Source organism: Camelus ferus, chromosome 10, assembly GCF_009834535.1.
Source record: "Camelus ferus isolate YT-003-E chromosome 10, BCGSAC_Cfer_1.0, whole genome shotgun sequence".
Taxonomy (NCBI): Eukaryota; Metazoa; Chordata; class Mammalia; order Artiodactyla; family Camelidae; genus Camelus; species Camelus ferus.
In genome coordinates this window covers 32284909-32356997 of record NC_045705.1, presented here as the reverse complement: position 1 = coordinate 32356997, position 72089 = coordinate 32284909, and the positions used below count along the sequence as shown (strand labels likewise).

The 72089-nt window shown below is 35.4% G+C and overlaps 8 protein-coding genes across 8 annotated transcripts; 2 read left to right on the top strand and 6 right to left on the bottom strand.

Annotated features, from left to right (window-relative positions):
• Window positions 1-1321: 1321 nt before the first annotated feature.
• On the bottom strand, window positions 1322-2298 carry LOC102507129 (olfactory receptor 8H1). Its single transcript, XM_014565870.2, has one exon. The coding sequence runs from the start codon at window positions 2267-2269 to the stop codon at window positions 1322-1324; it is 948 nt and encodes a 315-aa protein (XP_014421356.2). The 5' UTR covers window positions 2270-2298.
• Window positions 2299-9640: 7342 nt separating this feature from the next.
• LOC102517485 (olfactory receptor 8I2) lies at window positions 9641-10573 on the bottom strand. Its single transcript, XM_014563438.2, has one exon. It carries the CDS (start codon window positions 10571-10573, stop codon window positions 9641-9643), a length of 933 nt encoding a protein of 310 aa, XP_014418924.2.
• A 6723-nt stretch (window positions 10574-17296) lies between these two features.
• On the bottom strand, window positions 17297-18193 carry LOC116666663 (olfactory receptor 1052-like). Its single transcript, XM_032490490.1, has one exon. It carries the CDS (start codon window positions 18191-18193, stop codon window positions 17297-17299), a length of 897 nt encoding a protein of 298 aa, XP_032346381.1.
• A 5320-nt stretch (window positions 18194-23513) lies between these two features.
• LOC102517732 (olfactory receptor 1052) lies at window positions 23514-24582 on the bottom strand. The gene has a single exon (XM_006189658.2). It carries the CDS (start codon window positions 24513-24515, stop codon window positions 23514-23516), a length of 1002 nt encoding a protein of 333 aa, XP_006189720.2. The 5' UTR covers window positions 24516-24582.
• A 9199-nt stretch (window positions 24583-33781) lies between these two features.
• LOC102515708 (olfactory receptor 1052-like) lies at window positions 33782-34724 on the bottom strand. Its single transcript, XM_014563447.2, is given in 2 exon segments — window positions 33782-34165; window positions 34167-34724. Coding segments are annotated over 2 exon segments (942 nt in total).
• Window positions 34725-44770: 10046 nt separating this feature from the next.
• Window positions 44771-45784, bottom strand: LOC102517969 (olfactory receptor 5AS1). The gene has a single exon (XM_006189659.2). The coding sequence runs from the start codon at window positions 45707-45709 to the stop codon at window positions 44771-44773; it is 939 nt and encodes a 312-aa protein (XP_006189721.1). The 5' UTR covers window positions 45710-45784.
• An 11306-nt stretch (window positions 45785-57090) lies between these two features.
• LOC102518215 (olfactory receptor 5F1) lies at window positions 57091-58148 on the top strand. Its single transcript, XM_006189660.2, has one exon. The coding sequence runs from the start codon at window positions 57204-57206 to the stop codon at window positions 58146-58148; it is 945 nt and encodes a 314-aa protein (XP_006189722.1). The 5' UTR covers window positions 57091-57203.
• Window positions 58149-69232: 11084 nt separating this feature from the next.
• Window positions 69233-70270, top strand: LOC102515967 (olfactory receptor 10AG1). The gene has a single exon (XM_006189654.2). It carries the CDS (start codon window positions 69247-69249, stop codon window positions 70201-70203), a length of 957 nt encoding a protein of 318 aa, XP_006189716.1. The 5' UTR covers window positions 69233-69246; the 3' UTR covers window positions 70204-70270.
• Window positions 70271-72089: the final 1819 nt, after the last annotated feature.

Sequence of the window (72089 nt, the reverse complement as noted above, 5' to 3'; positions counted from 1 at the left end):
AAATTTAAAACAAATGAGTCAAACATTTAATTCAATATTTACTTTAATGATTATAACAAACCTATAGAAATTAGGAGAAAGGCAATAATTTTTTAAAAAATACACAGAATTTCAACAAAGAAGCAGTTTACTGAAGCTTGCTGACGCATCACACAAAAGTTAGCTTTTTGAAGTTTTCAGGTAGCCACCATTACATGCAGATTTAATGTGATAAATTTACAAACATGTCATGTCCAAAGCATTGCAAAATGACAGTCTGAATTTGTCTCATGTGCAAACAACACATTCAGCTTAGGTCTCAATGACAAAGGAATAATCAATGGTTAAACCTGTAAGTGTACACAGAATGCTTCAAAAAACTACATAGGAAATAACAGAAATATTGCTTAAGTATTTAATATATACATATACATACATAACTGCCCATCTGGAAGAACATGTACACAGCTGTTAATAACTGTTAGGGCAGTTCCATTCTTTTAAATTTTTCAGTATTTTTCAAATTTTCTCGAATGGTAACATATACCATTCTAAATCCAAAATTGTGAAGTGCTGTTTTTCCTTTGCCTTTTGTGTTTTTGTCCTTTAAATCAATCAAAAGTAATTTATAAAACAGAAGGGAATATTCTTTAAGAAAAAAGCCCATGTGCATTAAAAATACTCAGGAAAGTGAGTATTGTGATTATGATGGCCAGCATTTATTGGTACCGCCTTAAATGTTTTATATCCATTATCTGATATAATCTTTATATTAACTATATGGAAGTGGAATAGTTACTTATCTCATGTGGTCAAGGACACTTGAGACTGAAGAGTTTCAGTGATTTATTAAGGGTTATGCAGCTAAAAGGATAGCAGATCTAGAGCCTGAATTCTGGAGTGTTTGCTTCTAAAGCAAATCCTCATAATCACTCTGCTATGTTGCTTCTCCATAAAATATGAAATAATCAATAAAACTGTTATCGTTGTTCCCCCAATGGAGCTTTTTATCCATAATGAAATTCTCTGAAGTTGGAGTATGCATAGGAATTTGTACGATACAGTTTAAAGATGACAACTATATTTTGTTTCATTTTGCAAATCAGTTGCCCTTAAAAACACAAGTATTTAAACCATAGATTTAACATTTCATAGTTTCCAATTACCATATGAATTTCTAAAGGCATATGCCTGGAAATGCCCAGATCATAGTCAAGCAAAAGATAGTGCAACAGAAGAAAAAAAAATTAAAGGATTCTACTGTCTCTGGAAAGACAGCAAGGAAATACACTGTAGGCAAGAAAAAAAATATATAGATGAATTTAAAAGTTTAGCATCACTGTTATTTTAATTGCCTGGATCCATCTCTCTTCTGAGTGACTCTACAGAGAGCATTTTTTACTTCTTTGTTCCTGAGACTATAAATGAATGGATTCAGCATGGGGATCACAATGGTATAAAAAACAGAAGCCATTTGATCCTTTCCCAAGGAGTAAGATTTACTTGGCTTCAAATAAGTAAAAATCATAGTGCCATAAAAGATGGTGACTCCCAGGAGATGCGAGCCACAGGTAGAAAAGGCCTTTTGCTTTCCGGAAGTGGAAGTAGTTTTCAGGACAGTAGACAGGATGAACACATAGGACACAGATATTGTGATAAGAGACACCACTAGGGTGGTGCCAGTGACAATGAATATCATGACTTCGATGTCATGTGTGTCAGTGCAGGACAGGGCTAAGATTGGGTATGTGTCACAGAAGAAGTGCTGGATTATATTGGAGTTGCAGAAATGCAATCTGCTTATGCAAAGGACATTGACAAAGGAGTCCAGAAAGCCAATCAAATAGGACCCAAGGATGAGGAAGCAGCAGCGTCTCAGGGACATAACTACAGGGTAATGCAGAGGGTTGCAGATGGCTACATAGCGATCATAGGCCATTGAGGAGAGAAGGAAACATTCAGTGGCACCCAGGAAGACGAAGAAGTACAACTGGGTGAAGCAGTTCATCCGTGAAATAGACTTGGCGGAGGTCAGTAAGCTCTCTAAGGTTTTAGGGGTGATGACAGTTGAGTAACTGAGGTCAAGGAATGAGAGGTGACTGAGGAAAAAATACATGGGGGTGTGAAGCTGGAGATCCAGGCGGATTATCAGTATCATCCCTGCATTTCCCAGCATGGTGATCAGGTACATCAGGAGAAACAGCGTGAAGAGGGCCAGCCGGATCCCTGCAGAATCTGTCAGCCCCTGAAGGATGAAGCTGGACACTTGCGTGTTATTCCTTCCACCCATAGTGTTCAAATGCTATAAACTGTTGAGAAATCAAAGCTAATACTTAACAGGAAGTATGTCAAAAAGATTTGGGTTTATATGAATGCCATGACATTTATATTAGTTTAGTGTTTATAGAATGTGACAATAATACAGTGTACAGAGTATGGAGAGAAAGCCCTTAATTTGATCGAGAAATATAGGAATAGATATAAACTGAAATTTGGATAAAATATAATAAAAGTTAATATAGTGGTTAATTACAATAACCCTGATACTATTCTAAATGCTTCCTGTTATTAATGCATTTAATCTCCTTAAAATTATTATATCATAGGTAGTACATGTAGCCACATTTTTCAGGTGAGAAAAAGGCACAGAGAATATAGGTAACTTATTCAGAGTCAGTTATTCAATATTGACTCTGGAATTCTAACAAGATCAATTAACTACAGAGAGCATGCTCATAACACTATGTTCCTATTTACAATTAATTCCAGAAGACCTGATGGATAAATTCTAGGTACATAATAAACAAAGATAGAAAAATAGTTTTAATGCATCATGTATTGTCCTTTTGTTTACAATTTTATTTAATACAAGATGACAAATTTCAACCCTAGAGGACTCTAGTAAGGTGTATTAAAATTTTAGATCCCATATTAGTATTAATTTCTGAAACATATAATGTTTTCAAAGCTTGACCCTTCAAAACAATTTTTTTCTGAAAATATGCACATTGCTTGTAAACCCTGCCCCCTAATTACATCAATTCTATATCTCTGATTCCATGAATCCTGGCGTTACTGCAGGGTAAGGTCTATATGTTGTATGTACACATGCTCTTCTGGTTATGTCCCCATTTTATTTGATCCTAACTAAAACCTTCTAATTTTGAGAACAATACTCACTGTGAGCCAACGTTGGTGAAAAAGTATCGTCTTCCAATATTATCTGTCTAGAAACATGTCAACCTCAAATTTTTCTCACAAATAAAATGTGAAAACCATTTAAGTTGAAAATTTCTGTAATATAGTATTTGTTTCTTTGGAGATAAGTTCTTTTTAAATTTTAGTGCATTCATTTTGTTTTATTCTGGGGTGAAAAAGAAATCCACCTAGAAATTTTGTTCAGGTCCTGATCAAATGTAAAATTTGCCAGGAAGTTATGTCTCAAAAGAATATCAGCGATCCACTGTGCATGTGAGCAGAGCAGAGTATGGATGGCCTCTCACCCTGATGATGCCAGGGTACCTCATATACTGGAGACTGATGATAATGCAACATTTGCTCATCCCTGTGGACCAATTTTCAAGGAAGACTGCTTGGCAGGATTCCAAGGACAAAAGTTTGAGGATTACCTGCAGCTCTGCTGGGTTTTGATAAGCTAGTAGTCTTTTACCTTAGAAGCCACACAATGAAGAGCCTAATGGTTTGTGCTTCCTTTGTGATGCTCTAAATTTATGTCTGGGGTGATAGAGAAACTATTTCTAGAGAAATAATTATCCTATGACTGAAGCCATCAGGGACGGAAAGAGATTTTTCATTCAGAAATTTTATATTTTAGTGTGTGATGCTATTAAATGAGTAAATATACTCATTAAAACAAAATTAGAATATAACAAAATTCAAAGAATGGTAAGAAAACAACCAAAACTGCTGTAACATTTTGATAAATTTCTCCCAATTACTTTTTACATTTATAGAATGTTTATTTGTATACCTCTAGATCTGCATAACTATTATGAGCCTGTATATTCAGTACCCATCCTCATTTTATAACTAAAATTTCATAATATACTACTACCAGTGTTATATTAGTCTTTCATAAAACCCATCATTTCATGTATTATGCATTGATTGATAGTCCATGACTAATTTCCCTCTAGAAATGTTCATCAGATGTCAATGATTTTATTGAATATTATTTATCCAAGATGAGGAAACAAAAGAAGGCTCTAAAAAGGGTTAGACTGAGAATCAGATTAAAGTAGCCTTGTGAATCTTTCATTAATTCATGATAATAAAATCAAGTTTCATGTAGATTTAAAGATGATTCTTACAGGAAAGTCTGCTCATCCTCCTGAATTTCAGGAGATAATTAGTTGGTATGGATAAAGAAGGTAATTTTGCATATATTGTATCTTTGATGAACTTTGGAAGGGCAATTTTACTCATCAAAAGTTAGTGCTGCTCAAACATGTGTCAAATAATATTCATATTTTATGAGAAGGCAGGACAGATGTAAACAGAAAAAATGTTCTCTGCCCTTTGGCCTCCTCTCTCCTCACACTGTGCATTGTGTATATGCAAAGTGCTTCCGCCAAACCGCCCCCATCGGCAGAAACACCTCCTCAACCATAAAAAGCAATAATCTCCTAGTGTCAATAAGAAAACTCCTTAAAACATAACATTCCTTCTTGATCTTATTAGGGGCCATGGCGACCCATGCCCCACTACTCGCTTTGTATGCTGAGATCTGGGTTGTATAAACTGTCAATAATATGCTATTTAATGTACAGTCCTCTGTTTCAAAAATTTTGTCCTTTGACTTCGAATGGGTGGAACAGTTCTTGTAGCTTTCTGAGAGGCTGTTCCCAGGTTATAACCCTCAGTTTGGCTTAAATAAAATTTTTCATCTATTTCTTAGACTGACTGATTAATTTTTCATCAACACAGGCTTATTTGGAGATTAAGAGGCCAGCATAAACCTATTTGATACTAGGTAACTTTGGGAGTTAAGCCAAAAGAGAGACTAATGGTAATTTCCAATGTAAATGACACCTCAATAACCATGGTGATTGCAAAATTACCAGGAGCAAGTTTTTCTTGCTAAATATTTTCCCAATCTTGAACCCATTTTGTCCATGTTTAGTCTTGTTCATGATTTCAGGCTATTCTTATACCATTTATTGTGTCATCACAGAAATGAAAGTCTGATCAGAGATTTTAAATCTTTTTTGATTTAATGATGATATAGTTTAATTCCCTAGCTCATTACAGCTTTAAGTATGCATATACATATATATATATATATTTTTTTTTTCTTTCTCTCCTGGGTTATTCTAGTTATTTTCATTTGCTTTTTCCATTGACACATGAAAGAATGATTCTTCTTACTTTTTTGGATAAGTGCTATTAAATTATCTTTTTGCTTTCTAATTAACCAACGGTTACCTGTTTTATCACTTTTTCCCTTACTTTATTAGATTTGTGGGGGACAACAAATAATTTTCCTTCTACCCTTCTAGATTTTTAACTGAGACCCACTCTCAGTAATAAAAAACAAAATAAGAGGAGAAAAACAAACAGAAATTTAATAACATGTATACCCCCTGTAAACATGGGACACACCCTGGACAACTGAGGAACATCCTCTCCAAATGGCCCAGCCCACCACCTTAAGTACCATCTTCACTTAAAGACACAAGAAGATGTTGGCAGGGAGGATAGGAACCAGGAAAAGCATTGGAAACAAGAGTATGTTTGTTAATGTATATTCAATTTCCTGCCTTCTTCATTGATAAGAGTTTCTAGAGATTTAGGCATCTTTCTCTTCCTGGTACAGAGATATCCTTACAAATGGAGATACCTTTTTTAAATGTAAATGTCTATTACAAAAACATAATTTTTATTTAATTTTCAGAGCTTCTCCTGTGCCTATTGCTTCTTGGAAATAACCACCTCAAGATAACCTTTATGGCAAAGAGGCATAGTTTGGCGTAGGAAATTCTGCTCCCGTTCATACTGAATTCTGCTCTTTCTCTAGCACCTGTTAATATTTACTTGTTTTATTTTCTTTTTGATACCTGTTTAATAATACAGGAATTTAATATCTGCATTATTCATCTGAGCATTACTTTAATTTTAATTTATATGTAGAGATATTATTATCATTGTCATATAGTATATAGGTAATTTAAAGACAAATTTAAAATTTTCCTACTTGACTAAGAGCAATGCAAGATTTTTAAAAAAATTTGTTCTTAATTTTCAAGCTGAAAGATCTATATTTTTAACCTTTAAATATCAATTTTAAATTTTATTGCATTGCAGTCAGAAAATGTGACTCCTTTAAGTTAAATTTTGTAAATTTATTGAAATTGATGAATTAATTGAAACCATTAGTATAAATGATTCATTGAACCGGGGAAAAAAGTCAAATGGTGATATGAAGTCTGGCCTTATCCACTACAGTGTTATAGATTACAAATTCTCAGCTAGATTGAAACAAACAAACAAAAAAACAGTACAAAAATGAGTGATATGTTAGAGGGTAAAAAGTGCTATAAAAATAAATACAACATAAAACAGCTTAGAGGATGGGGGTTCTGGAATAGGGGCATGAGGAAACAATCAGAAATAATATAATCAAGATAGGTTGAAATAAAAAAGTTGGGGAGGGAAGAGTTGGTCATGCAGGTTCATGGCAGGAAAGTGGTTTGGACAGGGGGTCATCAATGCCAAGGCCTTGTGCAGAGAACAGTCCATAGAATTTGAGAGACAGAAAGGACTATCTAGTAAGAGTGTTATTCTATGATGAGAGGGGGGACAGGAGCAGTATTTGTACGTCAGTGGTGGTAAGTGCTGTGGAGAAAAACAAGTGGGGAGGATGCACGGAGACAGTTGGATTTTTTCTTCTAAAAATACATTTCTTCAAAGAAATCTTCAGTGATCAGGTCACACTGAAAGAACTGAAGTAGAAAATTGTACAAATATCTAGAGGAAGTGGTAAACAGGCAAATGTAATAAAAAATGTTTGATGGAAATACTTTATCCTAATGTTTTGCATCACTTTATTATGGTAAAATTTGTGTAAAAAATATAATATACTGGAGTTTGTATGTTGATTCACTGATAATCTGTCTTTTTAGAGGAATTTATTACACTTTATGAATACATTTTATTTTTATAGATATATATAATGTGTATATATATTACATATTATTTAATGATATATAATATATATTTATATTTTATAAATATAAAATTATTTATTTTTCTCTAATATATTTATATTTTATAATACCAATATTTCTATACTTTCTTTTTCTGAGATGTATTTTTTCTTTCTTATTTACCTTCTTTAGCTATTTTTAGATAGATTTTTTTACCATCCCCTTCCCCTATATTTTGAAAAGGCAAATATCCTATGCAGTCCTATGTTATTTTACACTACTTTCTCCAATTCTCAGATAATAATCTGGAATTCATTTCTGAATGGACCTCTAATTTTTGTGTAATGGCACAAGAGTAAGTCTGACTCTACCTGCTATCCACAAGCCAGTCTTGTTTTATTTTCATGGAGGAATTTGTTTCTTCAGGAATTTCTGCAAAACTTCTTAAAAATAAAACAAGTTAAGAAACAATTTTATTTCTTTCTTTATTTTCATAGAAAAAGGTGGTGAAAGGTGGTGAAATGGAACACAATCTTAAGGACACAAATGGTTAACAGGACCATGACAAAAGCACTACAGCTTTACTAGACTGAATGAACACTAGTCAGCTAGAACTCCTGACCTTAATGAATCTGTCACCATGCTCCATAAGCAAACAAAAGGAAAGAAAATATTTACTTACATATTTCATATGTGATACATTTGCTACACGTTTTCTTGTGGAGCACAAATCTGAATAAACAAACTTCTCTCAAAGAGCGAAGGACAATCTTGAATAAACTATCTTCTCTCAATCTTGTCGGAAAGAACCATTATAAGCATACACATTTTCTTTTAAAAGCAGCTCATCAAATTAACCTTCAGTTCCTTATGTTACCACAAAAAGTAAAGACCCTAGTTCTTGTCATACTCGAAATACAAGTTTACAGTCGGAAGACAGTGCGTTGTGTAGCAAAATATTTTAAAAGATTTATTCAGAAAAGGAAAAGTGCACCTCCAAGGACGGGAGGCAGGCTTCCCCAAAGGAGGAAAAAGCGTTGGCTTTTGTCCGCTCTTTCCCTTATACCCTCGCTCAGAGGTGGCCTTTTGATTAATCGAAGGCTTTTGTCTCTGGAGTGCTTGGTCATGTTTGGCCCCTTTGTGCACATCCTTACCCATGGTGTACACCCCATAGGAGGTGGTAAACAGCAGTGTTAATTAGAATACAATGAGCATTGGGTCATGTCTGGTTGAGTCCTTTCTGCTACTATGCAGTCAGGGCTGTCGGGTCCTAACCGGTTTCTTGCTGGCTCTCATTTAGAAAAAATAAACTCCCTTTATGCTGGAGGCGGGCATAATGCCATTCTCCAGACCATCCTCCCCCTCCCCCACCCATCTGCCTGGTGCCCCCACTTATCTAACTACCTGACACTTCCAACATACATTTTAAATGTGATTGCCCAACTCCCCTGGTTACTACTCAGTGATTCATGCACAGGAAAGCAGTCCTAAGGGTTACATCTTATCCATAAATCCATTCAATGGGATTTATGTTGAAGTCTCTTTTCAAGGAAAAATAAAACAAAACCCCGTTCCTCCTTTTAATACTATAGACTTAATGAAGCTTTTTCTGCCTGGTTTGAAGAAATGAGAATCTCCATCAATACCTCCAAAATGCTTCAGGAATTGTGTTACAGTTAGCGCTTCATTTATACACACACACAGACACACACACACACACATATTTAAGTTTATCAAGTCTTTGAACTTAGGGAGGTACATTATTGTTGCTAAGAAGTAAAACTCTGCTGTTTTTGATGAAGACCATACTCCAATTCATAGACCCATGATTTTCTATGTAATCAAGGATCACGATCAAGATAAATGATCAAAATTTTAACTGTTAGGACAGAAGGAATCCACATTACCTGGAGATGTCTCCGTATTACCCAGTGTCTCTTGTCATCACTAGTGTTTACACCTCACTGAAATGACTTCAACCGCTACCCCCCTCCAACCCTGGAATTACGTTTGCTTTTGTTAACTCTGTACCCTTTCCTTTGCTCTCAGGCCGTCAGCTATCATTTCTTGTTAACGATATTTAAGAGTTATCATCTCAATCTACTACTCATTTTCTACGCTCATTTTGATGATGGCTGAAAAAACAAGACATCAAACCATATGGACAGTCAGTATAATTGCTGTTTAACATGTTGTGGTGTGATGGCATGCTCACGCAAGAACATGCAGGGAGAGATTCAGTCACTGCTTTCTTTAGTTATTTGTGCATGTCTATGTCTGAATAATTTATGTATTGACATGAACTCCTAAGACAGTGATTCAGTATTCCATATAAACAAATAAAATGATAATTCACCTCCTTTATGTCAAGATTCTAAGTTATTATTCAGTTTGTGTTATGCCTTTGGACTTACTCTAGTCTTTTCCTAATTGTTGGAGCAATTGAATGCCTGAAACCATCCAACTTTTCTTTAATCGCAACAAGCAGAGATTTGTCATGGAAAAAGTTTTCTACGTATGACTCTCAGGAGAGCCTTTTTTACGTCTTTGTTCCTCAGACTATAGATGAGCGGATTCAGCATTGGGATGACCATGGTATAGAACACAGATGCCACCTGTCCCTGGGTCAAGGATGACGTGTTGTCGGGCTGCAGATATGTGAAAATCAGGGACCCATAAAAGACGGTCACACCCAGGAGGTGCGACGCACAGGTGGAAAAGGCTTTCTGTCTGCCTGCCGCAGACTGGATCTTGAGGATGGCTGAGATGATGGCCATGTAAGTGACAGTGATAATGAAGAGGGAACTGAGAAGGGTGAACCCAGCTAAAACAAAGATCACCATTTCTGTGCTGAAGGCATCTCCACACGACAGGGCCAAAAGAGCTGTGGTGTCACAGAAAAAATGGTTGATGCTGGCATCACAGAACGCCAAACTGCTTATCAAGCAGATGGATATCAGAGAATTCGTGAAGCCTACTGTATATGGCATGACTCCCAACCAGCTGCACACTTTCTGGGACATAACCACTGAATACAGTAAGGGGTTGCAGATTGCCACATAGCGGTCATAGGCCATTGATCCCAGAAGAAAACACTCGCTACACACCAAACCCACAAAAAAGTACATTTGAACAAAGCAGCCAAAGAAGGAGATGGTTTTCTGTTTCGACTGGAAATTCACCAGTGCCTTGGGGGTTACAGTAGAGGAATAAAATATGTCAATGAATGCTAAATTGTTAAGGAAAAAGTACATAGGTGTGTGAAGCTGAGAGTCAATTCTGATTAAAATAATTAGACCAAGGTTCCCCCAAACAGTGAATAGATAAATAAAGAGAAATATCAAGAAAAGACTGACTTGCAGTTCAGGGTGATTTGTAAATCCAGAGAGAATGAAGAAAGTCACCTCCGTGAAATTGTTCCCAGCCATTTTTATCAAGCCAGGCCTCTGACTTACCTGCTGAGTAACAATGACAGAAGTTAGAGAAGGATTCGACTCTAAGGACCTGATAGCCAGTGTTGACTTAGACTCATAATGAAAGAGTGACAGATGGGGAGCAAATATTTAATGACTTTAAGTTAATTGAAAATTTATACATGATTTTCTTTTTTTTTTGTAAGAGAACAGACATGCTGATTGAAAAAAAAAATTCCAAGTTCACAATCCTGTGGCTTTCTTTGCACTCAAAGATATTTATCAGGCGTGACTTTTGAAGGATTTTTCCTGAGATATACCATCTTCAACCCTACTGTATCTCTGGGCCCCAAATCATATACTTAGAAATTTACCTACTAGTTGTATGGTATTCTCAGAAAATATAAAGGTTGTTTAGGAAAGGAGGTGCTATTATTTGTGAATTCAATATCTTTTTGTGGCAGTCTTCCTAATGACACTTTTTAGGGTTATTTTAAGAGCTTAATAATATCTTAGATGGACACATCAAATAATTCCTTGGAATCGATAAAGCTTTGTTAAATTTTATAAAATATATATACAATTTTTATATGATATGTAAAATATATTTTATTAATACATAAAGCATATAAAACTTACACATAGATATAACAGGAAAGCAACTTCTTGCTTATTTTATGTGTTAATGCTAAACTTTGTTATACCTTTTTCTACCACATGTCCTTTCTTTCTGTTGGTTCGCTACCACCAAACGAGGAACTTACCCTGTCACATAGCCAGATTGTTTGGTATGTGTGGTTAGTGACCATGTTTGTTTCCATCGTGAAGCACATGGTTATCTATAACATTAGGTAATAACTAATTCATTGCCAAATAGTGATTTTCAATAATAAAAAGCCTACAAATGGTAAAAGGAATGTGATTTGTTATATTTAAAACAAAAAATTAAAACATAAGGTGATTTCACTAGAAATTAGAGAACTTATTTGCCTAATTCAATTGACATAAGTATGTGATAAATAAAAACTGAAACTAGCATGATATTAATGCAAGTTCGTTTCAGACATTTAGCACTCTGCTTGGTTAAGTATACTTAATCATTTAGGGTCTCCCACATTCACAATGCTCCTATTTGTTTATCCATTCATTCCTTTAAGTAGCTTTTAGTCAACGAAGGCAGTTTGTCTTGCCTGGCACCATTCTTAAAGCTCACTGGAAGATGCAGGCATGTAAAAAGAAAATGTTTCTCAGTGTAAGAAACACACACACACACACACACACACACACACACACACACACCCGCACGCACACAATAAAGAAGAGAATGATAAAATTAGACTTACCTGGTATTGAGTCATCAAAAGGAAAACCCTTTCTCTCTCAGCTCTCTTCCATCTATTTTCAGGTTTATGTTCAGACAATAAGAAGAGAAAACATTTTGCAACCTTTGCAAAATCCACCATTAGTTTTTGGCATATGGCTAGATCTCTCTCCTCTACAAATCTGAATCCCGTGAATTCTCTGTATAACGGCTTGTGTCTGTTGTGTTTGCTGTTGCTGCTGCTGTTAGCACAGGGCTCTGTTTCCTATATAATGCACCCCTGTTGGTATTAGGAAGTTGATGGAAAAATGTGGATAGTTTCGATGACAGTTATGGATAATGCATATATTACCTTCCATTGATAAGATAAAAATAAGAACAGAATTAACAAAATAATTGTTTATTTTTGTGTGTCTTCTTGAGAATTAAAATCTATTTTTTTTTAGGTCAAACTTAGATTTGTATTCAGGATTAATTTTGTTCTTAGTGTATTTCTAAAGCAGTCCCATTTAAAAAAAGGATTGTCTTCTGAAATCTAGTATACCAGCATCTCTTTTTAAACTTGCAAAGTTATATCATAAAGAAATTGGTCAATTAGCATTTTCGATCTCTTGAGGGTTGTATTTTAATTGTGCCCCAAGGTTTATTTGTAATTTGCCTAGAATGCATCTCCAGTGGAAAAGTTCGGAAGTAAATGTTCCTCAGCTTTGTGTTTTTCAGTTTAAATGGCCATAGACATATTGAGATATGTAATTAATGTAGTTTTAAAACTTATGTTTATTTTGATATTATATGTATGTGTGTGTGTATATATACATCTTTTTTAAAGCATTAGGAAATATATGTGAAATACATGGTATTAGAGAGTATCAATAACCATTGCCCCTGTCTGGGGTTTTGCTGGTCTCTCAGCAAAAGCAGGGAGCATTTCCAGCTACTGATTTAATAGTGTTAATATACATTGAAATTATGTTACCACCTATGTCAAACAGTCATGTATGTATTTATTTTTAATACAGACACTGTGATTTTTAACTGACTGTGCTTAATGGTACATACACACAAAATAGGGTGAGACTACGTATGCCATCTAGGAAAACAAGCAAAAAGAACCTTAAGTAAAATTAAAGGTCATTCTCTCTGTTTCATGTTCAGCTGATAGGTCAGTACTTTGAAAAACTTTAATTACATTATTATTCTATTTGTTGTTTGTTTATTTTTTCAAGCAATTTCCTAAGTGACACCCCTATAATGACTCTGAATTGGTAGGTCTGAAATTGACCCCAAAATGTGACTTTTTCAAAATGCCTGAGGTCCATGGACTGTTTCCAAACACTAGCTTAAAAGGATCTCACAGGCTTGCCAGATTAAGTGACTTTTCTACTGTTATCATTATGGTCTCTTATTTTACTTATTTTTAGAAGATATTTAATATGATGAAATCGTATGTTGAGACAAGATAGATTCTACATTGGGGAGGAAAACCACACATCTCTAATCCTACTTGTCACATTAGAGATTTAAAAAAAAAGAATAAAAACTGTTATAAATGGGCCATATCACTTACTGGTAATCAACATATTTAGATATTAGGACAAAAGAAATGATTACTACTCTTTTTCCCCTCTAGTATGTGTCTTGAGAAAAGAAACCTTTGAAAATACTGAATTGTATACCTGTAATCTCAAATTTCCAACCATTTCTTACTTATTCTTTCAATACACTTTAAGCACTATTAAATGACAGATACTATGGTTTGTGTGGGACTGCAAAGATGAGCATATTGTCTCTACTTTTAAGTTACTTAGAGTTGATTGCTTCTTTCAAGATTCAAGATGCAAAACTTGCCTCGGTTCTTTAATAGTCTGATATTTGGTGAGCTAATATGTTCATACCTACCAGTGTATGCCTGGAATTAAGACTAGAGTTGACTGCACTATAGGATTAATGGGCATGTAGTAAATGCTTACTTAATTCAATTCATATTTCTTATAAACCCATTTTAAGTTCTAGTTGTTAACCAGCTATATTTAACTTTTTAGTTAATTTTTTTCAACTTACATAATTTCAACACACTCTTTACCCAGTTTCATGAATGTTAACATCTTACATAACTAGAGCATAATAACTAACACAAAGAAATTCACATTGATACAGCAATGTTAACAAAACTACACATTTTATTCAATTTCACCAGTTTTCCCCCAGAGTCCCTTTTACTCTTCCAGGATCCAATTCAGAATATCACTCTGCAATTAGTGTCATGTCTCTTTAAATGTTTCAGTCTGTGACTTTCCCATTTTCTTTCCTGTTCTTTCATGACTGACACTTTTCAAGATTGTTGGTCAAGTGTTTTACAGACTGTCTCTCAGTTTAAGTTTGCCTGATGTTTTCTCATGATTAACCTGAAGTTATTCATTATGAGAAAAAAGTTCCAGTGAGGTGATATGCATGTCCTTTTCATATTATTAGAGGATACAGGATGTTAAATGGTATTTCTAGTGATGTTAAACTTGATCACTTGAAGTAGTGTCTGTTAGGGGGAAGGGGAGTGTACAGCTCAAGTGGTAGAGCACCTGCCTAGCGTGCATGAGGTCCTGGGTTCAATCTCCAGGGCCTCCTCTGAAAATAAATAAACAAGTCTAATTACCTCCCCCTGGCAAGAAAAATTATAAAATAGTGTCTGCCAGGCTTCTTTACTGTAAAGTTAGATTCTTTACTATGTAATTTATATAAACTAACATGTATATGGAATATTAACATTATTTATTTAATTTTCTTTCATATGTAATTTATATAAATTACATAAATATGGAAGACAAAATATTTTATTTATACTTGTTGGCATCCATCAACATATTGCCTCTAACAATTATTATGGTGGTGTTTTCATAGTAAATTTCCATTTCCCTTAGTCTTTCAACGTATTTTAATTGAAATGATTCTGTAAGGAAGAGTTGTTATTTCTTATTTATTTATTTATAGCAGTATATACTCTTTGATACTTATTTTGTTTTGGGGGGTTATTATCCAATACCCCCATCACTTCCATTGCTGCTCAATTCATTCCAGCTTTGCTAATGGAACCATCATTGAATCAACTCCCACGTGCTCTGCTCTTTGTTTGTTTTTTTCATTTATTTCCACTTCTTACATCCTGACAGTGCAGTGAGCTCCAGGTTTATCATTTATTTTCCTGGACCCCGCTCTAGAAACAACCGCTTCTCCAAGGATCCCTTTATCATTATACTATAAACTTTTAAATAAAAATAATGACATTGATGAAGGCATTGAGTTTTACATAAATATTTTGGAAAGTAATTGAGTAAAGTATCAAGATAAAAAAAAGTATGTGTTTCACCAAAGAATTTGATTATTAGACAACTGTCAAGATGAAAGCAATTAGAAAAATGATTAAGTTTTACACACAGACGTCATCATTTTGCTATAAATTACTTTGTAAGACATTAAACCCCAAAGTGTACAACCCACGAGGTGGATATTTGGCAGGCTCTGTGTACGTTAGAACTTTAGTCTGTGATTATGAGACATAATCAGCACTTGTCACGTCCTAAGGAATCTCTCATTAAGTAATAGTTTTGCTTTTGAAAACCTGGTTTAACATTAACAGTGATTACTTATTTTTTAAAAAATACGTGGCAGTTGTGGTGATATACCATCAAAATATTTGACAATGGGATTATTCTGGAAGAAAATATAGGCCACATAGAAACAATGAAATACAATTTGCTTTAAAACACTTTGATACATATTGACATAAGTTTAATTGTCAAGTAATAAGAAAAAAAAAAAGCCCAGAGACTTACAGAGTTTGAATAAGATTTATTGCTAGGCACTATGGGTTATTCCATTTGATAAATACCAGCATTCTTTCCACAAATTTGAAACTGTTGTTCCCTACGCATTGCAAAGGTGTCGCCAGCAAAGACTATGTTCGCCCTCTTAACAACTATAGTGATGACAGTGGTGCAGGACTGAGTTTCTGATGCTTGTCTGAGTAAGTAGGACAATAATATGAACATAAGCAATATGGGATTCCAAGTCATTTTGTTTAAAAAAAACTTTCAGCATTTTCAAGTAGCTGTACAACTTAATGGAAATTTCCTAAAGGCTGATTTTTTTTTTAGTGAATTCCAATATAGGCTGATATAAAGGAAAACCTTTGCATTGCTATGTTTGTATTTCTGTTAAACAACAGGCAGAAATGAAATTGTCATGAAAAGAAACTCTTCTGTCCCTGTGGCATTATTGTTAAAGATAAATATTCAAATTTTAAAGGTTCCAGGTAAATATGGCAAACAAAATGCATACAGAAAGTTGTGTTTCTTTATGTAAAATGGGAGAAGGCCTGTGAACATGTACACAAATATATGTGTGTTTGAACGCTACCTCTCAAATGTTGGATGTTGTCAGATCTTGGGTAAGCTTTTAACTCCCTTGATCACTTGTTTCCTCATCTGTAAAATGGGTCAGCTCCTCTAGAGTTGTAAAGAGGGAGGACTGATTTCACTCTCCGTAACTGATTCTTTTCGAAGTATGTGTATGTGCATGTGTGTGCATGTACGTATCTTTCTGTATGTATGTTTGTGTGATTGTCAACTACTGGTTCTTCTATATCCAATTAAAACTGAAAATCATATTCTGTAACTAACCAATCTGTAGAAGATGGTGTCAGTTTATTACTTAAGAAGTTAGTAGAGATTCAAAATAATAATTGAGGAATCGAAAGAACCTAAATTATGCAGTGGCACAAAATTATTTTAAACTGGAGCCAGCTTGGATTCAGTTGATGTGGAGAGAGGCTTTCTCTGAGCCTCCTTTATCTGACTAAAGGCAGAACTTCTGAGAATGAAGCTGCCATAAAATCCTCTGTCCCTGGGACTGCTTTGTCTGCCAGGAGGAAGACAGAATGACCACTTGCTCCTGCATAAACAATGATGTCACAGAATTTCCTGTCTCTCATTTGTTCCCTTAGAAACCCATTTGTTTTTCCCATGGAAGCCATGTCTCCCTCTCTCTTTCCTATATTATTAGGTATATAAACCTCATCTCTAACTATTGAACTAGCCACTTTTTTTTGTCTGTATTCATATTTATATGAATGCACTTTGTCTATTCTCCTGTCAATCTGCCTTTTGTCAGTTTATCTTTTTTAATTTGATAAATTTATTTATTTATTTTTAATGGAGGTACTGGGGATTGAACCCAGGACCTCATGCATGCTAAGCATGTGCTCTGCCACTGAGCTATACCCTCCTACTGTCAGTTTAATTCGCAGACCCTTAATTAGTAAACCTAAAAACATGTAGCATCAATCAATATTTCTTAAACTTTTTTTGCTTGAAAACTTATAGTCACTGAGCAAATAGTTTTTGCATAATAATTCTTTTCATTGCTTATTTGGCCTCTGTGTTTCTTACATTGTAAATCAGGAGATTTAATATTGGTGGCAAAAGGGTATAGAACACGGACAGGATTTTGGCTCTATCCTGTGGGTAGCTAGAGCTGGTCCCCAGATAAGTAAACATCACTGTTCCGTAGAAGAGAGTCACTACCATTAGGTGGGAGACCCATGTGGAGAAGGCTTTGTATCTGCCCCTCAGAGACTGTATCTTCAGTACAGTGAGAAGGATGCCCAGATAGGAACTAACCACCATCAGAAAGGTAGCCACTGATGTGGTCCCAGAGAGGACTGTAAATAAAGCCTCATTGTACTGGGTATCAGAACAGGAAAGTTGAAACAGCAGTGGGATATCACAAAAATAATGGTTGATGACATTGGGACCACAGAAAGACAGACTGAGCAAGCCACTCAAATGGGTGAGTGAGTTGATGCAACCTACTAGGTAGGACGCAGTCACCAGTTGGATGCAGAGTGTAGGGGTCATGAGACCTTTGTAGAGAAGGGGGCGGCAAATGGCAATGTACCAATCAAATGCCATTGCAGCCAGAAGGAAGTATTCTGTGGTCAGGAGCATGCTGACAAAGGAATACTGAAGGAGGCAACCACAATAGGAGATGGCTCTCTGTCCTGCTATGTAGTTCATCAGCATCTTAGGGATAAAGACCAAGGAATAGCAGAAATCCAAGAAAGCCAACTGGCTAAGGAAAAAGTACTTGGGAGAATGGAGCTGGGCACTAGCCAGGATGACTGCAGTCAGCCAAACGTTGCCCACTACAGTGATGAGATAAATCAAGAGAAACAGCACAAATAGGACCGTATTCAGTTCAGGGTCATCGGTCAGCCCCAGGAGGATGAATTCAGTTATCTCACTGACATTTCTGTTAGCCATTTATGTGGCTCCTCTCTGATGGGACTACAGGGAATGAGAGGAAACAGAAAATAAGCAAAGAGTGCAGCTTGAACATGACCTTGTTCTACCAGCATCTTTAGAAAACTGCATGATTTTAGTTAATAATAATAAATCACAGTCAATTCACTTCTTGCAAATATGAAAGTTAGCCTGATTCAAAACTTTATTCGGATCAAAGTCTCACCAGGGGCTGTAAACTGGCATTAGGTACCACATAGAAGCCCCTGGAGAAAGTAAAATCCCCATGAAAAGCTGTAATAGTGATCTTAGTTTAGCGGAGAAGGTTCAGAGTTGGACGTTGGATAACAGTGCATCTCAGATTCCAGAACACAAGACAAGGACCTCATGTTTTAAAAAGAAGATCCCTTAACAAAGAATAAAAAACTCAATGTTTAACAGATAAATTCTTGGGGAATCTGGCAATATTATTCTCTGTGACATCTTTTTAACTTAGGCAAAAATACACATGACATGTTAAACAATAGAAATAACAAACGGGCAGAATATACATATGTGTATATTAAATCATCTAATAAAACTGATCATTATCCATAAAAATGGAAGATGAGAATTTTCTATCAGAACAACATCATTTATTGGTTAAAACTCAGTTATTCCAGGAAGCCATTCTTTGCTATGCCAGAAGATATTTATCACTCCATACTCGGATTTCTTATAGCATTTATTACCAAATGGGTTAAATTAGACCACAGCAGATTTTTTGCATTAAGATTGAGTCAAACACATGTTTGAATCCCTACAGTCAAGAAATCTCAACTCGAGAGGGGGTGCATAGAGCTCAGTGGTAGAGTGAGTGCTTAGCAAGCATGAGGTCCTGGGGTCAATTCTCAAAACCTCTATCAAAATAAATAAATAAATAAACCAAATGACTGCCCCCCACCCGCACACAAAAAAAAGAAAAAAAAATTAGGTCTCAAGTTTAATTTCAAGGACAATGCAGATGATTTTGGCACATTAGTTCACATATGAATCTGGGTTTTTATCCAGGAAAAGTTAGATCATTAAATCAACTTTATTTTAGTTTTTATCATATAACCAAAACTATGTGAAAAACAACATTCTGTATCTAATGTATTTGAGAAACACTTGGCTAAATAATTTTTAAGGAAAGCTTTCTTTATTGCAGGACTTATAAGAATGCATAATATTTGACTATGCTTTGCAAGTTCCAATAAGATAAATACATACAGAACACATTTCATATTAATTTGACAATCAAATCTATTTTCACTAAATATTAATGAATACACTGTTCCACAATCCATGCTTTGGGAATAATATTTCCCTGATACTGAATGCAGAGTGAATGGGCTTGGATTTCTACCCTTTATTTTCAGTGTTATATAAAGAAAGTTATTTGATAACAATTCTGCAAATCATGCTACCAAATAACTTTGATTAATTCCATTTGCTAGGAGACCAGCCCGAGTCTAATTTTTCTCACACTGGATATACAAGATATAAAAAGAACGACTAGTCACTTTATACCACGTTGAGCTGTGATTGCACGTCTAACTCTTGGTTTCCCAGCCTAACTATCAGATTCATCTCTAAACCTTTCTCAAGCAGTAGTTGTGAGACTTAAATAAGAAAATATGTGGAAACAGGGTGGTTCACCATGGATGCTCTCAAATGTTTGCTGTCTATTCAAAGTAAAACGAATAAGGAAAACAGAGACTGGACTCTGCTGACATACTGGACAGATGCCTTTGACTAAAGTGATTATTTGGATTTTTGCTTTTTTTGTTTGGTTTTGTTTAGTTAGATTTGCCTTGATTTTGTTTTTAAACAAACCAATTTGTTACTTTGATGATAAATTTCTTATTTCACTCATTTTGTATTTCTCTTTAATTTTCACTTAATAATTGGTAAATTTCATCTGAACTTCCTTTCACTGTAAAGTCAGTTAATCTTTGAGTCTAAAATTTAGCTCTGCTAACAGGACCAAATAAATGGCTGCTCTTTTCCTCAGATTTAACAAAATTCAACAGTTTGCAATAGTCAATCTTAATGAATTTAAGTAAATTCCCTCTTGTAACCGACATAATTATGTGAAGTTATAAACACAGCTACCTGAGGAAATATGGAATAAACTCACTAATGACTTCAAGCAAGCCAATTGACCTGGTCATGGTCTAACTGGATTTCAGTCATCTCAGTAACTGGGATGGATTTGAGGCAGATGATAATCTTCACATTTTATTCACAATGTCTTTTGAGAGTTGCTCTTTTTGAATACAGGAAAAGGCATTTATAATTGTTAGAACACACATATGCGACCCTACCTGGTGCTGAGAGGAAGCCTGGCCACTCCTATTGGTTTCCTGACTTGTGCTTATATTTGGCTCAGGGCCTTTGGGGGATGCCATCCACAGGGGTCCCGTGAGCACCAGGTCTCATCAAACAGCTAAAGAGAGTCCTGGGAGAACAATGTCCCAGCATGATCTTGTCAAATTATAGCAATTCACGTATTTGGCCTTTCCTCAGTTTTAGAGAAAATTGTCACATGTGTCTTATCTCACTTAGATGCGGCTCCACAAGGAAAAAATGAATTATTAAAAATGAACTCCACTGGTGTCTGTAATTATGATTTACAGAACTTAATAGTATATATATAGGCTTTATATATGTATATACATACTGGTTTTAAAGAGCACTAAGTACCAGCTGTTGGTGGCCATGTTCTTCTATAAATACATTGTTATTGATATGAATTATGGAAAATACACACATTTAAATTTGAGAGAACTCAAAAGAAGGGGAAGCAATGACTAAACAGAAGTCAGGTCTGTGTGTGTTTTTATACACTGGATTGCCTTTTAATATTGGGGTAATTTAGTCAATTAAGACACTAAAATATCAGGTTCAACATTTTTGTAATGATAGTGGCTGAACATAATAATAAATTTTAGAAATACTGAATAGATTGATATTTGGGGGATAGACTGGGAAACAGAAAGGAGGTAACTGTGGAGTGAAATGGTAAGCTAAACGTAGAAGTGGAGGAAGGGACATTCTTGTACGAGTAAGTCCCTAAGATGAGTCACATGCACCAAACGAATACACACAGCTGCGTGAGAAAAGGCGGTGAAAATCTGCAGTGATTTTAAAATGAAGCAGTATTGCAGACTAACACACAGGGGATGTTAGACGAGTTTTATTAGCGAGAGTATTTCTTTTTCTTTGTCAACCATTTATTTGCTATTGACTAATTATATCTGCCATTTAAGGACATTTGGAACCTGCTTAACTCAATTTCATTTACTTTCTGAATATTTAATTTTAATGGTGTATTAAAGTGAAGGTTTATAACTTTTCATATTTATACATTTCATATTAATGGTATATTACTCATTTTCCAATCTACGTTCTGCACATCTGCACAATCTCCCTCCGTTTGCCTCAGAATTCTAGGATGGGAATGTTTTTTTCTCATTTAAGCATCAAGTTCCTGTTTTATAGTGTAGTCTGGTAGCTGTTTGTTAGAGTTAGTTGAAGGTCAGTACTAGAAAACAAAAATCTTTTTTTCCCATAAAATAACACCCACTACACATACACACACACACACACACACACACACACACTTCTCACACTTAGAAAACTGTGTTATTTGTCTGCATGCTGGGAGGCCACCCTGTTCTATAGGGTGTATATTGTAATAGAACTTATTAAAAATTGTAAACAGCTCAATTTATTTTTCTGAGTTTCAATTTTTTCCCCCTATAATATTTCTTGTGTTTCATATTCTCGGATATAAGACATTTAATGCTCCCGAAAAATTGTGATGAATTATGTAAAATTAAGTTTACTTATTATCATTATTATTTTATTTTTATTTTAATCTGAAAATTAAGACTTACATACAAATACATTTACATCAATGCCTCATGCATAAATGGATCCTTGTAGCACCCAATTTCAAATAATATAGTAAATGATTTTGGAAAATTGGTGGTGGTGGTGGTGTGATTGTTTTATTCCGAAAAGTAAACTTTCGTATGAATTTCTTTTCATGAATGTCTAATACAATAAGCTTTCAATTTCCTAACTTCACAGACAGCAGAACCATTCGTTTATGTGATTTTGGCTGTCACTGAGAAGAAAAAATAAAGATTAATCCAGGCGGACTGCCTTGTAAAAACATGGGTTAATAATACAGAGCATCCAGCTGTCTCTGCACTGCTTAGCCAAACTGCCACTATTTATTTCAGTATTTAGAACAGACTCCAAAAATTAAATATAATTTTACTTGTAAATGCAAGTATTCTTTAGAATACTGTTTTTATTTTCCAGACAGGATACTTTGCAGCAATTTGGGGAAAAGAGATCATTATGGGGCAATCAGTATTTAGGGTTCTAATTTTATCATTATGCTCCTGTACATATAATTTGAATCACTGGGAAAACAATTGACTTCACATGATTTCCCTGCTTAGAATACAGAGCAGTGCTTTTCTTCTACCTAGATGACCTTCAAGGAAGTTTTTTGTTTAATGTCTAAAGAGGATGTTGGAAGAGCCTTAAAGGAAAGGGAGAATTGAGTCTGATTATTGAAGATTCTCTGATTAACTTGGGGGCGTCCTTCCTAAATATGAAGAAAAATTCTTCAGGGTAAGTTTTCTCTGAGAATTAGTGGCTCTTCCAGGGGAAATGGTAATAAAGCTGTGGCAGTTTCACGTGTAGTAAAGGACACCAAGGCCAGGAAAGAGGAAATGGTTTAGGCTAACCTCTGTGAGTGGAAAGGTGTCAAAACCAAGTCCACCTTCTATTTTTGAGCATGTCTTTTATTTTGTAGAATATCTGACTATAAATAATCCAGGCTAATTCTAGGAGCATGTATCTACCAGTTTTACTCGATAATTCAAGAACTAGTACTTTCTGCTTTTAAAGTATTTTGCTTTTTTCTGTACTCAAGAGAGAAAACCAGTTAAGAGATATTTCACTATTTATGAATGTTATGTTTGTATCTCTGTGTGTGTGTTTGTGTGTCTATATATCTGTGTGTGTATATTCATTTCTACCCACATACAGGAATGAAAATGTTAACAAATGTCCAGAAATAACTAACCTAGATTTAAGATGGTTTACTAGGTTAGTTTACACAGTAACCAGCCAACTATGACATTATTCCAGGCTTTTTTCTTCCATTGTAAAACAGAAGGTTCCAATTAAATAAACTCTAAGAGTCCTTTGGAATCATAATTTTAGTAAATTCATATAAATTTCATTATCCAAGGCACTTGTCTGTCTACTATTTTAGAGCCCATATGGTATGAAATTAACAAGGGATATATTTCATTTCTTTAACTCTTTTCACAGCATCCTTCACTTCCTTGTTTCTCAGGCTATAAATCAATGGGTTTAACGTAGGAATCACCAGAGTATAAAACACAGACACCACCTTTTCTTGTTCTAAGGAGTATTGGGAGCTTGGTTGAATGTAACTGAAACTTATAGAGCCATAGAACAAGGTCACAGCCGTAAGATGCGAAGCACACGTGGAGAAGGCTTTGCATCTTCCTGCTGCTGAGCGGATCCTCAGGATGGCAGCGACGATGAAGACGTAGGAGATCATCACAGTCAGGAAAGTGATCATGGCAATAACTCCAGAGAAGATTAAAAGCAACAGCTCATTCATGGATGTGTCAGAACATGACAGCTTCAACAGTGGGGGAAGGTCACAGAAGTAGTGCCTGATGACATTGGGCCCACAGAAAGACAGCTTCAGCAAACCAAGCGTGTGTGTCAAAGAGTTGATTAAACCTCCTACACACGATCCAATGACTAGAGTGACACAGACCATTTTTGTCATAGCCACCGTATAAAGTAAAGGGTTCACGATGGCCATGTAGCGGTCATAAGCCATTGCTGCCAGCAGGAAGCCCTCCGTGGTCAGGAGTGACACGAATAGAAAATATTGCACAATGCATGCAGAGAATAAAATCGTCTCCCGTTCAACGAAGAAGTTCAGTAACATTTTGGGTGCAAAGACTGATGAATAGCAGGCATCAACAAATGATAGGCAACTAAGGAAATGATACATGGGTGTCTGGAGTTTGGGAGTTATCTGGATGAGAAAGAGCATGCCTAGGTTCCCCACCAAGGAGATGGTGTAGGTGAGCAGGAACAACAGGAAGAGGACCATTTTCATATCAGCACGATCTGTCAGCCCCAAAAGGATAAGTTCAGTCACCAGTGTGAAATTAACATTAGCCATGTGCTTACTTTTCTTGGGACCTGTTAACAATAAGGAGATTGGAATAAATTGAGAAGTAACCATGCGGTGTTATCAAGACTGTTTGGAATCCCTAACTTAGTGACTTGAGTTGTTGACTTCTCTGCTCTACTTGTTTTATCCATAAAATTAGAAAATTTTAACTAAAATTTTCTAGTCTCTTTAAGCACTGTTTATTTGCCTGCTCCATCAGGAAACTCCATGCATGAAGAAAGAAAACATTAGGGTCTCAGTTAGGGATGAATTCAGAAGGCATTTAAAACCTTAAGTGAATTTCATTCTAAAATGTGTAAAATCCAGTTTATAAAGCATAAATGACTGAAGTTGGAAATTTAATCCATGGTACCATTGAAGCTCTCTTTAAAACGTCTTCCTTGGGATCTCATAGTAGCCAGTGTCAACTATATCAATATATAAGAATAAATGGTATTGTGACATTTAAACTTGAGTTTTCCCACTTAACCACTTCATGTTAAGTTCACACTCCACATTTTTTTTTAAACAGGGATGTGAAGAAAGGCAAGTCCCCAATATGAAAAAATTCTGGAGTCTTTCTTCAAAAATAGCCAGAGGCAATAGCTCCTGAAAAGAGAGCTCATTAGGCATGGGGGGAGAGGGGGTTCTGAGCTGGAATATGAAAACGGTGAACAGTAACTTATAATTGGCCTTTGCTATCCAATAGAAATACCTTACTCAGGAGACTCAGGAAAAAGAGTCTTTATGCTTTTTCTGAGAAGAAAGTAAAGCAAGCTTGTAAAGTAAAACAAACCTACAAACCATACAGCTACTTCTTTGTAACACTTTGTTTTCCTTGATGCTGCAACACCTTTCTTAGAATATGCAATATCGTTTCCACTTAAGCCACACATATTTATTGATTGTGACCTAATTTTGCCTGTAAAATTGAACAATTTTTTAATATTTATTTTCAAAATAAATATTTTAAACAATTTAGGATACTAGTGACTTTACCTCTGCAGAATAAAGGATGATTTTTTGGTGGCTTAATCATCCTTTCTCTTGGGAGATGCTATTCCTTGTGTACATAGATTAAAACTTAGAACAAGAATAGCATTGCAAGATCACTGGATTAATATGAAATAAGGAAACATCTATGCTAGATCTAGAGTATCTAGAGTGACAGATGAAACATCCCCATGGGAATACAGAGTCATGATTTGGATTGCAATTTGTCCTTTAGGAAATATTCCAGATTGAATTTAAACACTGATTTTTCATTATTCCAATAGAAGTTGCATAACAATTTTGATGCTAATACAGAAAAAGAGAATGAAGTGTAAGACAAAAGGTGGGAATAACAGTCAAATTACAAATTTCTCCCTCCCCTATAACTTGAAGTCTTCATCACATTAAAATCTGAACCTTTTTTTCTTCATTTTTTGGGATATTTTTAACTGATTAGCAGAATGTACGTAGACTGGATATTTAAATAAGTGAATTTTACTTACCAGTGGAAGAAAAAAATAGTCAACACCTTAGTTCATTTATGAACCTTATCAATACTGATCCTCATAGCTTATTTTTCTCTATTTCCCCACCAGAACAAACAAACCCAAATCACACAAGAATAGTGAATTGACTGATATTTTCAGTGATACATATATTAGGTAAATAATAGTTACTGAGTAGCAAGATTGAAATTCAAACTTATTTAAATGTGAGAACCAAAGCCACAGACTCCAAGCTGTGAAAGCAAGAGAAAGATGATCAAAAAACAATCATGTTAGAAGATATGTTTTGTTAAAAAGTTCAGTTATATATCTCCCTTCGTTCAAATGGGAATACGGTCCCTGGAGTTAATCTTGTGATCCAAAGATATATTAAATATATTATTAAAATTTCCTCTCTGCCTCTTGAGGGATTTAGGAAACTCTCAAGAACTTAATGGTTCCCTTAAGACATTTGATTTCCTGATTGTTAAAATGAATAGAAGGAAAAGTGGGTCAAGTATAGGGAAGGAACAGAAATATATAATCTTTGGGAAAAAAAAAAAAACAAACCTTCAATAGAATTGGTAGTGATGCCTGCTCCACATCTCAGCAAGGGAAGCTGAACCCATTATTTGGAACTAATTGTCAAACACACACACACACAGACACACAAGCAAAACCAAAATGGGGTATCAGTGGGCTTAAAGGTAGCAGAGCAAGACTAGATAAAAAACGATTTTATTCCTTTACTTCTTTGGATTGCAAGAAAGTCATACAAGAAAATTAAAACTACTACTTCTTAAAAGGTACCTTGTAGTGAATCCAACCACCTATCTCTTGAATGTTGATTCCTCCAGTCTAGTTATATGTCTGTGGATAGAAAACCTGGGGGCTTCTGGCTTTAACTTAAAATGAATTATAATGGATTCTGGTAGCAGTATTTCACACTCTTCCATTACGTAGACATCTAAATAAGAATCATCCTTTATTGTTTATTCTAAAAACAATTACATTTTTCTTCCTAAATGCAAATTTCCTAAATCCCTAAAGTAAAAGCTGATGGGGCAGGTGGCAGTGTTACTGGGTCCCAAAATCATTCAGTTCACTGATCAACAGGCCAATAAGTTGGGAGACAAGGTGTTGGGGCAGGAATGATGACTTATCTGGAAAGCCAGCAGACCGAGTAGAAGGCAGGCTAATGTCCCGGAGAACCATCTTACCCAAGTCAGTTTTCCTTTATACTAAAAAGGGGAGGGAATATGGTTGGTTGTTGCAAACTACTTGGTGTCGGAATCCTTTGTTCTTGTAGCTGTCCACATAGGTCAGGTCATGGTGTCCGTGTAGACCTCCAACAAGACAAATGTTATTTTTGACTCTGCAACTTTTTATCTTTATACAAATGGGAAAGTGTTATACCCTTAAAGGACAGAGCCTTGAGAATGGGCTCGACTGTATATTTCAGGCTGCAGGCAACATTCTTTTACAAAAGGTGCACAATCAGCATGACTCAGCACAGGAAACAGAGCACAGGGTTAGAGCCAAAGAAACAGATCTAACAAGGAGTCAGATTTGTTCTTCTCTATTACAGTAGGGGTGGGGTTAGGTGAGATTCTACGGCTGAGTTAAGCCAGAAGATGAGCCATTATTTTAGAAGGCCTAGAACATTTTTTTAAAGTACCTGATGCAGTCTCTACTTTAGTTTTTAAATATAAAATTCATTTTCAGTCCATATATGAAAGAATAACATAAGAAATACACAGTTGACTCCTGAACAGTGCAGGTGTTAGGGGCACCAGCCCTCCTGTGTAGTTGAAAATCCATGTATAATTCACAGCCCACCCTCCATATATGTGATCCACCCATTTCCATGGATTCAACTGAAGATCCTACTGTATTTCAGTATTTACTATTGATGAAAATCTGTGGGTAAGTGGACCCTTGCAGTTCAAACCTGTATTGTTCAAGGGTCAACTTTATATAAAAATATAAATAAATTAAGTTTTTGAGACCTATATTCTCTTTTCTCCCGAGATTATATAGATTAAGGACAAAAAAGTATCTGAGAAAACTGTATAAATATGCTTTTTCAGGCACTTAATTGAAAAGAAAAACAATAAATAATTATGTTCAAAAAGGCCCTATTATTTCTGTTGGTTTATTAACTCCTTAAAGTTATATGCAATATTATTTTTAAAAAGCACATATTTCTGGCAAGTGGCTTCACATCAATCATCAGATATGCCAGTGGATCCTCAGACTAAGATCAAATGTCTTTATTTGCAATAAAAACTAGTATTAACTAGAATTGACACAACATTGTAAACTGACTATACTTCAATTAAAAAAAAACCTGGTATTAAATTTAAAAAGTATTGATATTTAAGATACTTATCGGGCCATAATTGAATTTGGCATATAGAAAAATTTATTAGCATTGTTAAAAACAAAGAATTGGTTAGGATTTTTTACACACAGAATAATTTCACCTGGAAATAACAAGAATTATACTTCTTCTTTCACAATTTGAGCATCTTTCGTTTCTTTTTTTTTATTGTTCATTCATCCATTGTGCATTTTTGCCTCATTTTTAAAATAATATACGTTTCATATTTAAGCCTGCCTAAACCTGGAACTTACTTTTGTGTTTTGTGATTATGTAATAGGAATCTCAAGTAAAATGTTGAATAGACTTTTTTCCCCCACAAAATGCAGTATGATTTCTTTATACATTTGTTTATAGTTTTGTATGTGCATATATATGAAAAATATTTTTTCTGATTCTCTAGCTTACCTTTTCACTCTATAAATGAATTTTAATTATCAACATCGTTCAATTTATTATTTTTCCCCTTAGTGTGTCCTGTTTAAGAAATGCCTTGCCTATTAAGTTTTTAAGAATGTCTCAGTATATGGTTTGTACTGTTCTAACTTTCACATTTACTATGTATTAATGATTGCCTTCCCTTTTACATTATGCATTTTGAGATATCGACTATAATTCACTCTGTTCCTTTAAAAAAATTTCCTTATAATGGTTGAACCTAGGAAGATTCAACTCTATTGATACACCCTGCATTTTGCATTATTGTTGCCATGCATTTATAGTCCATTTATTTTAAACTTCTCAATAAAATTCTATGATTGTTGTACAGTCAAAATTCAATCACTATGTATAATGACCCACAAATTTTAAATTTACTCTTCCCTTTGCTTTATGTACTTTCTTAATTGAAATTTCATGTTTTCCTCTTTTCTTCTGGGAACTTGTTTCAGAATTATGTACACACTCACACACATACACACACAGATAGTAAAGTGCCCTGATAGTAAGAAAACAGCTTAGTTAACTTTTATATTTACATACATGAGTATAACCACCACATGAGTCATGATACAGATATTTCTAGCATTACAAAATGCTCTCTCATAGCCCTAATATGGTAACTTAGTTTTATCTGTGGTTTAATGGATTCTTACACATGGACTTTTTGCATCTGCCTTCTTTAACTGTGCATAGTTATGCACAGTTATATTATGCACAGTTATATTATTGTAATGTAATGTAATATTATGCACAGTTATATTATTGTAAATTATTCATTTATATTATTGTATGTCAATAATATAACTTTTTTTTAAGTGCTGTTGAGCATTCGATTTTGTGAATATACCAAACTGTATTCATTTATTCTTTCAACAATCAGCAGCTTTTTATTTCTAATTTTTAAATATAAACGTTCTGAATAAAACTACTGAGAACATTTTTGTTCCTGTATGTTTATGGATGGACATACATGCTCATATCTAAGTGAAAGTCCTGGGACGTAACTCAGGCATTGTTCACCTTACTGCCAAACCGTTCTCTGCAGTGGCTGTACCATTTCACACACTTGTCAGTAATGATATTGAACACTTTTGCATATACTTTTACCTATTTTGTATATCTTTCATTAAAAAGTCACTTATCTATTTTTTCCCACATTTAGTTGCCTTATTTGTCTTTTCTTATTGACTGGCAGTAGATTTTAATATATTCTGGATATGGTTCCCTTATCAAATACACATACTATGAATATCTTTTCATAGTCTGTGGCTGTTTAGTCTCTTAGTGGTGTATTTCCAGGAACAAACGTCCTCAGTTAAGACAAAGGCCAGTGCTTCCATTGTTCTTTATAATTTTCCTATTTGTGGGTCCTTATTAAGAAATGTTTGTCCACTTCAGTATCACGAAGACATAGACTTTTGATTACTTGTAGATGTTCTATTCTTCTACCTTTCAGACATTTAGTTCTACGATCCATCTTCAATCGCTTTTCGTGCGTGGTATGAGTTACAAGGTGACGTTTATTCCCCATTCAGTTACCCAATTGTTCTAGCACCATCTGCAACACGCATGCACACAACGTCTTTCTTATCTTTGTATCAGTAGCTCTATTGTAAAGCAAGTCATTGTGTCTGTTTGTCCTCTGCTGGACTTCTCGTTCTTTTGCACTCGTTAATATGTCACTTTGAGCTAATATCACATTGTCTTAAGTGCTGTAGCTTTATACTGAGCCTTAAAATTTGGTAATATCAGCGATCATATTTTGTTCCCATGCTTCAAATTGTGCTGCCTTTTCTAAATCATTAAACAAATAAAATATATCACATCATTTTACACACACACACAAAGAACTAGAGAGAACTTTATTAAATTTTTATTAACAACTGTGTTGATTAATTTCCAAACAAACGAAGATTAGTTTAGTTTTTGTCATCTATTTAAAGTTAAATTCCACTGTGATCAGATAATAATATACTGTATATAACTTCAGTTATTGAAATCTGTCATATGATACAATATAAAATCAGTTTTAAATGTTCAATATGTATGTTAGAGAATGACGATACTGCAGTTGGACTTACTGTTCAATGTAATTCTATTGAGTCAATTCAATTTATTCAATTGGCCTCTGTGACCCAGATCCAGCTTTGGATACTCTTCAACCCACCCTCTTCCCCTCCAGTTTCCTGTGTGGAAAATCAGCTGTGTGGTTAAGCTCCTATTTAGCCCAGTACACATACCTTGTCAGTCCAAATAACCGCTTAAAACTCCACTGTTTGCTCTTTCCCCACAGCAGCCGCAGGACGCAGGTTCGGAACCAGCAGCCCATCACTTTGGTGGGTGCAGCCGTTAATATTCATATTGTTTGGGACACCATCAAAAGTTCCTCTCTGCTTTTCAGAAGTTCTCAGTTTAAGTCATCCTTTCTATCTATTTCTTGATCTATGTGTCTGTGTATCATCTATTGTCTGCCCTCTGTTTATTTACTTACCTGGTCTCCATGCCTGGGAGGAAGTACAACCATATGTAGTGAAACTTGCAAAGTATCTGCTGAATTTCTGCTGGTTCCTCTGAACACGCGCAGGACCCGCCACCCTCTACCAGACTGCATTTTCAAGCGTGCCCTGAATCAGAAGGCTAGAAATCAGCTCGCCTCTCTAAGATTACACCTGTCCGGAATCAAAACCACTCCAGCTCTCTGTTCCTTGACAGGCTAGTCACCTGTACCAACAGATAACGTCTGCACTTTATCCCGCGTTTCCTATTTTTGCATAAATACTGTTTTAATCCCATTCATCTGCTTGGAGGTAAAAGTGGTCTATTATTTTATAAACACGTTTCCCTGTGTTTTCCCAACTTTTTATTTTGGAACGTGTCCAACTTACAGAAGAGATTCAAGAATAATACAAATTTGCAAGAAGAATTAACAATCACTCATGGACCCCTTACCTATAAATAACAATTGCAATTGCTACCTTCGCTTTATCACTCTCTCAATCTCTCTCTCACTCCATTTACACATAGATAGAAAAATTCTAATGACATACAGATTGTATGTCTAATTTTTTTTTCTTAACCAATTTATCTTGCCAGTATGACACAGGTTCAGAAACTCTCAGTCATGTAAACCTTTTCTTCTCAAAAAAAAAAATTATAAACTAAGGTAATTGTATACATATATTTACTTATAGATAATAATAATGTTATTTTAGAATATCCAGTGTGTATTCATGCTTTCTCAAAGTTTGAGACATAACATTAGGTAATACATTCATCTTCTTATAATATCCCACATGCTCTATCACACAGGTGTGTTTTGCAGTGTTTTGATTCGTGTTATTTAGCCTGAGATCCTTAAACTTAACTGAATTATACAACTTCTCATATTTTTTCTCCCTTATAGAATTTCAGCTCTTAACATGTTAAAATTACATTAAACATCACATTTATATCTAATCTGTATCTGTATTTATATTTGCATAGCTGTCTATCTACCCATCATCTATCTAATTTGTCTACCTCTTTAGGAAACTTTGAAGTGGTTTGTTTATTCTCTGTTTACAACTGAAAAAACTGGGTTTATCAAACTGAAGTATCTTGTCACTGCTACAGAATTAGTGCTCACTATATCCTTTGATGTGCATGGAGACTTTTCTTGGCCCTCTCATCTGCTCAACTTTGTAAATATTGCATGTGCTTGAAAAAAGCGCACATATTGTAGGCTTTTGGATGTGTTATTGTACATGTACCAGGCATGGCCTGGGCCCCTCTTCCTCTCTGGAAACATCTCTTGCCTCACCTCTCCTTTCCCTTTTTATTCCAGTTCTGATCTTCTTGTGATTTCTTGAACGTCCTAGGAAACCTCCTTGGCATTGTTGTTGGCTATACTCTCTTCCCAGAAGGCAAAGCTTGCATCTATTTTTCTCTCTTAATCAGTTTATCTGACTAGTGGCACAGGTTCAAAGACTCTCAGGCATGTTAAACCTTTCTTCTCAAATAAATAAATAAATAAACAACCAAAAAAGGAAATCTTAATCATTTTTCAAGTCCCATGGATGATTCATGAGCTATCTCTTGAATATGTCCCCTTCACTATATTACTCACCAGTAACACTTCTTGCCTGTCTCAGGATAACTTTCCCCCAATATTCTTTGACTTTCCAAAATGCTGAAAACAGGGGAATTTTCTTAAAGCATACTATTTGTGTTCCATTTTTTAGTTCCATTTATTAGCCATAAAGAGGGTCCAAAACATGTTATACTGGCATTGAAGTGTCTGCATATATATATCCCTAAATACCTTTCCAGACTCCTTTTCTACTGCTTTTGCTTTAAAATTCCATGCTAGAGCCAATTCATATATTCTCTTACATTTTAGTAGTCCTTCCCGTTGACCACATTCCTCCATTGCCTGATACTCTAACAGTTTGTTCTCCATATCTTAAATCTTTTTAGCTTTGGGTCACACAGAATAACAGATATAATAAAAGTATTCAGTAAAAATATGTTGACTGAACTATGACTAATGAGAGTTACTTGTTTCTATAGCCATTTTTTCTAACATAAAATTATGATATGCAGTTTAAATATGAAGTTGAAGATATATGTTTTTACTAGAGTGATGGCGTTTTTAGAACAAAAACTAATGATCTAAGAAAATCAGGCCAAGAACTTCAGTTTTTTTCTGAGATAACAATGGATTTGATAAATGCCAGTTGTTGGGGTATTTTTGGATTTGAGTCCATGTCAGATTCCTTTAAATCCATGGTGAGGACCTTCAGAGTTTATCATGAGAACTTGTTAGAAAAAAAAATATACTTATCAAATTTTTTGATAATGAAACTATTGCAGCTCACAAGACAATGAATGGTGAGATAGAGTGATTTTCAGTCTTCAAGTCAAACCCAAGACTCACGTTTCAAATTACATGAGAGTGTCTTGATTACAGTTTTGTTTGTGATTGTATCTGTGATACAATTTTAAAGAAGGTCTATTTATTTTCAGGTTAATGTTAGGTTAGAAAAGACGAGATTGAGTCAAGTGGAGGTTCTTTTCTGCCATATTGACCTTTTTGCTGCATCTTTCGCATCCTTATTCCTCAGACTATAAATCAGTGGGTTTAGCATGGGGATCACCAACGTATAAAGCACAGCGGAGACCTTCTCCTGTTCCAGGGAATACTGAGAGCTTGGCTGGATGTAACTAAAGGTTCCAGAGCCATAGAATAAGGTCACAGCAGTCAGGTGGGAGGCACAAGTAGAGAAGGCTTTGTGCCTCCCCTCGGCCGAGTGGATTCTCTGGATGGCGATGATGAAGCGAGTATAAGAGACCACAATGATAATTAAAGTGAACATTGCAACGACCCCAGAGAATATTAAAAGCAGCATTTCATTGTTGTGGGCATCTGAGCAAGAGAGTTAGTTTCAGAAGAGGGGGGATATCACAGAAATAATGATTCACAATGTTCGGACCACAGAAGTCTAGTTTGAGCAAACCTATTGTTTGTGTCAGGGAGTTAATGAGCCCTCCCAAGTAAGATACAAGAACCATCAGAATACAAACCCTTTGGGTCATAATGACTGTATACAGCAAAGGGTTGGCTATTGCTACATAGCGGTCATAAGCCATCATAGAGAGGAGGATGCCTTCTGTGGATCCATACACTGCAAAAAAGGAACTCTGTAGAACACAGCCGGCAAATGTGCTGGACTTGTGTTTTGACAGGAAATTGACCAGCATTTTAGGAGCAATGACAGTAGAGTAACAGATATCACAAAAAGAGAGGTTGCTAAGGAAGAAGTACATTGGACTATGAAGTTGAGTATTTAACCAGATCAACACGATCATCCCCCAATTACCTACCAGCGTGATGAAATAAATAAGAATGAAAAGCACAAAGAGAGGGATCTGCAAATTAGGATTTTCAGTTAAACCTACCAGAAGGAATTCCTTCACACCTGTATGATTCCAACCTGCCATGCATTCAGGTTTGTGTCGTTCTTTAGCTCCAGAACAAGATGATATCACTCAGATAAAAAAACTAAATATATATGATTTCTGCGTGATCTGGATTCATAACAGCAGGTGGCATTTATGTTTACCCTGTAGTTAGATGAAAAAAGATATTAACTTCAGCAGTGGACCACATGTATACTAGACAATTCATTTACAGTGACTCAAATTTTTGGAACTAGAGCTTATTTTGTTTCCTCCTTCTCAGTTTCTACATCATCACAGTTGGGATAAGGAAACTCTCTTAGATCGTGAAACTGGTAGCACTGACATTCTAACCCAGATACGCCTCATCTGTATGACATTCACAAATACTCTGCTTACCGGGGCTACAAACAGTGCCACTCTGGAAAGAAATTATTTCTTTATCTGTGGCAAACCTGTTTTTTGCACACCCAGTTAAGTCATGACACTGTCTTTCATCATATTAAACTCCCTTCCTTTACAGATCGCAAACATCAGAACTTTTTTGAAATCACCTGATGCTCAGATTCCCCACTTGGACAATCAATGACTGTGCTGTCCAGAAGAGTTGAATGAGGAGGAAGATGTGGATTAATCTTTTCCTTTGCTATTTAGTTTTGAAGCTAATCAAAATTAGTGGTGTGATTTAACTTGAAAACTTTCTCATTGTGTCCTTGCATTTCCCTTCACATCTTTAAAACAGCAAACCCAAAAACTCAATGGAGAGAGGCAAGTACTCAAACCATGTTGGTCAGATATGTCCTGCTTTCAAAAACGTAGGCAAAAATGTAGGCTGCCACTTAGTTCCACTTTTTTTTTTTGACGTGATATAATACTAATTCAACAATATTTATGGTTCCAGATCAATAAATTAATCCATTCCTGCGTACTTTCCTACATTCAATAAATATAAATTACTTACGACTCTGTGACTATTATATACAGATAAATAGATAACTGATTATGTTTTATATTAAATGTTTTGTCATTTATAAATTCAAAAGCCTATACATTCATAAAAAATATAATATACTTATACTTTGAAGTAATATATAGCAAATGATTTATGACTAAAATTGTTTATAAGGCAAAAGAAGCAAAAATCAAGTAACACACACACAAAACTTAAACAACAATCACAAATAAAAATTTTTTAAAACTCACTATCAACCAACACGTTGATGTAATGAAAGACCCAAAACTATACAGCTTAGATAGTCTAACTTTAAAGCATATTCATTTGAAGCTACTTTACTCAAGCACACTGGAGTTGCAGTGGTAAGAAGCAGCAACTTGTAGCAAAAGCTGTCCTGAGCTCTGGGAATCAAGTTTCTGTGTGCATGCTCGGGTTTTGTAATGGACAGGAAGCAGTGACAAAATCAAGGAAAACAGAAAATAATTCTTTAAATATTCTTATTGGAATTATAAAATAAAATTGGATCTAAAAGATTTCCAGAAACTATTATTAATAAGATTGGGAAGAAATGATTTTCCTTGTACTATAGGTAAAATACGTTACAATTCTCAGATATTCCACTTCCCGTAGAATATCTCGAATTTTCCAGAAATGTGCAAGTAACTTTAAGTTATGATATAAACCAAATATTAAATACATAAACATACACACAGACACGAAAATATTGAACTTAGGTATTATGTAAATAGTTTCCCTTTTCCACAAAATGGGAAGAAAATCTTTGAAAGATAAATTCACCACAGGTTAAGAAACTGTTTTCTGGCTGTTGGGGAGTAATACTGAAATCCTACAGCTGTTGTGAAGATAAAAGGAAATATCAAAATTTCAAATAAACCTACATCACCATTTCCTAAATATACCCAGTTAAGTGAAGTACAGACTAAGCAGGATTTCTAGAGAAGACTGGGTTTTCATGATTCTTAAAGGATTTATTGTTGAAAGTAGAGCATTTTTATGTTTCCTTCTTTTTCTTTTGGGGGCACAAACTGTAGCTCATTGTGCATATGGGAACCTCAGATGTTCAGAGGTTGGATCATTAGCCTCTCTTCTGTTCTCTTGAGACTGGTAATAATCAGAGCTGCCAGTTTTCTCAACAGTTGTTCAGTAGATAATTCTGCTCTCACTTTGATAAAATATACTTCTTTCTACAAATAACACAATTTTAAAAATGGATGTGTTCTCTAAAACTCACACATTTAGGATAAAGGCACAACACAGACAATAAACAATTGCAGAAACTAAAGAAATGTGTTCCAATGACATAGACCTATTCAGACAAGTGTTGAAATGTTCTAATGATGAAACAGCTGAACTGTCTCTCTTCCTATAAAATGGGAACATTCATACATGCTTTATCTATCTCACTGATTCATTATGAAATTGATATAAATTGATGATTATAAATCATCATACTTGAAAAACTTTATCATTTACACTAAAGCTTTATGAGAGGGGAGTTTGAGATTTGCAAATAATAACCACTATATATAAAAAGAGATAAAAAACAAATTTCTTCTGAATAGCACAGGGAACTATATTCAATATCTTGTAATAACCTTTAATGAAAAAGAATATGAACATATGAATATGAACATATGTATATGCATGAGTGGGACATTATACTGTACACCAGAAATTGACACATTGTAACTGACTATACTTCAATTTAAAAAAATTAAATAAATAAAATAAAATAGTTTTATCAGAGATTACACATAAAAATTAATTGTATAATCTTTTAGATTATTAATATAAAAATGTATGATTTTCTTCTCTCTAATAATTCAATAATCATCAAGGAGATGCAGACTGTGTCTTAACGATTCTGTTATACCTGTCATTCTACTGAATCGGTAGACTCATAATAGTGTAGGAATTCTGCACATATTTCACATTCGTTTATTAGCTTTTTACATAATTTTATATTTAGCACTCAATTATGAAAATAATATATCCATTATTTATGTGTTTGGGAGAGGGTAGTAGATAGTTTTGTTAAGCTTTGTTGTTAACTCATTACAATTTCTTAGGTATTTTAGCATAAAAAGAGAGTAACCTATATGCAGGTAAATAAAATAATGGTTTTGTGTCAATCCAAATACTGCACAAAATTCAAAGAATTATGACAAAATTACATACAGTTGTGAAGATACTGATACAACATGAGTGTCCTTAGATACCAAATAGAAGATATTACTATGTCATAAGAGACCAAAAGACATTCAAAATCCAACAAAATAGTCCATGAGAAAAATAGAGTCAGCTATACAATGAGAGTGGGGTTGCAGATTCAAAGCAAGAAAAAAAAAAGCAATATGATTAAATGCAATAAACTAATTCCTTCGTAATTTATGAAGTCACTGCTGCAATAACTCTAACAAGGGACCGGTGTCAAAGGCAAAAACAATAATCCTATATGCTAGGCAAAAATCTCTTGGCTAACAGACAGCTTTAATCTTCTGAGATGGCCTCTCTGACTTTTGTTAGTAGGTATAATTATTCCATGAATAAGTATGTTTCACCCGAAGATAAAGTGATAAACTTCAACTAATAAAACACAAAGTTTGAGAAACTTTGTAGATTAGATCATCAGACTGATATTTGTAATAACAATTTCAGATACATAATTAAAAAATTGGCTTACAGCTGTTTTATTGTTGTTGAAAATAAAACAGAATTTGGAGTATGACTTCAGTTTTAAAGCAATCGGGATAACTTAAAAACCCCATAATATTGTATTAAAATATAAGAAGTATTTATAATCTTGTGTTGATTTTATTTGTTGACCAGACACCTAGTAAGATAAAAAGAAAAAAAAATAAATTAAATTTAAAATATTAAGAGTTTATTTAAGTAAATTTGTGGCAGTCTTTAAGAGCTTTTACAAAAGTGATTGCTGCAATTACTAGTTATATAATTAGAATATTATGTTTTGCAATTTGAATCAAAACTTAGAAAAAAGTTGGTTGTTGCATTTGTTAACACAGCAAAGCATTGCTTATTAAATAATAATATAGAAGATTTTATTTGTGTGCAGTTTTTTTCTGTGTGGAAAAGCCATTGCTGAGAACAATAACTCATAATAAAAAAATATATATATGGGGAATTATGTGTTCAGTATTCTGAAACAGAATCACTATTCACATTAGTTAATTTTTTACTTCAGATGGATAATACTTGAAGTTTAATATACTGATAATTCATCAGTATATATTTTATCAGTGTATTAATTGCTGATTAAAAGCTGAAAAAATTGTTATATCCAGATACCAACGTAACATTTATGGAGCTCCAGTGACATTGCCTTTAAAATATATACCTTTGTCTGTGCTCTCATGAAATCTAATACTAAACAAGAAAGAGAGACGGAGAGAAAAAAGAAGGGAGGCAGAGAAGGAAGGTGGGATGGAGGAAGGAAGGGAAGCTCCAGAGTCTTATAATTTATCTTAAAGTCTTATAATTTAATACTTTATATATATATATATAAGATAAATTATAAGACAATAGTAGCCGAGAATGACATTAGAATTTCCCTACTATGTATAAATACATTTTTCTACTTAGAACTAGATTTTTTTATTGACACGCAATTCACATAACGTAAATAGTGCTTGTAAATATAAAAAGCCAAATCAGATGGGTTTTTCCTCAGAAACGACAGCGAGGTAAGACTTATCCAAGAGCGATTCTTTACAAGCCGTCCTATTGCAAAGTCACACGAACATCATCTACAGATAAAGTTAAGGCAGGAAACCCCAGGGAGATGCTGAGGAGATGAGCCTGTGTTCAGGCCACAGGCTCTGACATGTCATAAAGCTTCAGCCTCATCAGTTGGACTCCTTCCCCTGATTAATCCAGTAAGAAGATGTTGTTCCCTTAAACACAGCTAAGATTTCTGATCAGTCAGCGGTCCAAAGTCATGTATTTGCAACTTTAAGTTTGGAACACACAAAGGTTCTCGATCTTGGTCAAATCATGGGAAGGGCTGATGTGTCCTCATTTATAAATGCTGGGGAGGCATCTTTGGGGGGCCACTCTGCCTACCGCAACCACCAATGTGTAAACAGATTCCCTAGTCACTGGAAGAAGCTTCTGAGCAATGCCACAAGTCCTCACACTGCAGTCACAGATTTCAGCCTTATTTATGCAATATTTATATCCATGATGGAGATAGTAGTCCCTGGCTCATTGACTCACATGATATCTTATATCATGGACAATGTGTTCCTATAAGGTTAGTCTTCCTATGTGAACAAATGTTTACCCCTGTCAGGCACACGTGAACTCTGGATTGCTGACTCAACTGGGCTCACTTTTCCAGGTCTTCTTTCCATGCTTCACAGTCAAACTTTGACTTGAACACTAAGAGACAGCACTTTGCAGGTATGAAGAATTATAAAAGATCTAACTACAACTTCAACAGTGGTCTTTTTACTGGGAGGGCAGTAAATGAGGTGACAAAAACAATTCAAGTCTGCCAAGCATGCTATGACAAATAGCCAAGAAGACCATCCAATTCTTGAGGGCAAGTGAATTTTCCTGGAATGCTTGGCCTGGAAAATGTTATACTTTAAAATTATTCTGTTAAGCTGCCAAGGAAGTATATGCATCCTGGCCAACACATCACATTGTATCTAGATCAACAATGGCGGTCTCCTGCATTGGGGAAGGTCCAAATGATTGCTGAAAGTGTCCCGTCAGGGTCCTTGGACATCTTCTCTTGGAGGATTTTTAGATGGATTTGTCCCTGATTTACTAAACTGCTTCCAGTTTGCCATACCTTTCTTTTCCTATACATTGAAAAAGTATATTTATACTATCCTAAATATGCATACCTGCATCCCATAGCAATGTCAGGATTGTGCTCACAGTCATGTTTAGTAGAAATGGTGTGGATTACTGACACAGGTATAAATCATGGAAGCCACTATTTGGGTGAGAAGAGAGGAATTCCAATTAAGGGTTAATTTGTCCAAAAGAAATCCCTCCTGGTTGCTTTTCTGTAAGCCTCTGAAAAGTATATAGAGTTGAGAAGTTAAGAAAATAAATTATGATAAAATGCTATCATGGATTAAAGATGGCTGCAAATTCATTGACACTCTTCCTCTTGAATCCGGGTGGACTTGGTGACTTGTTTCCACATAGGAGGGGTGTTCTGGAATTTCCAAGGCTAAGACATGAGAATCTAGCAGCATCAGCCTTGGTCTTTTGGAACACTTGCTCATGGACTACTCTGAGGCTGCTTTGAAGAAGAGAATATTTGGAGAGTTTAAAGGGGGGTGTCCTAAGACTGCCTGAAAAAGAGATGCCCAGACTACCCACAGCTATTCCAGTCTGAGCTATTCAAGTGATCCCAAAGGGCCCGCCAAGGCATTGAAGAGCACGGAGACTTCATCCCTGCCCAGCCCTACCCACATGGCAGATTCCTGAGGAAAATGAATGGTTATTGTTTTCAGCCGCTTAAGTTTTGTGGCAGAGCATCATACCACCAGAACGAATGCGGAAGTGGCAGCTCAGGTCACATGTTCTGCCATTGTTCACAGCTGCCAGGCTTGGACCCCAGCCCTTGCTCACCTAGAGGCGTGGTGATGCCCCTGTGTGGCAATGCCAGCTTCTGTTCCCCCTTGCATGATCTCAATTGGACTTGTTTTTCAGCCTCAAGGTCAAACTAAAGGAGAAGCTGGTGCCCTTGCAACTGATGAATTTTGAATTTGCAGGAAAGAGCTAGAACCCAGGGTTTGGCCATGGCAAATGGTTGCTGGATCTCATCCTCTGATCAGTGAAAGGAGGGGCAGTTCTTTCCCTAATAATATATTTTAAAAGCCATATATCCCAGTTCTCAATAGTGATGGCTAATCCAGCCAGATTAGTGTGCTTTACTTCAAAATGAGGTGAATGATGAGAAGAGCACACCTCACACTGCTTCTGTCTCTGTGAGGTGAGAAAGTACCCGGAGGGAGATGGTGTCAGGTCATTTTCCATTAGTTTGCACAAGAACACATGAAACAAAAATGTGATGACTTTGTAAAGCATAAAATATTTTATCTTCTCATATAGGAAAAATGATATGCTACCATATGTGAAATCCTGGGGTTTTTACACAGCAATGATTAAATTTTTATTCGTAGAAAATTTTGTATAACAACACAAAGGAGCATGTATATATTTAATTAGAACTAATAGTGATATATCAGTTATAAATTGTGGCATGTCCTCTTCACCATACTTAGCAGTGTTTGTAGCCAACTAAAAGAAAGTATGGATTCTCAACCAATATTCACTCCAAATCTTTATCTTTACATTATTGTAGCAAACGTTATCTCATGTGTTTCAAGAACATGTTTTTTTATTTACTTCTGAGAAAATAATTTACTTACGAATGGGCTCTTTTGAAGACATATATTTACTATATCCTTTAAGTATGACATATTTTTTAATCTGATGTCGCTAGGAAAATTGACAGTTTTCAAATCATGTCATAGAGCTCATTTGCCCTTGACTTCCAGGTCTCAGTGAAGGGCAATAAGATGTGAACCTGTTACATACTTTACTTCTGACCTGAATTGCAGATGGTCATTGAAATGCAGATATTTTTCCAGTGACGTCATCGGTTTTAGTATTTTAGATTTGTACGTTGCATTACTTTCTTATGATTGAAATGTAACACAGTCTTACAGCGTTCTCTCTCATCATAGACAGAAGCAGAAAAATCTAGTTCAATGTGATTGTCACAAATGTCCTACTGTATTCTGCCTTTCTCTCAACTCTGACTCACTTCACAAAATATATATGTGTATATATATATATATATAATTTACATTTTATGTGTTTAGTTTATTAAAAGTACATATTAATTTTCTTTGTTTATGCATATTATCAAAGTACATCTTAGAAGTTAGGGAAATAATGCAGAACAAAATAAAATTGCATCTGAGATGTTTTTACCAGATTATTAATCTGACACATGTTCAGGCAGTAACCTCACCCATGAGTTTCATTTGTGTTATGGACAAAAAATTAGCGTTGAGCAAGTTCGGCAGTTCTAAGCCCGGGATAATTTTGCCTCCAAAGGAATATTTGACAAAGTGGATATTTTCGGTTATCACACATGGGGAATGTGCCACTGAGACCTAGTGAGCAGAGACCAGGGATGCTGCTAAACACCCAAAGTGTGCAACTTAGACCTTCCTCCCCTTCTTCTCCCAAGAAAGGAGAATTGGTCCAAAACGTCACTAGTGCCACTTTAAGAAACTCTAGGCTAGATCAATTCTTAACAATTTTATAGTTTAGAATACACTGTAGTTTACTTATTTTAGACTAATTTATTTTCAAAAATGAAAAATAAGTCAAACTTACAAAGCTCCCATTAAGGAAGCTGATTTGATTCTTCATGCAACCTTATGTGCATTAACACAATAGATGGATAATTAGAAGAAATTCACTCATGATATGAAATCTCCTTAATGTTTTTAATTAGGAAAATACAATAAAATGAAAAGAATGACCAAAATAACCCATACATTTCAGAAACCACTCAAAAATAAGAACAAAGGAATGGCGTTGTACTCTGTACTCTGACATTTTTGCCTAGAGCAAATGTTTTAACATGATGAAGGGACACAAAGTTAAATGTTAGGTTCCATTTTTTTTGGTCTCTGGCAGTATCTCAGAACATTTGGAATGGTTCACAGATATTTTTAAAATTCCTAATTTCTTATAGTAAACCAAACCCTAATTGTTGTCTTAAAATCAAATAGTAATATAATATTGGTAAAGTAATGAGCAATCATATGTCATTACATTGTGACAGACACAAAAAGTTTTACACATATTCTAGGAGATTTATACATATCTGATCATTTAATTCTCAAATTATGCATTTACTAGTAGCTTTACATATATTAATTCATCTACTCTTCAAAAAACAACCAATTTCAATGGGTAATTATTTTACCATTTTCATTTACAAGATTACACCCAGTATAAACGAATCCAGGAATTTATATTTTTATAATTAGTACAAAATGCACAACATTATGTATTCACCTGTATGCATCTTCACCTTTGACAAAATAAAATGAAAATCAAATTGAGACTCAAGTATCCAAAGCAACCACAGAAAATGTCTAATTTAGTCATTGCAATTGATCTCAGAGAAAGGAGTGTTCATGCTCCAATTGGTTTGCATTGTCAGTTTACAGAATAAAATAATCAGAGCAATCATTCACTTCTTCTTGACGATAGAGCCTCAAAGACTATGTCAGTAACATCTGGGCAAAAAATTAGTAATGGGCACAGCTTATAGTCTCCAGGAGCTTTGCAAATGTGTTTGCTTTTCATACATACTTGCTGTGAATGCAATAGCAGAAGATCTATTAGAACAATCAGTCCAGCCCAAAGAGAAGGAGTGTGCTATAGCCCCACTCTGCTCTAATATTAAAGAGACTATTGTTATGTACCTTCTGTCTCATTTCCTGAGAGTCAGTGAAACCACCATCACCTGTGACAAATATGAGGAATATCAAATTTCCCTGATGGTAAATGTTCCGTAAGTGCAGAGTCTAGATTTATTTTCCCAAACACCAAAAGTTAGATTTACTCACTCATCCAGCCATCCGTCCATCTATTCTATCCATTTGTTCATTCATTCATTCATTAAGTAGACATGTAATGAGGAAATACCACATACCAGGTGACACATAGGTTTTGGAAAAATCAACCAAGATACATATTACCAGCTGCCAAGAAGTTTCTAATATGGGTGAATTCAGACAGACCAACAGATACCTTCAATGAAACACGATAAAGAATATAATAAATCAATGTACAACATAGTTTAAGAACACTAAATAGAGAGAAATTACTATCATTTATTTTAATTCAGGATTGTTTCACAGAGCAGAATTTTGTAAGAGGACAAAAGCGTTTTAAAGTATGAAAGATGAAAACTTATCTTTATGTCTGGAAAGTGGAAAGTGGTCAACACTTAAAATAGTTGACACATGGCATAATATTGATGAGACTGAAGGGTTAGGCTAAGCCTTGAAAATTACTACAGGATTCAAATTCTTATTCAACTGAAAGTCCGGTTTCTGTCTAACAGCTTTTTGAGGGCATTTTTTACATCCTTGTTTCTGAAGCTGTAGATTATTGGGTTAACCATGGGGAAGACAACAGTATAAAACACTGCAACTACTTTATCAGTGCCTAGGGAATAGCTGGTGGTGGGACGTAAGTACATGAACAGGAGTGTTCCATAGAATAAGGTGACGGCTATGAGATGGGAAGCACAGGTGGAGAACGTTTTGCTTCTGCCACCTGAGGACTTGATGCCCAAAACAGTGATGAGGATCCAGAAGTAAGAGAGAAATATGACCACAAAAGTGCTGGTCTGGATGAAGCCACACAAGGTAAAGAGCAGAAGCTCATTGATATGCGTGTCTGCACAGGATAAAGCCAGCAGAGGTGGGATATCACAGAAAAAATGATTGATGATATTGGAGCCACAGAATGGCATCCTGAACGTAAGGCAGACGTGTACCATCGAAGTCATACTTCCGCTGACGTAAACCAGCACAACGCAGCAGAGACAGACTCTCCGAGACATAAGTGTTGAATAGAGCAGTGGATTGCAGATGGCGGCATAGCGGTCGAAGGCCATTGCTGCCAGGAGAAGGCACTCAGCATCAGCAAAACAGCCGAAGAAAAACATCTGCAGTGCACAGCCGTAGGGGGAGATGCTTTTCTTGGATGCTAAGAAATCCACCAGCATTTTAGGCGTGATGGCTGTGGAATAGCTGAAGTCTAAGAAAGACAAGTTGCTGAGGAAATAATACATGGGGGTTTGAAGGCTCGAGTCGATGTTAACTAGAATTATTAAGCCTATGTTTCCCATGACCGTGAGTGTGTATACTATGAGAAATACCAAGAATAGTGTGACCCTGAGAGGTAGGTAATCTGTGAATCCAACAAGCAGAAATTCAATTGGCATGGTATAATTACTCTCCAACATCTTCTTGGCTTTCTTGTTTTTCTCATCCGATGTGGATGGTATCAGAACACATGAGTTGGCTTGAGTGATGGATGAACCAAGAATATCTTTATTCTTCCTTTTAAGGAAGCAAAATACAAGGATAATAAAACCACAGTTAGGGCATTTTCTGTGACGCATTTGGCTTGTTTTCTTTTTTGTCACTTCCTTTAAAATAGATAATTAAAAATCTTCACTGATTCCAGATAATGTTATTCAGTGCAGGTGTTTTAAGATGCAGTGATTCTTATGTTATTTACTTTTTTTTACAGTAGGACCTTATTGTTTATTTTACTTTATTTTATTTATACCAGAAATTGACACGTTGTTAACTGACTGTACTTCAATTAAATGTTTTTTAAAGATGCAGTGATTCTTTAAAAGATGTGCACATTAAGAGATGATACTAACTCCTTTCAGGATGAAAGGGAATAAATGTGGCTCAGCTGATAAGGACTGGAAGAAGTCGGAGAACTAGCGAGATCCTTATTGGCAAAGCTCTATATTTCCAATCCTAAAATTACACTCTTCCACGTAAATAAACATATAGCTGAGAAAAACTCTAGGGGGGAAGTGCTCACAGGTAAACTAGGTAAATCTACAGAAGAGTATCTGTGATCTTGGGAGGTAGCTTAACATGACAGTTAAGAGCACAGCAGGTATGCGAGAGATGACTGGGTTCAAATCTTAGCTTTGTTACTTACTGCTTGCATGACCTTGATAAAGTTATTTAATCGCTCTTTGATGGTTAGAAGGATAAACAAATAGATATTTGTAAAATATTTATGTAACTCTTACATAATAAACACTAATATGAATATTTATTAAATAAAATTTATAAAACAAATGAATATATCCTCTTATTTCTTTTTAATTATTTACTCAATAGCTTGAAATACCCAGACAGTTGCCTCAAAATTCATCTTATCTTTGGCATCATGGGCACTTGCAAATGAATTGTTTGGCAGCAGTAAATTGTTTACACAGCTCTATAGTGATTGCTTTCCTTTCTCTAGGTTTTTGTCTCTTTCTTATGTCTGGGGTATGGATATGAAAATGTCTGGTGTGAGGTCACAGGGACATTGTTTTGAAGGACAACTGTATCTCTGCACTTACTAATGAACTTCTAAACTGAGGCTATATGGGAAAAATACAGAGACAGAAAAATCACCAAGGAAAAAAATTATGACAGGTGCCAATGGAAAATTAATTATAGTTGATGGAATATTCAGCAGGAAGTTAAAGATATGTACTTAAAGATATGTATCTTTGGAAGTGGCTTAAGTGTGTAACACTGTAGTGAGTAATAAGGCAAACGAATAACGGAGATCTATTCTTCCCGCTGTGCATGGGGACTTGAGAATTTCCCCTCTCCCAATAATACGACCTGCAATCTTCTAGGTGCAAGGAGAAGAGAAGTCAGTCAGACTCATAGAAACTGATGAAGTTTAGCTTACTTAATTTAGCTTAATTAATTAGACCGTTGGATTTCTTAAAATTCCCAAATAGGCACAGTCACCTTCCCCATCATGGAAATAAGGAGCACCATGAATCAGGCAGTGACTTTTGGAAAATGGCATGAGTAAGCTGAGGTCAGATTTCTGTTCCATAAACCCCAGTCACTCCTCCAGCCGCCCCACCACCTCTCCCCACAACACAAAGGTGGAAAAACCCTACAGAGTCAGTAAAGATGCATTTTATCTAAGGCAACATTATCTTTGCTACATTCACACCAGACATTTTGTTGAGGCTTTAGGGAATCAGTCACTTACCTTAGCACCATCTAGAAGTTTGAATTGCAGAATTTATTTTGTGCAAGAAGCTGACAACGTTTCTCTCCAGGTTTCATACGTAAGTCTTACAAGAGATGAGTATTTATAGTCTGGTCTGTGGCAAGTGGGATATTATCCCAAGATACTTCCCAACCCCAGCGGATTTTGGATTGGCAATGACCTTCTTTCCAGTGGTGTGGCTTGAATGATTTTAATGGAGAAAAATGAAGAAGGAAAATGAACATAATTGACTATTGTGTAGGCTGTTTCATCACTGCATGTGTCCCACACTGAAAGATCTAAGATGAAAAACAACAACAAAATTCCTTGTATTCTACCAGCCAATTAAAATCTGTACATTTTATGATCTCTATCAGATACTTAAAGATACTTTAAAACACTTAGTTGTACGAGGGAATTCTGAAGTGCAAGGTCAGCACTATTGAGAGGAATCCCAGGCACCCTAATTTTAGTTTGTTTCTCAATTTTCTGCAGGACTAGAAGGAAATATGCCTCCAGTGATAAGATGTCTTAGTTTTCTTTTGTATATCAGTATTTACAGCAATATTTATTAATACTTTAAAAAGCAGTTCTAGATTTTAATTTTCTTTAAGTTATTGGCAATGGTGTAGAGCCTGTATCTTAAGACTCCTAAGATAGACAGCATGGAGAATGGATAAATACAGGATGTCAGGCTTACTGCAAACCATTGGCCTCTTTCCCAGTTCTGGTGGGAAAACTGAAATGAGTTTTGTTCCTGTTAGAAGACTGTCTTATTTAACAGATGAAAGATTAGTGCCTTTAGAAAGAAGGACCATCTCTCTTCAACTAAAATAGCGATGTGTGTGAAAAACTAGAAGCTGGAAAAATACAGCTTACACATTTTTGGAGTGAGAAAAGCTGTCAAAATTATTTTTCTTTCTTTCTTTTTTTTTCTTTTTCATATAATAAACCTACATGTCTGCCAAAAGGAAATAGTAAAAAGAAAAAATAGGAAAGAATAGTAATTTCTTAATTAATTAAAAAATGTAATTGCCAAATTTTTTCCTTTTTCTTCCTTTTTTTTTTTTTAATAAGGAATGTGTGTGCCATTAAAACACAAAGATTATCTTTCACTTTAAGGGTTCCAATCATGTTTTACACACAGTGATATTGGCAAAGACAGCAGTAAAACAGCTTTGCTTACTTAAAGCACAAAATGAGTTTGCTTAAAGATATTGAATAACTCACAGACTGGATAGAAACCTGGAGAACTCACCAAGAAAACTAGCAGGAAGCAAAGGAAATAAGACAAGAGTGAGGAGGCCACCACAGGAAGAGTTTGCCTCACCTGTGACAATGGCCAGCTACTCGCACTGCCAGGCGTTGGGAATAATTTCTCACTTCTGCTGCCCTCAAAGTCAGGAACAAAATTTTGGACTAGCTTAGAGTAGTGTGCATGCCCAAGTTTTAGTTTCTAGGGAGGTGGAAGAAGAAATATGTTTCCTTAGCCTCAGTCTTGGGGGCTGAGAAGACCCTGGGATGTCACCCAATTCTGCGGAGCCATGATTGCTAACTTAGAAGGAAGTCTGTCCCACATATGAAAGGCTCTAAAGTGACCGAGCCAAGAGCTACAGAGGACGGATGCAACAACTTCACAAGAATGTTGTAGATGGAGCACTGAGCCCGTACCAGGAAGTCCATCTACATACCGTCTCCTTGGACTTCCCCTTCCCTGCCCAAAGTTCCTATTCCTGAAGTCTCCAAGACTAGTCCTTGACTGGCTCCTGGGGGATCTCCTCTAAAACCCTGGAATATCCTGTCTGATAAAAGCATTTCTGTATCCTGGGGTCCACATCAAACAGTTGGTGCCACTGATGTAATTAATGGTGAATGCCTGCGGGAGGGTGTAGCTCAGTGGTAGAGTGAGTACTTAGCATACGTGAGGTCCTGGGTTCAATCCCTAGTATCACCGTTAAAATAAATAAATAAACCTAATTACCTCAAAAAACTTGATGACTGCTTTGTTTCTTTGCTTGTTTAGGTTTTGTTTTTGTTTTGTACACCTGGGGCTTTGGGCTACCCTGAATTGTAATCAGCTTTAACTGTGGGGTGGGGCAGCTTGAGAAAAGATGGTTTTGTGGGCTATCCATGCCTGTGAATAAACCCCTAATAAAACTCTGGACATGGAGACTTGTCTAAGTTCTTCCTGTTGACAATACTTCCTAAGAGTTGTCAGACAACACTGCCGGGAGAATTCAATTGTCCCACCAACTGAGTGACTCCACCAGGAGAGGATGGTGGAAGCTCATGCCTGGTCCTCCTTCACGCTGTTCTAGCCACATTTTTCTCTTGCTGATTTCAGTCTGTACCTGTAGCTGTGGTAAACCATGACCACGTGTGCGATGGCTTTCCTGGGTTGTGCGAGGCCGTCTAGTGAGTCACCAGGCCTGACGGTCCTGGGCACCTCTGACAAAAGTGCTCAATTTGGAAAATGTTCCTCAAGCATTTTTCTTTCCTTTTTTTTTTAACTTAAGGTTTTAAACTTTTAATTTTTATATGATACTAAATATGAAACTTTATTTTAAAAATAAAATATGCAAATCTGGAAACAAAATAAATGAATACATATAAACTTACCTCCTGAGTTAAATTAAAAAAAAAAAAAGCTTTTTGAGTATCGCCAAAATCAGTTCTCTGTGATCACCCGGTTCTTGCTTCCTTGACAATAACAATCACAATATGATATCACCTCTTACCTGTCAGAATGGCTGTCATCAAAAAGACCAGCAAATGTTGAGGAAGTGGAAAAAAGGGAACCCTTATACACCGTTGGTGTGAATGTAAATTGGTGCAGCCTCTATGGAAAACAGTATGCAGATTCCTCAAAAAAACTAAAAAATAGAATTACCCTATGATCCAGCAATTCCACTCCTGGGTATATATCTGAAGAAAACAAAAAACACTGATTCAAAAGGATACATGCACACCAATATTCATATCAGCTCTATTTACTGTAGCCAAGATGTGGAAGCAACCCAAGTGTCCATCAGCAGACAAATGGATGGAGGAGATGTGGTATATACGCAATTGAATACTGCTCAGCCATAGACAGGAATGAAGTGTTGCCATTTGCAGCAACATGGATGGACCTGCAGGGTATTATGCTTTGTGAAATAAGTCAGACAGGGAAAGACAAATACTGTATGTTATCACTTATATGTGGAACCTAAAAAATAAAACAGACAAATGAATATGACAAAATACAAACAGAATCACAGATACAGAGAACAAACTTGTGGTTACCAATGGGAAGAAGGAAGGAGCAAGGAGCAAGATAGAGGTAGGGGATTAAAAGGTAGAAACTAAATGAGCTACAAGGCTACATTGTACAGCACATGGAATACAGCCAATATTTTATATAAAACTTAAGTGGGGTATAATCTATAAAAATTTTGAGTCACTATGTTGCACACCTGAAACTAATGTAATATTGTAAACTAAATACACCTCAAAAATGATAATAAAGCATTCTTCTGTTTTTTTTTATGATTCCCTAGCTTTCAATTTTAAAAATAAATTCATCTATATCTTTGAAACTATATTTTACTAATTTGATTTTTATTTTTCAATATTATAAATGCAAGTTATAGTTAGTCTCCTATATTGCTTGTGTTTTTCTTCGATATTATGTTTCTAAAATTTGCCCATGTTCATAGGTATCCTTGTACTCTAAATTTTGAAATGTTGTAGCATTATTTTCCTTGATGTGTCATAATTGAATTGTGAATTTTATTTTATCAGGACCAGCGCTGATGTGAGTGTTACTTTAGACGTCACTCAGTGCACGCGTGCAAGCGTTTGTCTAGGTCCACCCCTAGATGTGACACTGAATAGATACAGGGTATACATAGGTTCAACTTTAAAATACAACAAAATGTTTTCTAAATTTTTGTTTCATATTTATATTCTCAAGAACAGCACATCATACCTTAGATTCTGTATCATTGCTAATGCTTGTTAGGCATGTAACATATTTTGCCAACATAATGGAGGTGACAAATATTTAAATCTTTAACACAGCTGGGATGATTTTTTTGTCTATTGTATTAGGGAGGGAATCTTTTCTTTTTGAATACAGATAGAACGTTTTCCCCACTGTTTTTGAAAAAATATGTTCTCCATTTATTTTCAGTGATACCCTAGAATGTATTACATTTTTATTTAAGTGTAGATGTGTTTCTGGACCGTCTAGTCTGATCAGCAGTCTGTTGCTAAGCTTTCCTTCATATAATGGCAATGAAATCTCCTAGATACTTCTATAGGAGTGGCTTGATCTTTTTGTTCTGGGTTATTCCATCAAAATTTTACAACTAGCTTGTCACTTTTAGAATATTTTTGAAATTTGGTTGGGAATTGCGTTGTATTTACAGACCAATTTTGCCAAACTTACATCTTTAAAATACTGAATCATTCTCATAAACATAGTGTCACTGTTTATACAGTTTACATAAAATCTTTTAATGATATTTTATAATTTTCTTGATAAAAGTTTTGAGTAGTTATTGTTGGAGCTATTTTTCCAGGATCTTGTATAATATAAATGTTATTCTTAAAAAAATTACATTCTCAATATTTTCTGCAGTGATGAGAAAATGCATCAGGCCAGATATTGATCTTATATTTAACAACTCACACAAACTATTTTATTAATTTTTATAATTTGTCATTTTACCCCTTTACATGAGTCTATTCCTTATACACTTAAAAATTTATTTATTTTTTGGAGGGTTCCTTCATCCGCTGGCTGCACCCACCAGTGAATTGTTACCTGGAATTGGCAACATTGGACATCATTTTATTTTACATAATTTTAAAGTGACAATCACTAAACTTCTGCTTATTAGCATTGATGATAAGATGTCAATTCAGTTGTAAGTACTAATTAAAATTATATTTGAACCTCCAAATGCAATTTAGCTAACTTGCTGTGCATCATTACTGACATAAAAGAAGACGAGGAAAAACTCATTTGCAATGGTAAATCTTTTGGAAAGATTTCAAGCAAATAAAGTATAAACATTTAACCACTAAATTGCGAAAGAAGATATGACTTTAAAGGTAACTGTCCACTCTTTTTGAAAGCATTTTCATTTCACCACCAATTTGGAGTGCTAATGCTGCCACCTTTTGAGACAGACTAACACTAACCATGCAAAGTGAATGCCCAACGAGTCTCATTAACAATAATCTTTGGTGTATTTTTTAGCTCAAATTTCAAGAGTACACAGAGAAATTACTACTGAAGGGATAAGTACTGTAAACAATGGTTAGCCTGAGAGATAATTAATAGGGATGAGGACTCCTTCCTAGCTTTTTTTTTTTCACTTTAGTGTAATAAATCCCTTTGAAAATTGTGAATTACTACATTTTTGCATTGGGGAAGCTATAGGGCTCAAACTCAGAACGTTTCCTAACTATGTCATTTCTTATTGAATCTCAAGAGAAATCAGTAGATATCACAGCTATTTAATGAATCAACATATTTTCATTCTTTTCTATTAAAATAAAAACACATGCATTTTAGCAACAGAAATGAAAAAAGGCCCTGTTTGTCCTACATTCTTAAATTACAACTTATTACATATATTTATCTTATTAAATTGAATATACTTATTAGAGTAAAATATTAGCATCTTGAGATTAACCCTTAGATAAAGGACATGCATAAAAATATTCACAATCTAAGAAGTGATGAATCATTAATCTAATCATTTATAAAACTGACTTAAAGATTTTAAAAGTTACATTTTAAAATATAATCAAGCCTATTCATTAATTTATTCCTTTACCTACAAATATTTATTGAATGTCTACCATATGACAGACACTGTTCTATTAACCTGGCCAATAATTATAAAGATTTGTGCTCTAAAAAAGTTTATTAGAAAATTATGAAAGAGAAAAATATAAACGAGTAACTGAAGATGATACATTCTGTTATTAATGTGTTTTGTGAATACAGTTGTGTAGATTTTTGTGATTAAGGATTTCATTCTATTTTTGATGTCAAAATCTTTGAAATCTTTGAAAAATGTTGGATTAGAGAGGATACAACATTCTTATTTAATTAAATCAAGATATGTGGAAAGTTGAATTGACAAAAAATAGTATTATCGTTATCGGATAACTCAATGATTAACAAAGATGGTTAGTTCATTTAAAGTGAACTTTCAGACTCCTTTTTCGCAGAGTATTTTTTTGGTAATAGATGAGTTACTGACACATGATAATATAGAACTAACTCTGCATCTCATAAAATGTAACATCCTTTTGATGAGCACCTGATTTATACATCCTCAAAAGATATAATTATCAAATATGAGAGTTTATCTTTTTTGTGAATTAATATAAAATTTCTATACTGCCTCATAAGTTAATCAGAAGAAAAATAAATATGTATATAAATACACAGAATGAAGATGTGTAAACTTCTTGAGCCATTATTAAGTTAAAAAACAAACAAATCCATTAAGTTTATCAAGAAGCAAGTCAGTAATGGAACTGAAGAGAAAGCTGTCAGTAGGAAAGACACCGTACAGAATGTAAGGGGCTCAAACTTGGTTACGTCTTTATCCCAAGATGTATTTCATGGTCCCTCCCTCCGTGGAAAATAATTCTAAAAAGCTCCATAGTCATCCCTTAAAATATTAATTTTTACATAATGAGAATGAATACATTATAAAAGAAACACCAAGAGCAGCAGTTATTGTCAAGGCAAACTTCCAGCTGGATTTAAAGCCTGTGAGACCATTTAGAAATTTTCCATTACTGTAGCAGCTTCGGCTGTTTCCCATTCTTCCTGTATTTTCACAAGAGGAGTCATTGGTGGCAGGACAGTAATGTTTGCACTTGAGAACCTCATACTCTCATTAAGAAAGTGACCCCATAAGACGTTCTCCCAAGCCTGACAAAGTCATAGGAATCAACTTATGCACTTATGGTCAAACTGTGACAAAGGAGGCAAAAATATACAGTGGAGAAAAGACAGTCTTCTCAAAAAGTGGTGCTGGGAAAATTGGACAGCTACATGTAAAACAGTAAGATTTGAACATTTCCTCACAAAAATAAACTCAAAACGTATTAAAGACCTAAATGTAAGACCAGAAACCATAAAACTGCTAGAAGAGAACATAAGCAGAACACACTTGGACATTTTTATAGCAATATATTTTTGGATCTGTCTCTGAAGGCAAAATAAATAAGAGCAAAAATAAATAAATGAGACCTAATTAAACTTAAAAGCTTTTGCACAGCAAACGAAACCATCAGCAAAACAAAAGACAACCTATGGAATGGGAGGAAATATTTTCAAATGATATGACTGGCAAGATGTTAATGTGCAAAATATATAAATACCTCATGCTTCTCAATATCAAAATAAACAAACAACCCAATCAAAATAAATGGGCAGAAGACCTAAACAGAGAGTTTTCCAAAGAAGACACACAGTTGGCTAACAGGCACATGAAAATTATTATAGAAATGCAAATCAAAATGACAATTAGATATCACCTCACATCTGTCTGAATGGCTGATAGTAAAAAGTCTTTAAGAAACAAAGGTTAGAGAGGACATGGAGAAAAGGGAACCTTCGTACACAGTTGGGGGAAATGTAAATTGGTGCAGCTACTATAGAAAACAGTATAAAAACTAAAAATAGACTACCGTATGGTCCAGCAATTCATCTCCTGGGAAATACCTGGTAAAAACAAAAACACTAATTCAAAAAGATAAATTACACACCCACCAATATTCATAGCAGCACTATTGACATCAGCTAAGATATGGAAGCAACCCAAATGCCCATCAATGGATAAAGATGTGATATACACATATGTGCACACACACACACACGTACACACACACTGAAATATTACTCAGCCATAAAAAAGAATTAAATTCTGTCATTTGCAGCAATATGAATGGACCTAGAAACTATTATGCTTAGTGAAATAAGTCAGAGCAAGAAAGAAAAATACTATATGATAGATAGCTCTTACATGTGGAATCTAAAAAATAATACAAATGAATGTATATGCAAAACATAAACAGACTCACAGACACAGGAAGCAAAGCCGTGGTTACCAAAAGGAAGAGGGAAATGGGGGGGCATGCAGTTAGGGGTATGTGTTTAAGAGTTACAAACTGCCATGTTTAAAAATAGATCAGCAACAAGGACATATTGTAAAGCACAGGAAATTATAGCCGTTCTCTTGTAATCATTTTTAATGGTTTATAATCTACAGAAATACTGAATCATTATTCTGTACCTTTGAAACGAATGCAATACTGTAAATCAACTATACTTCAATTTAAAAAGTTAGGTTTTCTTAATCCATTGTCTTAATTGCTGAGGTTACAGCGTTTTTTTAAACAACAGATTTAGTTAGTATCCCTTTCCCATTTATTTCACTTAAGAACAGAGTTGGAATGGAGGTTAAACTTAGCCAGATAAGGGGGGGTACACACACATGTACACACACACACACACACACACACACAAAGGGGAGAATAATAATTTGGCTGTGGGCTGTGTAGTCTTTTTGGATAAGCTAAAACTTCAAATAAAGAAGCAATTACATAGCCAATTATTATCATTATTTTTTTTTACTTTGACAAAAAACTTCCAAGTAGCATGGAGGTCAGGAACCAGTTTATGATTAAAGAGCCATGTGATCATATTTTATTTCCTTTTGAGACTAGAGTTTCTGCCTTTAGAGGATTGACTCCAGCATTAAAACCTATAACCTAGTCTCCATGGTGACCTGATCCTCCTTAAGGAGAAGCCAGATAAAAGGGCAGCAATCTGTATACACTCAAAAGTTGTCTCCAAATTGTACAGGTAATTCCAATCATCACTACATTGCATGTCATTTGAAAAATGAAAATGTTTTTCTTTCTGTTTGTAAGCTTCAGGACTTACTCAGGACTCTGATAAAAAAGAAAATAATGGACCAGACAAGGAAGACACTGGGAAGGAAGCTGTAAGTGTCTGGGGCTGTCATTCACAGCCGTGGGCAGGAGCAGTGCCTACTACTGCACGGCACTGATTTGACAGTGCAGTTTGTAATGAGAACAGCGGTTTGGTTCACTTTAAAAACACCACGAAAACATTCTTAAGACTATATAGATGTCAAAATATTGGTTATTTGAAATGGGCTACTTTTACTGCTTGGAGAACAAAAGAGCAAATTCTGGGTGGCAATGCATGGATTTTAGAGTTGAAGAATACACAGAGTGGTCTTGAGGAGAAAAAAAAATGCATTTGAGTCAAACTCGTACCTGTTCAGAGAATGGGAGAGACTTCAGCCTGGGCATTTCTATAGTTTGCAATTTGGATGTGGGCCAGTAGAGAAAGAATAGCGTATATATGTTGCATTTTCAGAAGCTGAAATGGATCATGTGGACTTAGTGATTTGAGACTCTTACAGCTGAGATTCATTCAATACTCTCAATTGTTTAATAAATTCCAATGTTTTCATTTGTCCATTAAGTTTCCTTTTATGATAGTCACTCTGTTTACTATGCTCTATTATCGCAGGGGTTTTATTTTTCCCATGTGTTACTAACTTCAGTAACATTTCTATTATTTCCTGGAAACTTTGGGAGTAGGGGGGGATACTGACAAGTAATACAAGTTTAGGCACACTATATCTGTAATAATGGCCAGAAAAAATTACACTTTGCTGACTGAGTTCCTCCTGTTGGGATTAGCAGACACGCCAGGGCTACAGATTCTCCTCTTTCTGCTTTTTGCTGTGATTTACACACTTACAGTTCTGGGGAATGTTGGGATGATCTTATTAATCAGGATGGAGTCCCGACTTCACACTCCCATGTATTTCCTCCTGGCTCACCTGTCTTTTATGGACGTTTGTTATTCATCCACCATCACTCCAAAGATGCTGGCAGATTTATTGTCGGAGAAGAAAACCATCTCCTTTGCTGGCTGCTTCCTGCAGATGTACTTCTTCATAGCCTTTGCCACAACTGAATGCATCACTTTTGGGTTAATGGCCTATGACCGGTATGTGGCCATCTGCAACCCTCTGCGTTACTCCTTGATCATGTCCAGAACAGTCTGCCTAAAAATGGCAGCTGGGTCTTTCACAGCAGGGCTGTTGAACTCCATGGTTCACACAGGTTATGTAAGCAGCTTGCCATTCTGCGGGTCCAGGGTCATCCATCACTTCTTCTGTGACAACCCTCCAATTTTTAAGCTCTCGTGTTCTGACACTCACCTGTATGAAGTCATTTTGTCCACATTTGCTGGTGTGAATATGGTCGGGACTCTGCTGGTGATCCTCGCCTCCTACGGCTGCATTCTCTTCTCCATCTTTCGGATGCATTCCGGGGAGGGCAGGCGCAAAGCCTTCTCCACGTGTGCCTCTCACCTGACAGCCATCATTCTGTTCTGTTCCACCTCCACCTACACTTACCTGAGACCTAGTTCCAGCTACTCCCTGAGTCAAGACAAAGTGGCTTCCGTGTTCTACACGGTGGTCATCCCCATGTTGAACCCTCTGATCTACAGCCTCAGGAATAAGGAAGTGAAGAAGGCTCTATGGAATGCAGTTCCCAGGACAAGGATCCCTTCATGTCTGTGATTGTTGGGTTAATGTTCTGAACCCAATAGGATATTTAATACATTTTCAAATGCTGGTACAAGCTTATGATTTTTCATCAGATTATTTTCTAAGTAATCACGTTCTATTAATACTCAAGTACATATTTCCAACTGGGTTTAAACTAACTTACCAAACTTATATAAAACTATGGAACTGTCTTCTAATCATTCTCTATTTCCATCAGGTTCTCAAAAATAGAACTTATCTGTAATGGAAACTTGGTTAAAGAAGAAAAGGATTAAGTATTTAGAGATAAAATCACAGCATCACATGGCTGGAGCCATACGAAGGATCTGTAATTGTCCATATATTTTTTCTTTATGCCTTCTTTTTCATCACTCACGATTTAAGAGATTGAGCTAGATCACCTATGTCTAGAATGTTTTAAAGTTAATATAGTTTTCCATTTTAATTTATTGACTTGTTTCCTGGGGAGATATGTGAATCACATTTCAGGAACATACTTTTAATTGCAACTGTAAACACCATACCTTTTGTTTTCTTTATCTGCCCTTCCTACCCATGTAAATTTATTAAATAATACGTGTGAATTTGTACAAACATAAGCTGTCAAGAAAACCGCTGTCTGGTTAGAATGCACCAATTACAATAGCCCTCCTTCCCCTCTCTTCTTTTCTTCTTGAAAATTCCCCATTCTTCTCTCACCTTATGTCGCCCAGACTCACACAGCCGCACAAAGCCACATGCACAGACATTCAGCTCCTGCAGAGTTGAATCAGTGCGTAGTTCCAAAGCAGATGGATCAATGTTTAATGGATGAATCTGACACATATTCTTCACAATAGACTCATGGATTTACTGCTTACAGAAATCTTATCAATTGACAATAATAATCGATTAATGTGTATCTTAATGTTAAAGCTAAGCATTAATGTGGAGGTAGATAGGGAGCTGGCTTAGTAGAACCCTGGAGGAAACTTGAGTGGGGACCAGGGCTTGCCAAAGAGACAGCGCACACTTAGTTTTTGGGAAGAACTGCCCCATGGTCCTTCCCTTGCACTTGCTGCTCAAGTTACACATGAAAGAAGCTGTGATGTTTGGGTCATCTGTGCTGTTGCAAAGCAGAGCTTCCTTATGACCTGTCACAAGAAGTCATCTAGCCCTATCATCCATTACCCTCAGTGTTCCATGTAGTTGACCCTGGGCAGAGGAATGGTCATGAAGTCATTCGTGTTACCTGTGTGCCCCTGGGCCATGCTCTCAGCCCACAGGTCTAGTTGGCTATCTGGCCCTGGAGGCCCTGCGGCAGACTGATCAGGCTGTTCTCAGAGATGATTTACCTGCCTTCCCCCCCACCAGCAAGCAGGCTGCTCGTTGGCTGGACTCTTTCTGCTTTCCCTGTCCTGGGTATTTAGTGGAATCAAGTACAAAACCAAGATATTTCAGTAGTAAGTACTAATATTCTATTCCTTCCATTGTGTGCTTTAACTTCTAGTAACACTTAGGAACAGAAACAATGTTTGGGAGATTAAATCCAATTATTCTGAGATTCGGGTTTTAGACAACCATTTTTTGAGCCCTGTTATCTGATCTCTAATTCTACTCTCGTACGTTTAATTACTCACATTTACAAAGCCTACAAATATTTCCAACTTTGTGAACTATATCACTTAATGAACTTGGTTAATTTCAATCCATTGTATATGTACTTATGTAATAGAGATTATTTAACCTATAATTGCTTATAAATGTATTTTTAAATAATCATATTTCCTTGCTTATTTTTCAAAGTGTTTATGTAAAAACATGTTCAAAATATTCTTTATTTCCTTTAAATCAAAAAATTTAAGTTGCAAAAGCATTGAGATTTCTAGTTGTTGTACTGACTTTGATTTTATCATTCTCTTCTTTCTTTAGAATCTGACAGTATTTATTACACCGTTCCTTATGAATGTCATGTTCCTTTTGCCTCTTTGCTACCTGAATTGCTTTCTTTTTTCCTAATGTTCCTAGTCTTTTATTTCAGCTAAATGTTTAATGTTACCACCTTCCACAAATATACAGTTATCAGTCAACGCTTTGCCTAGTCAAGGTTTTTTGAACAGTTTATTTATTAAAACTAATTAAGGAAGTTTGAAATACCTGCCTTTATGCTCTGTTTTTGTCAATATCCATCAGCGATTTGGTGAGATCAGAGACTGACTTACAAAATCTGTGCATGTCAAAAAGTTGGAAAAGTAGCAAACAAGTTGGAAGAATGAAAGAGTCAATATTCAAGAATCACAAGGATCCAAATCAACTACGAAAAATGGTATATTACTAATATATAGAGCTCTGCATTTAGGTCTAATGAGGAAACAGTTTTATGTTAATGTATAAACATCTTTATTTAGTTAGTTAAATAGAAACTAACATGCACAAAAATAATTCTGTCTATTAAAGTGGGAAGTTTTACATTTTGTAAACAAAGTTAGGTAAAAGGTAGCTGTGAGATTAAGTGAGCAATAATACCATTTTACTTCACACTGCTCAAATAAATCAAACATAGTGTATTAACTCATAATTATGTCTCAGTGGACAGAGCTAAACAATATTATGTCAAGAAAGTAAAACCCAAACAGTCAGGTGTATGGGAAAAACTCAAATATAAAGTAGTTGATTAAAGAATACACAATCTGTAGAAAAGGAACATACAGAGAACAAAATATATAGATTTATTGAAACACATAGGTTTATAGAAATAATTTCAAGATAGTTTTATAGAAAATGTATGAAATGTATCTCATAGAATGTATGGCTTCAGAAAGCAAAAATGTGGTCATTTGCTGCTAAACTTATATATAATTTACTGCTTTGGCTGAGAAATTGATATGAACTATCTTTTAGGATCCCTTTAAGTTTTGTGATTTTTCATCCTACTGTGAAAACTTTGCATATACCTATGTTTCATCCTTAAATCTCAGAATGGTCTTTGGAATGTTTCAGTCACTTAATAAAAATTATTACCCCTACATGTGTTACTAAAGAGGGAGGTGATGAACCTTGGCCACAGAATTCCAAGGTTTTGCAACAGGAGGTCACACTGTTGAAGATCTACATCAAACTCCAACTTTCAGAATTCGGTTCCAAGTCCTCAACCTCTTGAAATTGCATGATCATTTTAACCTTGTGCTGTAAAACAAATAAACTTATAAAATATAATTCATGAGCCATGTTTGTGTTGAGTGTGTGTCTGATTCATTAACACACTAGTAAGAGAAAACAGCATGATGAAAAGAACATACATGCTTGGAGAGAGTACGGAAGCACAAAGTTTACTAAGCTGCAAAACAGAATAAGCATCACTGAAAACATGTGCAGTACAAGCTGAGGTTTTATTTTACATGTCATAGACTATGGTGCCCAAATCACATGTTACAGAGGAGGGCTTGGTGAGAGTTAGTCAAAAGGAAGAAACAAAACATTTAAAGAGCAAATGCTGAAGACATTTCTATGGCTGTGAGTAGTGACATAACTTTATCCTCCAATCGTAGAGCCCAACAGACAACTAACTTAGGCTCATAGAACAGTGCTACCAGAGTCAGAAGCAGAGTGACAAGAAGCAAGTTTTAATTTTAAATTGGTCCATTGCCAGTGATTTTTTCCCCAAAGTAAAACTACTACTGTGTTGTTTTCCTATTTCTTAATTTTAACCTTTTCCTTGAAAAATGCATACTTACTACATTTTCCCCAATGAGAAGGCCAATAACTTCAAATGAAACTCATATGAAGTAACTATTTACTGTTGTTCTGTTCAAAGAAGCATGGTAAATTTGATGTGAGGAATAAAATCAAACATGGGATTTTAAAGACACTGGCCTGCAGGAGAGAGCCTTATTACTAATGTGTGAGTCACTGAGATCAGATTTTGTACCACAGATTGTTTCCTGCACACATCTCTCAGACATCTTGGGGTCTGTCCCTTTCTCAATTTCATTTTCTTTTATTTAAAGTGTAGTTCGTGATTCCCTTCTCTTCATCTTCTTTGTCAATGACAGCATTGCCCCTGTCAGGGATCTTTATGGGCTGACTAAACCCACCCCTTGTTGGATGCAGATTGAGTTTTGACGTTGCACAGATGGATCTGCAAAGAGAGAAACAGCCCACCACCAGCAAGGGTGTGCTGCATGACGCTGCTTATTTTGAGAGCTGTAATTTACAAGCTGTGCAGTAATTTACATCCAACTACATTGGGCTTAATTCTGCATTAAGCAATGTAAAACACCATTACAGCTAAGAAATTTCAAGCAAGAAGAGCAAATCTGGAGGCATCACACTTCTTGATTTTGATCTATATTGCAAAGCTGCAATGATTGATACAGTATGGTACTCACATACACATCAGCATATAGACAAACGGAACTGATTCGAGAGCCCAGAAATAAACATACACACATGCCATCAACTAATATTTGACAAGGGAGCCAAGAACACTCAATGGGGAAAGGACAGCTTTTTAATAAATAGGACTGGGAAAATTGTATATCCACATACAAAAGAATGAAATCAGACACCGATCTTACAGCATACACAAAAATCAACTTAAATTAATTAAGTACACTGCCTGAAACCATTAAACACTTAGAAGTAATTATAAGGGGAGAATTTCTTGGCACTGGTCTTGGCAATGATTTATTGGATCTGAACCAAAAATACAAGCAAAAAAGCACAAGTAAACAACTGCAACTGCATCAAAGTAAAAATCTTCTGCACAACAAAGGAAACAATCAAAAAAATTAAAAGGCTACCTATAAATGGGAAATATATATTCTCAAACCATAAATCCTATAAGTAGCTAATATCCAAAGTATGTCATAAAACTCAATAGCAAAAAAATAAATTAAAAAAGATTAAAATTTGGCAAGACTTGAATAGACATTTTTTCCAAAGAAAGCAAACTAAGTGTCCATCAACATATGAATGGATAAAAATAAATGGTAAAATATACACACATATATATAATGGAATATTATTCAGCTATAAAAGACAATGAAATTTTGCCATTTGCAATGACATAGATGGACCTGGGGCAGATATTATACTTAATGAAATAAATCAGCCAGAGAAAGAGAAACGTTATGTGTTTTGTTTTACATCTGAAATCTAAAAATTCAAACAAATGAACAAATACAACAAAACAGAAATAGACTCAGAGATACAGAGAACAAATGAGTGGTTACAAGATGGGGAAAGGGGTGTGGAGTGGGGCAAGCTAGGGGTATGGGATTAAGAGGATCAAACTAATAGTTACAAAATTTCAAAAGTGACAAAGATGTAATGTACAGCACTGGGAATGTAGTCAATATTTTATAAAAACTTTGTATGGAGTGTAATCTATAAAAGTATCAAATTATTATGTTGTATACATAAAATTAATATAAAATTATAAATCTACTATATTTAAAATTAACAAAAAAGAATATATTTGGGCACAATCTCTACTGAAATCCTGTGACCACAACCACATGCTAGCTGGTCTCCCTACTTTCAAGCTCTCTGCCTTGCATTTAAGTGTATCGTGTTCTTATTTCATACCATCTTTCAGACATTTTATTCATTATCAGCAGTAGAAGATAACGCAGTAGATAAGGCTACTGATTTGGAAAGATTCAATGACACAGGTGTAATCTCCTGAGTCCCTAAAAAGCCCCAAAGTGTTCTACATAGATGGCGCCATGCTTGGAGCCGAATATGCATAAGTAAATAAGACAAACGCACTAGAGTCAAGTAATTTATGACGAGAGAGAAAGTCAGATTACGGAATATATTGTAAAACATGACATAATGAAAGTCAAGCTAGAAGTTAAATACAAGAGCGTTATAGCAAAAAAAAAAAAAAAAAAAAAAAGCCACATTGACTTTGCTGGCAGGATAGTGGGTTATGGGCTCCTTCTCATAGAATGTGACTTACCAGCCCCAGCTAAGAGGTGAACAGGTGCTTGGCAGTCACGCATTGTGACCGATTCATAGGATACAAAGTTTTCTGTGCTCCCTGAAGAGCACGTCACAGCACTTGATGTGGCCAGATTTACTGAATATTTCAGTAAATAAATTGAGAAAGACTGAATGCATTAATTAATTACATAGCTCACCAAAGATTCATAGCAACAATAAAAATTTGCACTATATTCTCTAATTAGCTTTAACGCCCGGATGTCACTTTTCCATCCTGACCTACTTGATATAGAAAACTTCAAACTTAGTGTACTGTCTCGTCTTGTTCAAATTCATTTTCTTCTTATGTATGTACCTATAACTAAAGGTAAATTCTAGACATGGTGTGAACAGAGGACTTTAACTCATAAACAAGCTAGAGGAAGCAGGAACACCAGATAGATAATTTTCAAGTTACATTCTTTGAGGTTAAAGATAGTATTTTAATCATTTCAAATGCAGTAGCCATTGTTGGCATATGTAGTTATGCATCAACTTTAAGACTGTGAGTGTCGTGTGCAGCCCTTCCCAGTAAGAGAATTGCTCTGGTCTCCAGAGGTGGAGAGGATGGGGAGACTGGTGAAGAGGAGTGGCCAGGGGGCCAGCGCTCCTCAGACCATATTCCACAGAGGGAGAAACTTCAGTGCAGCACTAACCCAGCCAGGGACAGCCAGGGCTATTTTCTGAGTTCCCACTTGATAGACATTTTGTTGAGTTTAAAAGTACAGCATGTCAGGGAGAGACGATGTCTCTACAATGAATATGGGGTATTTTCTACGTAAGGTGCACTGATTCATTTAAGTTAAGTATGGGTGTCAAGGAAATATAAGAATGACTGAATATGTCACTTGAATAATTTAAACCAGACATTTACATTATAAAATATATTATATATATTTTCTGTCAAAGAGCAGCACATAGTGATTTCTCCATAAAAGAAAAAGGTAAGCAGTTATAATTTTACCCCAGTTATTTTATTATAGTGTGTTAACTCAAAAATCAAAAGACATAAAAATGACTTTCTTCTAATATGATTCTTTTATGAGATACATCTTCTGAACTTGAAATATACAAACTATAACTATACGTAATCAGTCATTCACTTTTATAACAGTAAATAAAATATTCAATGGGCATGAAATCAACTTGCTGTTGTGAAAAGTTTTATAATACTTGGTTTTATTTCTATTATTCAGAACATTAAGTTCAAAATAATAATTCCAATTAAATGTTCTATGAAGCCCGCTGAGTTTTGATTAAGAACATGGACGCTGGCATTACACTGCTGAGTCTGAAGTCACCAAAGTCACATACTACCTTCTTGACACTGGGCAGATTACTTAACCTCTCTATGCCTCTGGTTCTTTATGAAAATGTGAATAATAACAGTACCTACTTCATTCAGAATGCAATGAATGTGACCATATGGGTAAAATCATTAACACAGGTAGCACATAATATGTTTAAACATTGTTAACAGTAAAAAAGCAGTTTCAAATAATCAGAACTCTTTTATTCTCCGTAGCTACGCTAGTTTCTGCTAAAAAAGAGAAATTGCAAAAGGAGGAACTTAAGTTCTCATGTTGGAACCGTGAAAGTCCCATTACTTGTTAATGGTGGAAGTAGAGCAACCAGAAATGAAAATAATCTAAAAAGGTCATCTCCGGGGAAGCTGTCAGACATTAAACAGGCTTTCGTTTCGCTTGCATTTCTATCATAGAGTCTATTTGTCTTATGCGTTCAAAGTACAACTATAAGAGACTGGCACAAATGAGACAGAAAAAAAAGAAAATTGAAAACTAAAAGCCCAGTAACTTAAAGCGTTTCCCCCCTAGATTTTGCTGCTGGTTGAAACCCACCAGCATAAAGAGGTCTCCTAAATTTAGCTCAGCATTCTGACCAAATGCTACCCTCTACGTTCTTCCCTCTCCTAGATTAAGAAAAGGCTACTTCAGAACAGGATAAAAGACAGCAAAGTTCCAAAAGAGAAAAAAAAAAGATATCTGTTAAAACACTATCAGTAGGATAATGATCATAATGAGAACGCCTTATAGAGCTACAAGATCTGTTTTTTTTTTCTTTTTTAAATTTATTTTTTAAATTGAAGTATAGTCAGTTTACAATGTTGTGTCAATTTCTGGAATACAGCATAATGTTTCACTCATACATATACATACATATATTTGTTTTCATATTCTTTGTCATTATAGGTTACTGCAAGATACTGAATATAGTTCCTTGTGCTATATAGAAGAAACTTCTTGTTTATCTATTTTATATGTAGTAGCTAGTATCTGCAAATCTCAGACCCCAATTCATCTCTTCCCACCCCCTTCCCCCACCACCGTAACCATTTTCTATGTCTGTGAGTCTGTTTCTTTTCTGTAAATAAGTTCATGAGTGTCTTTTTTTTTTTTTTTTTTTGATTCCACATATGAGTGATTTCATATGGCAATTTTCTTTCTCTTTCTGGTTTTCTTCACTTAGAATGACAATCTCCAGGTCCATCCATGACGCTGTAAAATGGCGAGATTTTACTCTTACTTTATGGCTCAGTAGTGCTGACTGGATAAAGAAGTTGGGGTGTATTTATACAACCACCTATTTTAAATCAAGCAGTTAACATAGATGGTGCTACTTCTCAAAACAGCTCCCTGCGTTACATCTTGTTACTGCATATATTTTCAAATAAGCAAAATTAAGCTCTGATAATTTAAATAAGGACATATCTAGTTTTCATTTTAAGTCACTCAGTGTCAAGATTTTTGGTCAGTGAGTACTTGAATCAAGTTAAATGGAACATAATTGTTGAGATTAGTGGAAAATCTACCTTGATGAAGTGACCTGTCAGGAAATACTCATAAGCCACGCCCCCATGTAAGCACCTGGCTAGTCTTTGGTATATAAAACTGAGTAAGTATATGAGGGTATTTTTTTTTCCTAGAAAACGTTGTATTATCTTTTCTAAAAAGAAGTAAAAATAACAGAGTAATTCTGTGGTACCCTTAGATTAATTACCACTTCCTTGAGTAATTATCTGCCACTCCGATAGCACTTTATGGTTCTCTCTGCATAGACGCTGCACATTCTAGGCTACGACGTGACTCACCTGTCTGAAGTCATCACCCGTCACCACTTATCTCTGAGCTCTGTAATCATGGAAACCGACTCATTTATTTATCATTAATGTCCATAGTATTTAGTACACTTTTTATTTAACACACATGTAGTATTTATCCATCATAAACTACAAAATATATGATAGAATATACATTGATTTACTGCCTGATATGTGCATTCAAACTTCTGTCACTGAACATTGAATTCCCCTTTTCTCCAGTTGGTTTTCATAACATGTAAGTTCTGAAGAAAAATAAAGCATATACACATATATAGATATAGATATAGACATAGCATCTTAAAATTGAGAAGATATAAAATGCAAAGGTAACTACCAAAATGTGAAAAGAAGAGGAAAAAAAAGAGAGAGAGAAGAGACCAGAATACACAAGGATCTCTAGAGATCACCAGAGAAGACTTAGAGGCGCACACCACGTCTGTGTTGGAGCCACGTATTATTTGAACCCAAACGTCTCAGGTCCTTGGTCCCTTCTCTTGACATTTCTGAGCTGCAAGCGGGGGTGGGTCAGGAGGGAGTTTTTGCCTTTAGCGTGTGCTGTGAAAATTTAGACAGTGAATTAAAGAGAATTCACTGAAAGAAGAAGGGAGGAGTTTGAGATCAGTGAGAGCTAGGAAACTTAAAGTAGAAATTAAGTGTTTCAGCTGTTTCGTTTTTGTGAGAAGGAAGGGGAACTGGGGGGGCTTCAAAGAAGAGAGGGGGGTTGTATTCTGCAGGACGTGAAGGATGTGGGAAATGAAGGACAAAGTAGGACATTTATGACAATGTGGGTTTAGGAATACGTGGCAATCTGTTAAAAAGGTCATAGTTTACCGTTAATGGCTGGATGGAAATCACAGTAAGTGATGTCTAGGAACCAGTATGGTGGAAGAAAGACTAAACTTGTTTGGTCCAAAAATGCTTAATTATTGAAGGAACTGATGTGATTAAGGCTACACTACATTTAACACTGCACTTTCGGATAGTTATTCACATACAGATGTTTAGAATATATATATCACACATTCACAATGTATTATATATGCCTAATATAACATATACTCAGAAATTCATGTTTAAAGGTAAAAAACCTATGGAAATGTAAGTCTTACATTTTATCTGGTGTCAGTTGTGTGAACTCTGAGATCACATTCTCTTACACATTTTTATTTCCCTTTTTCTTATTTAATTACCCCGTAAAGTCTGTAAACTCATTTAAATACTCCTAAAGTCCTAAAATTTGATAAATAAGTGTATAGCTTCTTAAGATTATTGAGGGCCATGGTAGGGGTGAGAAATATTATGATAATTCTTATTCAAATTATTTCCTATTCGAAATTTCTAAATATATGACTTGCTTAGGTGTTTTATTTCTAATGTAAATTTCTATATATGCTACATGGAACATTTTTCTATGATGGAGGCAGGGAAGCCCTTTTTATTTTTCTGATCGGTGTCTAAGTCTCTTCCACACAGTGAGTGGTCCAGGTTGTCCTGAGCTTGGCTTGGCAGCTGAATCTTACTGACCACCCTGCCCTTTGGTTCCCTGAGATGCAGCTTCCAGGGGAGACGTCAAATCAAGGGTGAAAGGATCACATAGAGATGATAAATTAGAAGGTGCTAAGCAGAAAAAAAATACAAATAAAAAGCAAATAGAGACTGAATTTATCAGGAATGAGAAACATTGAGAACGTCTTGTTACCCAGATTAGTTCTCATCCTCACAGTAAGCTACCTCCCGTGTTTTGCTCTTATTTTACTGTTGTTTGTTCTGCTGTGTTCATTTAAACATCCATCACCTTTAATATGAGCAGAATAAATAGAGCTTAAGATTACATTCTGCTTTTATGGTGTGGAATTTTAGAGAATTGGGTTTCAAATATATTACCAAAAATACAAAACAAATAAATGAAAAAAATGTGGATATCTATCTTATCTCAATGGATTGGAAATCATTGATTTATTATGTCCCATTTTGCTGCTGGGCGCAGCAAGTTGAAGTGACTTCTAAATCTTTTATGCATAGATGGGATCCAGAGGACAAAGTCCCCCACAGCGGAACCACACGACACTGGTGGAGTTCACCCTGCTGGGCTTCTCTGATGTTCCCGACCTCCAAGGATTTCTTTTTGGGCTGTTTTTGATCATCTACCTGATTATTCTGATGGGAAATAGCCTCATTATCGTCATAATCAAGATTGAGCCTTCCCTTCAGACCCCCATGTATTTTTTCCTTGGGAACTTCTCCTCCTTGGAAATATGCTATGTATCAGTCACTGTCCCCAGATTATTAGTAGATCTCTGTAAGCAAAATAGAAGTATATCCTTCCTGGCCTGTGCTACCCAAATGTATTTCTTTCTGGTGTTTGGAGCCACGGAGTGCTTTATTCTGACTGCGATGGCTTATGACAGGTACGTTGCCATCTGCCACCCGTTACTCTACCCCTTGGTCATGAACAGCAGGCTGTGTGTGCGACTGGCAGCTGGCTGCTGGGTGAGCGGGATCCCTGTTCACGTAGGGTTTACCTCCCAGGTCTTCTCTCTGCCCTTCTGCGCGTCTAACCAGCTGAACCACTTCTTCTGTGACATACCTCCAGTGCTCAAGCTTGCCTGTGGGGACACGTTTACGACTGAGATGCTGGTTTATGTGGTTGCCATTCTAGTGGTCACTGTTCCGTTCATGCTGATTCTTGGATCTTACGTGAACATAATCTCCACCATCCTGAGGCTGCCTTCAGCAACTGGGCGAGCCAAGGCCTTTTCTACCTGTTCTTCCCACCTCATGGTTGTGGCTTTATTCTTCGGTTCAGGCATCATTACGTACATGAGACCAAAGTCCAGTCATTCCATAGGAATGGACAAATTTCTCTCTCTCTTTTACACCATCGTCACCCCAATGTTCAACCCCATAATATATTGTCTGAGAAACAAAGAAGTTATGGTGGCACTGAGAAAACTCCTACTGAAATGGTCTGTGCTATGACTCAAAAACATAACTTCATACATTTTTTCTTCTTATTTATCAAAGACTCCACACACCAATTCCAGAGGCCATGTTTCAGCAACCCTATCACTCTTCTTCTCTGGAGTCTAAGTAAACACCGTAAGGAAAGCAACGTTTTGCTGATATTTTCAGTGCTTCACCTCAGTCCTCAAAAAACATCTACTGCATAGTAAAGTTTCAAAAATTATTTTTTAAATATATAACAACATGACTAAAACTGGATTTAGAGAGAGAAAAATGTTTATGTCAAAATAAAGGTAAAGACTTAAACCGTAGTTTTCCCCTTATTTCTTGGGGGTGGTGGTTATTTTAATAGATATGCTTTAACAATTGAACAGAAAGATTCATAAATTTCATAAAATCTATGTCTTGTTATTGAAAAAGCACTTATCTTTTACACATCTTTATGTGTATAAATATGTAATATATAATATCTGACTTTATTGGTAAGAAAAAATGAAATAAGATGAAAATAATGCATGTATATGAAGTCCTATATAACGCAAGCACACAATTATTACCACTAATGGCATTAATGACAATAAGAGTTCATTTTTAATTAAACCCATCTAAAAAAATAAAGAAGGAAAACATGTAGTAGATGAAAACTTGGAAAGTATAACTGTATCCAAATGAGACAGATGAGAAATAGCCAAGCTTGTTCTAAAGAAACAGCATATGAATAATGAATCTGGGATATCAAAAGGAAATTAAGCAATATGTTCCTGAAGTAACTCCAGATTCAGGACATAGAGTGCAGCATTCCTGTCCAAAAAGAATTAATCAGTGAGTGTTGGATGCACACATAATATAATCACACATAACTAAGATCTGGAAGAACAGAGCCTAACATGATTCTTTGAATATATTTTCAATGAAAAAATTCATTAAGAAGAGAAAAAGATTTCATGTGTTGCAAATTAATTTCCTAAAAGTATCAGCACTCCAACCCTGTTTCCTGTAAAAGTCTACAACTTGATCCAAGAAGGAAATGTGAGTGAATAATAGAGAGCTCCTCACAGGTGTCTGTGTTGCTACTTCTTGTAGACCAGTAGGGAGCTCACTAGCAGTTACGTTATTTCTCCAAAATGTTAGTTCCAATGAAAAACATTACAATGCTTGTTTCCAGTTGCCATTTCTACATCAATGACAATGTTTCCTATTTATCCGATCATGGATTCATTACTTGATATTTTATCAAGATAATGGTTATCAAGTAACAACAGAAGAAAATATTTTGTAGTTTGCTTAAATTCTAGCTTAACTTCTCTATATTTTTTTTCTGAAAAGATAAACTGATTAAAATTATCTTGTGCCATAAATCAATTCACTTAGCACAAATTCAATCTTATATTAATACTTACCTATGGTGCTCCAGTGGGCAAAAAGAATAACATATCAAAAATCCCTGGACAAAATCACACACACACACACACACAAACACATGCACAAACACAATATTACATGACAAAGAATGTTCAGATGATAAGTGTTGTTATTTTGGACAGAGATCATCAGGCTGTTAAAATACTTGATATAGGCTTCAACAAGCAGGGGGGGTCTGCATGGTTATACTTAAAGTGGACAGTAGGAAATATTTTAGACTTTTGTGATAATGTTACACAGGTACTTATAGACCAATGTGAATTATAATCTTTTAAAATTATAACTGCTGTAAAACAATCCATAGTTGGCTGAGGCTCCATCAAAAAAAAAAAGAAAAAGAAAAAAGGAAAAAACACCTAGCAGGCAAACAAATGGGAAAAGCAATATGAACAGTAGTCTGTATTTTGTATCCTCAAAAAGGTAAATAGTCCACGTAGGTGAGGTAATAGAGATAACGACAAAAATGAAGTAACTAAGTA

Excerpts from the sequence above, each read along its gene's own strand:
- LOC102507129 (XM_014565870.2), bottom strand. The coding sequence starts at position 2,269 with ATGGGTGGAAGGAATAACACGCAAGTGTCCAGCTTCATCCTTCAGGGG.
- LOC102517485 (XM_014563438.2), bottom strand. The coding sequence starts at position 10,573 with ATGGCTGGGAACAATTTCACGGAGGTGACTTTCTTCATTCTCTCTGGA.
- LOC116666663 (XM_032490490.1), bottom strand. The coding sequence starts at position 18,193 with ATGGCTAACAGAAATGTCAGTGAGATAACTGAATTCATCCTCCTGGGG.
- LOC102517732 (XM_006189658.2), bottom strand. The coding sequence starts at position 24,515 with ATGGTTACTTCTCAATTTATTCCAATCTCCTTATTGTTAACAGGTCCC.
- LOC102517969 (XM_006189659.2), bottom strand. The coding sequence starts at position 45,709 with ATGTTGGAGAGTAATTATACCATGCCAATTGAATTTCTGCTTGTTGGA.
- LOC102518215 (XM_006189660.2), top strand. The coding sequence starts at position 57,204 with ATGGCCAGAAAAAATTACACTTTGCTGACTGAGTTCCTCCTGTTGGGA.
- LOC102515967 (XM_006189654.2), top strand. The coding sequence starts at position 69,247 with ATGGGATCCAGAGGACAAAGTCCCCCACAGCGGAACCACACGACACTG.